The 69,876-nt window shown below is 30.3% G+C and overlaps 2 protein-coding genes and 1 non-coding gene across 3 annotated transcripts in view; 1 reads left to right on the top strand and 2 right to left on the bottom strand.

The window, feature by feature from the left end:
- Nucleotides 1–35,794: 35,794 nt before the first annotated feature.
- On the bottom strand, nucleotides 35,795–35,868 carry Trnan-guu. Its single transcript has one exon. It is a non-coding gene; the product is annotated as a tRNA-Asn (tRNA).
- Nucleotides 35,869–49,310: 13,442 nt separating this feature from the next.
- Nucleotides 49,311–50,112, bottom strand: LOC120770750. The gene is made up of 3 exons (XM_040098337.1): nucleotides 49,522–50,112; nucleotides 49,392–49,470; nucleotides 49,311–49,339 (listed from the first exon to the last, which is right to left on the bottom strand). The coding sequence occupies exons 1-3, from the start codon at nucleotides 50,074–50,076 to the stop codon at nucleotides 49,311–49,313; spliced, it is 663 nt and encodes a 220-aa protein (XP_039954271.1). The 5' UTR covers nucleotides 50,077–50,112.
- Nucleotides 50,113–68,936: 18,824 nt separating this feature from the next.
- The window catches only part of LOC120771660 (patched domain-containing protein 3), an 18,816-nt gene continuing 17,876 nt past the window's right edge, over nucleotides 68,937–69,876 (top strand). Inside the window, exons 1-2 of the mRNA XM_040099775.1 lie at nucleotides 68,937–69,070; nucleotides 69,140–69,285. Of these exons, the coding sequence (XP_039955709.1) occupies nucleotides 68,937–69,070; nucleotides 69,140–69,285 (280 nt within the window). The remainder of the gene's footprint in view (nucleotides 69,071–69,139; nucleotides 69,286–69,876) is intronic.

Below are 69,876 nucleotides of genomic sequence, written 5' to 3'. Positions count from 1 at the left end.
TATCTTGTATAAATATAAAAAAAGATGAAGTTTGATTAGAAATACGAAAAGACTTTTTCGACTACCCAATATAACAATTCTATAACCAAAACTCAAATTTTGTTTCAATATGAGTAGTTTCAATTATATCGTTTTTCTTAATCCTGTAAACTTATGAAAAGTGATGTCACGTTATTTTGGATATTAGGTAACGATATAAAAATAATAATAATCCTCACCTAAAAAGCAACGTATCATCAAAAAAAAAAAAGAAATTGAGCTTTCTATTGCTTCCCATTCACTACATCATTTTACATATGTATATGTATGTATGTATCAAATTTTGTTTCAGTATTAATGGCTTCTACCATATTTTTTTTCCTTCGCTTGCAAACTTATGAAAAGTGGTGATGAATTTTAGATTTCAGATATAACCAATATATAACCAATACATAACCATTTCATAACCGAAACTCAAATTTTTTTTCAGTATTAGTGGTCTCTACTATATCTTTTTTTCTTCCTCTGCAAACTTATGAAAAATGGTGATGAATTTTAACCTCCCGCAGTCAGATATAACCAATATGTAACCAATACATAACCATTTCATAACCAACACTCAAATTTTGTTCCAATATTAGTGGTTTCTATTATACCTTTTTTCCTTCGCCTGCAAACTTATGAAAAGCGGTGATGAATTTTAACCTCCCGCTGTCAGATATAACCAATATAAAACCAATACATAACCATTTTATAACCAAATCTCCAATTCTGTTCTAATATTAGTGGTTTCTATTACATCGTTTTTCTTCGCCTGTAAACTTCTGCGAAGTGATGTTACGTTATTTTGCATTTTAGGTGACGATAGACATACATATACATTTATACATACATACATACATACCTACATATATAATAGCAGTATATATAATGCTTTGCTGTGATTCTGATTCTTAAACTTATCAATGTTGTGTTGTTGCTTTCGCTTTTATCGCTATGTATATTAGGCACTTATTGTTGTTGTTGCTGATGACGGTGATTATTCAATTGTCCCGAAACCAGAAGAGTTTTCTGCACTAATTGAACAACAAGGTATATACTACATACAAGCACACATATACAAGCATATGTACATACGATATGTGCTTATTATTACACAGCTATGCATGCATGTGTGTGTTTATCAGCGCGCCACTGAGTTGGGGTAGCTTGAGCTGTCGCAGCCACCGGCACGGCGCACGTCCATTTGGCGAGGCAGTTAGTTAATCTGCATAGATTACATTTCATAGAGTCGCCGCGCGGCTTCTAATGCATGTGTGAATGCAGAATTTTGTATTGGTTTATATGTATATGTGTGTATGGTATGTGTTAAATACAATAATAATAATCGCTGTTTGTATGCATGCGTGTGGCTGCCGCTTAAATTGATGTTTTCGTTCAGAAAGTGCGAAGTTTCTAAGCGCGAATGGGGAGTAAAAGCGTTTATGATAATACAAAAACACAATGAAAACACCTACACATGTGCATATATACATATGTATGTATATATGGAGATATGTGTGAAAGGAATGTGGGATCAGTCGCATAAAAGTGAAACTGTTTTCGTTGTTAAAAAATAAATAAAAATAAATATATTGAAATTATTGTGAGGCTGTGGGGTGTGTAGGCAAAGGGTGTTTTTTAGAGGTAGGAATGTGAGGAACTTTTAATATATAGTATTTTAAAGAAAAATAAGCGAATAATGACTGAATATCGGGAATATAATAAAGGGACTGAGTCTTTCAAGCTCTTACTGTGGTCATATAGTACTTAGACGATTTTATTTCAAGGTGGTGGGTATATTTTTCGAGGGTATGGTCCTGGCTGAATATCAAACAAATATTTTTTCGGAATCATATTACAAATTTAGCACCCTGTATTACAGATCTTTATTAAAAAGAGGGAAAATCATCAACTTCAGCTGCATCGAAGCTTTAATACCTTCAACAGGTGCTTTACTTATAACTTTAAAGGGTATAAAAAAGATTTTTATTTAATTTTTTTTGGTTTTTTGTTTTGTTGATCAGCTTGTGCAGCTATATACATACATACATATGTATATTCCATAGTAATCCAAACTGAATAATTTCTTCAAAGATTGTACCGTGGGCTAGGATAACTGTCTATGTACCCCCGACAGTCGTGTCTAAGTAATCGGAACGGATCTGAATTTTTATTAAGCCAAGGACTGTCAATTCGACGCCATTCCTCGAAATTGCTTCAAGAATGTTTTCTGCCACTACAACAACAACAACAATAGTTTATGTAAATTTTCGTGAAAATATATTATCGACTATATAATTTTCCATACAAGATATTGATTTTGAACTTCAATTAATATACAGCTATAGCCAACTGTGATCTGAGTCCACAAATTAACAGCTTAGTCGGCTCAGCTCGAAACTCTGATAATTTACATATATGTATATTAGGTTGGTTTAAAAAACACCAATTTTTTTCGCTTTTTTGTGATCTGAGTCCACAAATTAACAGCTATGTCGGCTCTGCTAGAAACGCTGATCATTAAAATATATATTAGGGTGGGTCAAAAACGACCAACAATAATTTTTTCCGCCTTTTTGTGATCTCAGTCCACAAATTAACAGCTATGTCGGCTCTGCTGAAAACGCTGGTCATTTACATATACATATGCATATTAGAGTGGGACGAAAATTCTTTTTCGCTTTTTACTTTGAAAAATATGTTCTTAGACACTGCAAATAAAGTCTTTCCAAGTAAGTGCTTTTAACAGGTCCTCTGCCTTATAAATTCCTATTTTGGACAGAAAATTTTCATACAAGTACTTGATTTTTGATTTTTTTTTTTTCAAAACTTCCACTTTCTTGCAAAAACTATCATGTCATAGATTTTGCAGGAAATTGAATTCGTTACAAAATGGTTTTCTAACGATTTTTACTTAAACCCAAGCGCTTAAAAGATAATACAGTAAAGTTTGATTATTTTAAGGTCAATTTATTTATTTTCTTAAATTAATTACGTTTAATTTTTTAACCCAATAAAAAGAAAATAATTTTAATTTGCAAAACTCATACCCACCCTAATATATTTTCAATTTTTTATGCATTTTTCAACTCAATGAAAAAAATATTAATTTTAAATTGCAAATCTCGCACTCACCCTAATACATATATTGACAAAATACGAAAATACTTTTTCGACTACCCAATATATTCAACGAGGTCTCCAAGATTTTCTACTGAATGTTATAAGCTTCATGACAAACTTAGATACCCTGTTCAGGGTATAAAAAATGTATATAGTGAATATAAGGAAATAATATTTAACTGGATCATAATTTCGCCGTATCAATATAATTTCGGGAAATTTTCTTTTAAGTTCTCTTAACTTTAAGCCCCTGAAAAGTGATTTACATTTTGTGTTATTAGCATAATACTTATTATTGCAGTTACATTTAGTATAAAATATTATATAACGAGCCGACACGAGATTTACATCTACGAAGAAAATTTACGAAACTAATTCGTGTCTAACGTAGCCAATTGATCATATTCTACCACGTTACACTTGAAGAAATTAAAGCCATGAATAATTCTTAACTGCATAACTAATGGAGAAATTTCGAACGTTTATTATTTATTAATGTGTATGGCGAATGAAAATATTAAATAACAAGTAAGGAAGGGTTCGGGTGTCACCGAACATTTTATACTCTCGCATGGTAAAGTGATAATCGAGATTTCATAATACGTCATTTACATATTTTTCAAATGCCGTATTTTTGTAAAGTTTTATTCCGCTATCATCATTGGTTCCTAATGTTTATACTCGTATTATACAAAGAAGGCATCAGATGGAATTCAAAATAGCTTTATATTGGAAGAAGGCGTGGTTGTGAACCGATTTCACCTATATTTCGTACATGTCATCAGGGTGTTAAGAAAATATTATATACCGAATTTAATTGAAATCGGTAGAGTAGTTCCTGAGATATGGTTTTTGGTCCATAAGTGGGCGAGGCCACGCCCATTTTCAATTTTTAAAAAAAGCCTGGGTGCAGCTTCTTTCTGCCACTTCTTCCGTAAAATTTAGTGTTTCTGACGTTTTTTGTTAGTCGGTTAACGCACTTTTAGTGATTTTGAACATAACCTTTGTATGGGAGGTGGGCGTGGTTATTATCCGATTTCTTCCATTTTTGAACTGTATATGGAAATACCTGAAGGAAACGACTCTATAGAGTTTGCTTGACATAGCTATAGTAGTTTCCGAGATATGTGCATAAAACTTAGTAGGGGGCGGGGCCACGCCCACTTTTCCAAAACAATTGCGTCCAAATATGCCCCTTCCTAATGCGATCCTTTGTGCCAAATTTCACTTTAATATCTTTATTTATAGCTTAGTTATGACACCTTATAGGTTTTCGGTTTCCGCCATTTTGTGGGCGTGGCAGTGGACCGATTTTTTTCTTCGAACTTAACCTTCTTATGGAGCCAAGGAATACGTGTACCAAGTTTCATCATGATATCTCAATTTTTACTCAAGTTACAGCTTGCACGGACGGACGGACAGACGGACGGACGGACAGACAGACATCCGGATTTCGACTCTACTCGTCGCCCTGATCACTTTGGTATATATAACCCTACATATATCTGACTCTTTTAGTTTTAGGACTTACAAACAACCGTTATGTGAACAAAACTATAATACTCTCGTTAGCAACATTGTTGCGAGAGTATAAAAAAATCATGGTATGATGAAATCTATCGGAAACGAGAGTTAAAATAACAAATATTGAGAAAGAAATAATTAATGTGCGATCTGAGGTATGTTTGGGACATAAGTTTCCACCAAATTTCATCAAAAGAAAAAATTTTTTGTACAAGATAAAAATAAAAAACCTAAAATCTTATTTATTTGAATTTTTCACATAAATTTTGAGGTTATGTGAAAAAATTCTATATGCAAAAGTTATAGACATTTTCATTACCTGCAACATTCCCATATCACTTCTTACTATAAGAGTTTTAGTTATGCTGGAAACCGTTATAAACCATTCTTAGGCCGGTTTTTCAATATCTGGTTATCAGCCATTTACCATAACTACTTTGATCCGTACAGAATATTTTATTTTAAACAAAACTTAACGTTCAGCTGTCTTTAATATTTCTTATTTTATTTTTGGTTTCCGTAGGTTTTCAAACTTGATTTCCAATAATTTTCAAAGCTTTCTGCGCTAGTCTAATATAATAGAGCAAGTCGATTTGTAGGAGGCAGAAAAAACAGAAAAATCTCAGAAAAAGAAAGCTCTACAGCTCACTCTGAACAACTTTTCTTAACAAACTATGAGTCTAAAATCGATTTCGAAGCAGCTATTTTGAAGTCGAAGTTCAGTTTTTAGGCGTTATAACATGTTTTCGTCATTTTTGGGATATCTAAATGGAATTTTTTAATAATCATAATTTAATATAGATTAATTGTTGGTATCGGTCAGATTGAGCAAAAGAGCATATCTCTCACATACAACGGATTATGCAGATTTTTTATAATTTCGAAAACAATCAACCGCCACTAATATTCACATACTATATATATATGTACATATCGTCTCCTAAAATGCAAAACAACGTGTCATCAAAAAACCAAAATAGAGCTTTTTACTGCTTACGATTTACTTCATCTTATTACAAGTATTTGTATGTTTGCGCAAAATTTTAAGTTTCCGCTGTCAGATACATCCAATATCCAATATCCAAGTTGCTAAGGAGACTATTATAGTTTTGTTCACATAACGGTTGTTTGTAAGTCCTAAAACTAAAAGAGTCAGATATAGGGTTATATATGTATACCAAAGTGATCAGGTTGACGAGTAGAGTTGAAATCCGGATGTCTGTCTGTCCGTCCGTCCGTCTGTCCATCCGTCCGTCCGTCCGTGCAAGCTGTAACTTGAGTAAAAATTGAGATATCATGATGAAACTTGGTACACGTATTCCTTGGCTCCATAAGAAGGTTAAGTTCGAAGATGGGCAAAATCGGCCCACTGCCACGCCCACAAAATGGCGAAAACCGAAAACCTATAAAGTGTAGCCCGCCCCCTTTTTTTGTACATATTTATATACTATAGCTATGTCAACCAAACTCTATAGAGTCGTTTCCTTCAGGCATTTCCATATACAGTTCAAAACTGGAAGAAACCACGCCCACCTCCCATACAAAGGTTATGTTCAAAATCACTAAAAGTGCGTTAACCGACTAACAAAAAACGTCAGAAACACTAAATTTTACGGAAGAAATGGCAGAAGGAAGCTGCACCCAGGCTTTTTTTAAAAATTGAAAATGGGCGTGGCGTCGCCCACTTATGGACCAAAAACCATATCTCAGGAACTACTCCACCGATTTCAATGAAATTCGGTATGTAATATTTTCTTAACACCCTGATGACATGTACGAAATATGGGTGAAATCGGTTCACAACCACGCCTTCTTCCAATATAACGCTATTTTGAATTCCATCTGATGCCTTCTCTGTAGAATATATACATTAGGAACCAATGATGATAGCGGAATAAAACTTTACACAAATACGGTATTTGAAAAACATGTAAATGACGGATAATGAAATCTCGATTATCACTTTATCATGCGAGAGTATAAAATGTTCGGTGACACCCGAACTTAGCCCTTCCTTACTTGTTTTCAATATGATTGGTTTCTACTACATTTTTCTTTCGCCTGTAAACTTATAAAAAGTGATGTTACGTTATTTTGCATTTTAGGTGACAATATACATATAGTCCCAAAATAAAAAAAAATAAAAGAGAATGCTTAATTATTGCACCAACAGCATGTGGTACGTCAAATAACGTGACAAAGTGCTTTTATTCAATTAAAATCATGCACCTTCATGTGCTTATATATGTTAAAAATTAGATTAGATTAGAGTATTGCCAAAATACCATAAATGCTTTGCATATTTTCATACAAAAAATACATAGAAACATGCATACATACATACATATGCTACCTTTATTTGGTGAATTTAAGTGCCAAGCGCCTATTTTCATGCTAAACAATTGTCAAAATTAACAAAATCTGCCAACGTCACGCATGTGACCATGAAACAGCGAAAATGCAAGATTTCCTATTAAAGAAACAAAACAATAAGATAAAAGCCGGTAAACATGTACATAAATATGTATGTATACGGTCGAAAAAAACTAGTGTTGCAACAAAAACACAAATACAAATCTGAAAGTAGTTTTCCGATACAAAGTAAATACCACAGAGAAGCTGTGGCGGCGCGCCAGAGAGTTGCTGAGACGAGATGAGCGTGAGTGTGTAAGTTATGTGTAGTGTAATTAAGCAGAGAGCGACAGGTGAGTGTGGCGGCGCATGAGAGCTGCTGCGATCAGCTGCGCCGCTAAAGATATGTGGTTATGTATATATGGATATTGTTGAAAGAGCATATCATACATATGTATACTATATGTACATATCTATTGCTCGTTTAGGTTGAAGGTGGGTTAAGCTGAGCTGTATTAGGTTGGAGGTGAAATGCCACACGTATGCAGAAAAATATGAACTTTTAGTTAAACTGAAATGTAAATTATGTAAATATTTACGAAAATTTTAGTTGTTGGAAATTTCATAATTAGAATGGAAATTATTTAAATTAAGCTTATATTCAAATATTTGGCTGAGTGTTGAGGATATTGGTCAGATAGTAAATTTAATAACGAAAAATTGGAGAGATCACATGTCGATGACAATCAATTCGGTTTAGCGACTCCATGATCCAAGTGATCCGGTATGAAGTCAAAGTGTGTGAGGATTTCCAATTGTTCAGACACGAGTTCTTTTACAAATCCAGATTCTCTTAGTCTGTTTTAGTCTTAGTTACGACGACGTCAACGGGCACTATGTGCAAGATGGCGTTAAGTGTCTTGGTTGGAGTGGACCTTAGTGTGTGCAACACACAAGCTGAGGCCTCCCGTTGAACGCTCTCGAGTTTCTTTGCAGGTGTGGTCTTTTCTAGAAACTTCCACCACATAAACACTCCATAGAACATAAGGGCTTGACTATAGTGCCATAAAGCCAGAGGACCACTCTCGTTGAGAGACCACACCTCTTGTCAATGGCTCCTCTATAGCAGTATAAGGTAATCGATGCCTTTTTTGCTCTCTCTTCTATATTCGGCTTTCATGAGAGCTTCCTATTCAGTATGAGCCATAGATATTTCACTGTATTCGCCGGTTGCAGACGGATGTCTCCCATTTGCTGCAGCCGTGCCACTGGCATCTTATATTTTCTAATAAATATTACCATCTCAGTATAATTAGAGTTGATGGCGAGACCACTTCCGACAGCCCAATATGTTACGACTCTGAGATACTTTTGTGTCAACTTGTACACCTCGGTACTTAGGAACTTTCCTTCACCCCAAAAAAACTACATATATCGTCTCCATATATAATCATCTGGTAGCAACGATCCTCAAGTTTTTTAAGCAGATCGTTAACAATCAGGATTCACAGAAGAGGAGAAAGAACTCCACCTTGTGGGGTTCCCCTACACACATTTCGTCAAGCACGTGCGGTACCCCTCTCCGTTTGTCATTTCTACCGCACAGAAGACTAAAGATGTTTGAGGTTTGATTCAACCCTCAGACCGTTCAGAGTAGTTACGACTATTTCCAGTAGGACGCTATTGAAAGCTGCTTCAATAACTAGGAAGGACCCAATAGCAAAAGGGAAGGACCTAGAAAAAAACTTCGGAAACCCTAAAAATCATATACATAAACGACTGAGTAGATTTAGGAATGTTCGTCTGTGCCATCACATCGCTGTAAATACGAGAACCATTACTTCAGTTTGAGATGTCTATCCGAAATGTTTCACATAGATCACCATCTAATCGGCAGACATGCCAGTAGACTAGGAACATCATATAAAGTATATTGTAGAAGTCAGGAAATAGAAGTGCAGACTATCAAACATGTTCTATGCGATTGCAAAACTCTTAGCTTAAAGGAATAGAAGAGCAACTAGCCGTCGAGGGTTTCTTGACGACGTCTCAGAGTTTTCATACTGATGAGCTTCAACTGAAGCACGTGGTGGTTTAGAGAGTTGCCGATAGAGTGAGGGTGGTATCATACTGGCTCCTAAAGGCCTAGCTGTGTCGTAAGATAGTCATTCTTTTTATCTACCTACAATTGACAGATCAAACTCAAGTCGGGCTATGCAAACTCTTTTATTTGTCTATATATCTTCATGAAATTTGGTATCAGTTATTATCCAAGACATGTCTATAATCTCCCAAAGAACTTTAACGATCAGACCACTATAGCTTATAGCTGCCATACAAACTGATGGTTTAAAATCAAGTTAAAGTTCTTTGCATAGTCTTTTACGCTATAAAAAATGCACCTGTGCCAGAGAACATCAAACTTCCAATCTTCAATTGTCAAATTTGATGTTCTCTGGTTAATGTTCTCTGGCTATAGCTGCGATGCCGCCGAAGTTAACATTTTTTTATTGTTTTATTTAATTTTGTTGAATAATTTTCAATTTGTTCTTTATATTTATACTTTTAAATATAATTTAGTTTTTTTTTCCTCGTTTTCATAACGTTTTCTAATCTGGAATAAGTACTGAAGTTATGAAACACTGCGATTCCGATAGATCCGTGGTGTGATCGTTACAGTGATCTATTCAAAATGCAATTAATATTAATTTATTACCGATTTCGATATGTTTTTGAAACTCTAAATTATATACATATTTTATCAAAACAATGACAAATTTCATCAAATTTACACCGTCTTTGGTTGCTATATTTACTACTTTGATTTTTTTTTTTGAAAATATTAGGCCAAATAACTGTATTTACATATTCACACACTTACTGCAACAATTTCTATGCTTAAATGTTTTGTTATTGTTTGCTTTATATTCATTTTCTTTTTAGCAAATCATTTATTCTTTTCATACAAAATATGTCAAGCTAAATTTGGTCGCTATTTGATAAAAAGTTGCATAAAATATGCCGCGCTTCTGTAAATTTAAATTGCCGCACAAAACATCAACATCAATTGGCTGCAGAACGCAAAAAACAAGAAACACGAAAAACGTTGCAATTGTAACGCCACCAGCCCCACTCAAATTCAATTAAAGCTACCCACCCAAACGGTGTGAAGAAACGCCTAGAAAACGCTCAACTCAACGGCGACGTAGACCGACAATTTTTGCAAATTTAAACAAATTTTACTCAATGGCAAATACGCCAATTTCGCCTACTGCGACGTGCGCGTCAACAGCGACTGCGCAGTTGACCGCGCTGCAGCTGCGCTCTCCATTTGGTATGGCAACACGATTTTGAGCCAACGTCGGCTGCTTCGACTGCGCTCGGTCGTTGCGCTGCGATGCGATCGTCTGCCTGGCACCGACATGCACATACACACACATTCGTGTTTCTGCATGTACATATGTTTATGTGCTGTCTTGCTGGTGTGCTTGTTTGCTTCACTTCTTGCTGTCGCTTGGCTGATCGTGAGCCGGTCGTCTTGACTGTGCCGCATTGCCGTTGTTGGCCCGGCTTCAACGTCGCTTTACGCTAGCCCCATAACGAGTATGTGTGTGCACCAATTGGTGGTGGTGGTGGTGTTGGTGGTGGTGTCTCGTTTGCTTGGTTTGTATTTTCTCGGCCGCAACGTCAGCTCCAAATTCAGTGCAATTTTGTACGCTTTGACGATCAGTCGGTTAAGTCGGGAAAATAGCGAGCTAAATTACTAAGCAAAATAGAATTTGCTTTTCAGTTATCAAAGTGAACGGGTGAACGAAACGTGCCAACAATTGTGGCAAACCAACAACGCTTCAAACGAAGGGGAGCAGCAAAGAAATTTTACGGCGATTTTTGCAAATATTTTTCTGCGTAACTAACAGATTTCCTTTACAATTCGCACCAATACGAAGTGGTTATAAAATAATTCAACGAAGTGCTATTGACATGGAACAATGTTCTTAATACTGTTAACCTGACGCAAGCCAATAACTGCACTGTTCGGGAGTGTCAGTTGCAGTCGTAAAAGCATTTCGAAATAAGATTCTTATTTGGTGCGCTCTATTTAACGGTTTATTCGTGCTGGTTGACGGAAGCGAAAATTGTGCAAACGAAAATCTAATACCCGATCGAATAGTGTGTTTATTCGACAGTTTAAAATTAACTAAGTTTTTGTTTAAAAAATAAAAAAAGAAATTTAAAGCGATTTTGTGAAAAAAATTGCAGCTATAAGTATAAAGGTGAGTTAAGAGAAAGAGATATTAAAATTTTAGTGTTGAATGAAAAGTTTATTTATGAAAGGAGCTTAAGTGTGTTAATTTTCATTAATATTCGAAAGTTTCGAAACTTTTTTCTTTGTAAAGAAATAATTTAATTAATTTATATGATCACACTCTATGACAAAATCGACTTTTTTCTGGATATTAAACCCAACCAACTTTTTCAAGCCATAGAGAAAAAATAAATCCCTCGTTTTTCGGAGTTTGCCCCCCAAAATCGAAATATTTTCTCTCGAATTTTCGAATTTCGAAAATTGAGCTTATTGAAAACAACATTTTTACCTGAAAATATCGACATTATCTACGCGCTCTTCTTGATTTAAAGGTATATAACACTTTTCAATGAAGCTCATACGAGAAATACTATATGGGATCAAAGAGGTCTGTCGAAAATAATACATATAATGATGCTATACAGTGCTGTTTAATAAAAGAAGCGCACTGGTCACATGAAAACTCATATCAAACAATAATATTTGAAAGAAAAAAATGACGTCAGATTTTTATGTGACTTCAAAACATATGTGTATTTGTTTAAAAAATACAAACATTTCGAGCAATCATCGCTTAATGTAGAAAAAACACTTAAAATTTTCATGAATATTTGGCTTATAGAAGGTCTTCTTCAAGCAAGTCTCAAATAATAATCGGATAGCTTACCTGCGTTTCATAACCCTTGATAGCGCTTCTCCATTAAGCAAATGTGTCGATGGCACCTCGCGCCTTGTTCGTCAGCCAAGTTTGCCTTAAAAAAATCCAGATGGGCATCCAGCGTACTTTTAGGCATATATTACATCCCATAGTTTTACGAAGCATTATGAGTTCATTTATTAGGTTAGGTTAATCTGGTAGGACAATAAGTCAAACGTAGATCAGTTTTGGTCGCTTGCGATACCAGATGCAGTTCAGTTGCTAGGTCCATGAGGAGGATACCTGCGCTTGATGCGAATTTTAACAGACTCTGTAGACTCAATATCTATACCTCCTCTAGTGTATCATACTGTGTGTACCCTTGATGCTTACGGCGCAGTCTTTTCAATGCGGGACCAGTGCATAAGAGATGCTCCATTATTTTCCTTGTTCTAGACATTTTCTGCAGTCTTCTCGTTCTGTCAGCCACATTCAGCGAGCTTGGTAGCGGCATTCATTTATTAGTTTTTTTTTCTTATTTATGGTTTCCCAGACAATTTTGTGCGACATTCACAACGCATTTCCAGTTGAATTTTTGCTGATCATTCAGTTTTTCTTCAATGCTTTAATTCTTTATCAGTTGCCTGATTTATGCACCTACAAATATTCTCTCTTCAATTTTTGTCTCGCTGAGTTTGGGGAGAACAAGTTTGTGAATAGAATCCTGATTCTCTGTTTGATTTGAACACTTTGGCACAAGTAGTTCGGCACTATGTAGCATGGTCTGTTGGCCGTAGACTAATTTGGACTGTAGGTAATGGCTTTCTGTTTGCCTTAAGCAAAAGTAAAAATTACTTACATGAAACGTGCTTATTAGTTTGTATTAAATGTATATTTTTAAATGGTGGCTACTCTTCTTATTTTCAAAAAAAAAAAGTTTATGCATTTGTTTTTCATAAAAGTTAATATTAAAAAAATAATATTTTTAAAAAATAAATTGAAGCTAAAATCAGCATAAATTTAGTAGTCTGATTAGATATACGAAAAGACTTTTTGGACCACCCAATATTATACAAAATCATACGAACAGTGTGAAAATGAATAAAATCGGATGATAATCTCGCACACTCCCCTTATATAATAGTACTGTTAAAAATAAATTAAAAATCAAAAACTAAATAAGTCAGCGACGTTAAAAATTGTCTCCGAAGTAATAATGAGAAGACTTCATAGGAGGCACGAAAAAAATTGGACGATGGGCGTGGCACCGCCCACTTTTTGGTGAAATTCCCTAACTCGGCTGCCGAAAAAATTTATTATGTGGCATTCTTTTCATAATTCCAATGTCACAACGTGAAAATGTACGAAATTGGACCACGCCTACTTCCCATATAATATCGTTTTAAATTCCACTAGATTCTTTAACTTTTCAGTACATAAATCGGGAAAATAATTGATATAAAAGTTTGCACGAATAATTCCTTTAGTGTATGCCACCGTATGACCAAAAATTATTCAAATCCAACAAAAACTATTTAAGCCCCTAGGTACCGAATATTTGGACCCCAGTACCTGTAGTTGACTTTTTACCGAAAATATCATTGAATGTCAGATTTTTAACTGAAATTCAGAGAAAATCCTTTCTTGATATTATTTGGTTGTCTGTGTGCTACATATGGGTTGAATGAGATCAATACTTCGTTCCATAAACGTAATATAAAGATTTTGGAACTTAGAATGAATAAAATCGGTTAAAACTCGACCTATACCGAGTAAGCAGCAAGTACCAAAATCATTAAAAATAATTCAAATAAACTCATATTTTACTTTAAGTAAAAGAAAGCAGCTTAAGTTAAAACCCACAGGGAATCATTGATTTAATCAGCATGGCATACCATTAAATGCTATAAAAATCAAAAACGATAAAAATCTTTTGAATAAGATTAGAAAAAATTCATTTACACCGCCGTTTTACTAGACGTTCCTAGAAGCAATTCGAGCTAAAGAAAAACACACAAGTGCACAAAGCAGCAGCATGCCAATCAAAAAACAAACGGCTGCAAGAAGAATGAAAAATCTTTTGCTGCGCCTGTTTACCTGCAGGCAACTATATTCTTCAGTGTTTTTCCGCTGCCCACCTGTTTGCTGCGCACCTACGCATGCGCAGTTGGACTAACAACCAAACAGTTTCCTACAACAACAAATTGTATGCATACACATATTCACAACTCACACAGACGCATTCGTTACAGCTTCCCTTGGCAGCAGCGGCGCATATAATGCCTTGCATTTAACGAACTCTGCGCAGCAAGTGGTCTTTCTGCTTGTGTTGTTGTTGTGCTCGATGGTGAACATTTCCCTTAATGACATTATTTGGTTTATGGTTTTACTTTACACATCTTAACGGCACTGTGAAGTTCTTCGCTGCTCTGTTGGCCGATTGTGCATCTGCGTTCATTTGAATTTGGTTGCTCGCGCATTCTTAGCGGCCAGCATCGGCGAGCTACCTGCACTGCTGGTGTGAAAGGTAATATGTACCTTTTTGTATGTTTATGCAAGTGTGTACCTTGAGTCCTTCACAAGGCGCTGTGACTAATTGCGTGTTGCGCACTTTATGCTGCGTGTTAGCTGCCATTGATTTTGCTCGTAAATCCAACTTTTATTCGATTTTCGGAGAAAAGCTGCTTTCGTTTTAATATTCCTCATTTGCGGTGGACAGTGTGCTTGTACATATGTGCTTATGTATGTGTAAATTTTGGAGTGCATGAGAAGTGTCAATTACCCTTTGCCTTGCGTCTCAAATGGTCTTCCTTGGAAAATAAGAAATATATATAAATCAGTTTTGTAATTATAAGTCGTCACTTCTTTTAAGTGATATGGAAATACAATAAGGTTGTTTTCATTTTAGCAGATGCCCTGAGTCTTAGGATGGAATCTTTTGTGGAATACTTGGTTTCGGTATAAAACAACAACAAAAGCAATAATAACATTAGTATTAACAAAAAGTTATGACAACAGCAGTAACAACAGCTACTAATACTGCTAATACAACAACAGCAACAACAACAACAACAAGAAACAACAAAACAACTACTAATACAACAAAACAAAGCAACAACAACATTAATTATAATAATATTTTTTTATTGTTAACAAACAATTAAACAACAACAACAAAAGAAGAACTAAAACAACAAAATTGAAAATTACAACAACATTAATTATAACATTACTATTATTATTAACAAAAAATTAGGCAACAACAAGAAACCACTTATACAACAAAAGCAAAATTAAATTAAGAACAACAACAACAAAAGCAATATTAGTAATATTATTATTCGAATAAAATTAGGACAACAGCAACAAAGAAAATACTAATATATCAAAAAAAGAACAACAATAAAAATATTTTTTTTTTGCGGGTGAGGGATGGAAAATGCCTTCCGCTGTGTCACAGCAATATTACCATAAAAATAATAACAACAATAATACTAATATTAAAAAAATATTCTGACAGTAGCAACAACAACAACTAACGCTATCATTACTACTAATATAACAACAAAAACAAAGCAACAACATTGAAAACAATAACAATCATAATAAAGAAAAAGTTACAACAACGAACACTACTGAAAACAACAACAATAATAATAATAATAAATAATAACAACAACAACTATAATATTGATAACCAAAAACTACAACACTACAACAGATAATACTATTACAATAATAACAAGAACAACAATATATGTAACTACTACAATAATGATAATACTAAAAACAAAAATCATAAAAATAGTAACAACACCAATTAATACTCATGCAATAAAAAATGCAACAACAACGATAAAAATTAAGAAAGTAACAGAAAAAATTATGACAATAGTAACAACAACAACTACTACCACCACAAGTACTACTACACCTAATGTTATTACAACAATAAAAAGAACAACAACTATAATCACTACATCTACTGACACAAGAACAACAACCTATGCATCAACAACAATATATGTATAATAAAACCAACAACTAAAATTCATACAAGAACAGAAATAAATGTAACAACAACATTAAAATAAGAAAAGTAACAGAAAACATTTTAAAACCACAACAACAACACTACCACTAGTACTAGTACTGCTTACAAAAATAATAGTTACAGCAAAACAACAACAAAACAGTTATTTGAATAGTAACAACAACAACAACTACTACCACTAGCGCTACTGAAATAAGTAACACCGCAAAATAACAACAAAAACAGAAAGCTATTTGAAAATTGTTCACAAATTACATTAGTTTCCTAATTTTGGCTAATTTTAACGAACATAATATTATTATAACATGCCACTATTTACCACTTTGTTAATAAATAACAATTGTTAGCAAATAAAAAAATATTTTACGCATCTAAAGTGCTTGTCCAAAAATCAATTAAATGCAGTTTTTTAAGTGTCAATTAATTTTATTTATTTCTGAGATACATACATATTTGACTACTATATTTTTGCAGTCAATCAAACTCATTTGCTGCTGTCATTTGACCTTTAAATTATTTACACTCAAACGCTTTTTGAATTTTCGACTATTATAACTAATTTTTGCTTTTGCTTTCATATTTCTTTTATTTTAAATGTGAATATTTTGATATTTCAATGCATTACTATATATTTATATACATATGTATGTGTATATGTATGCACATATGTATAGTTGTTTGCAACACACTTTATTAATTCGTAATAACCTACAAGTTAATATAACAGTGGTTTTTCCAATTGAAAAAAAAAAAAATAAAAACACCTGCCGCAGTAGATAATATCAAAGCAATGTTAAACGCGTAAAAAAAAATAAAATTTACTGACCCCGACATTGTCACACACGTAATATTCATGTAATTGAACACGTATTTATATGTCGACGCGTGTATATTTAGCGCTCATTGTAGATGGAAGTAGGCGTTCTGGTATCCGCATGCAAGCAGGATTTATTTAATATGTACTATACATACCTATATACTATACATATAGATACATATGTACATATGTACGAGTGTGAGTATACATATGTTGAGGCGTGTAAATTTTCTTTATCGCAAGCTCGAATGACATGCACCCAATTGTAATGTAATGCATATGTAAAGTTTTAAAAATCACTTTTTGTCATTTATATATTATTTAATTATAATTTTCGCACAGGTGGCAACCTTGTTCTTATATATTTACTGTTGTAGGTGTTATTCTTTTGTTTGATAGTAGTATTTCCATATTCATTTTAATCTTTTTTCATAAAATTTTTTAAAGACACAATCTGGCAACTCTGCTTAAAAATAATTCAATGGCAAGCATACTAAAACTACTCTTGTTTAGTACCTATTTCTTTTAACAATTCCTATGTATGAAATATCTATTTTAATGAATTATATTTTTCGAACAGGTGGCAGCCTTGCTCATATATGTACATATATTTTCTCTTGTGGGTGCTGCTAAAATTATTTAGTTTGATAGTAGTCGTGCTATTTCTTATTTGTCATTTACATATACATATGTACATATGTATATTATTTAACTGTAATTTTCGCACAAGTGCCAACCTTATTTTTACTTATTTACAGTTGTAAGCGTTATTCTTTGGTTTGATAGTAGTAGTATTTTCATTTTCTTTAATTTGATTTTTTTTTCGTACATTTTTTTAAATACACAGTCTGGCAACCCTGCTTCAAAATACTTCAATGATAAGCGTGCTAAAATTGCTCTTGTTTAGTGCCCAAATTTAAGAATTCTTTTTTCATCTCTATTTTAATGCATATTTTTCGAACAGGTGGCAACCTCACTCATATATATTTTCTCTTAAGGGTGGTATTAAAATTATTTAGTTTGATAGTAATAATGCTATTTATTTTTTCACATAATTTTTGAGATAGTTTGGCAACTCTACTTAAAAATATGTGAACGGTAAGCATTCTAAGCACTTCTCTTACTTGTTACCCATTTTGTAATAATTATTTTTCCATAGCTGTTTTATTGAAATATAATTCTCAAATAGGTGGCAACCTCATGTTTATATATTTACAGTTGTGGGCGTAGCTGAAATTATTCAGTTTGATACGCTTATTTTTGTCTCTCTTTATAACATAAACTTTTTTTTGAACTTAAAACTTTCAAACTGGTGGCAACCTCATACTTATATACAACTTATGTGTGTACTTACAGTAGTGGGATTGCTAAAATTCATCAGTTTGATAGACTTATTTTTATTCTTTTTTATAACATAAACTTTTTTGGCACTTAAAATTTTCAAAAAAATGGCAACCTCATTATTATATATTTACAGTTGGGGTCCTGCTAAAATTCATCAGTTTGATAGGCTTAGATTTGTCCGTCTTTATAATATAAACTTTTTTTGTACTTAATATTTTCAAACAGGTGGTAACCTCATTCTTATTTATTTACCGTTGAGGACTTAGTTAAAATTTATAAATTTAATAGGCTTATTTTTTTCCTTTTTTATAATGAAAACTTTTTTGTACTTAATATTTTCAAACAGGTGGCAACCTCATTATTATATATTTTTAAGTCCTGTTAAAAATCTGCAGTTTTATAGGCTTATTTTTGATTTTTTTTATGATATTTTTTTTTTTATATCTAAAATTTTCAAACAGGTGGCAACATCTTAAAAAATTTTATATGCGGGAATAAAGCATATGTACACTATTATAAGTTTTGAAGCCCATGCAATACAAACAAAAATCGATCATTTTCTGCTTTTCAATTTCACCTTTTCCACATGGCCATACCGTCATAACCGATTCTCTTTTCTTAAAATCCTTAACAAATTTTTTTCTAAAATGAACAGAATACTTATTTCGAGCCATTGAAATATCTTTCTCTTTAACAAACAACCAATCGTACTGAATGACGAACTGCAACTGAATATGCATTAATATTTTTCTAATTAGGTAATAACTACACATATCCAACATTTTTGATCATTAAAAACCGTTTGACAAACAATTAATGTGCAATTAATGTAAATTCTTAGTTATGTGCTTTTGTTTTGTCGCACCAGATTTTTGGAGTTGTTCATATATTTAATTTTATATAATATTTTAGTAAGTTAATTTGTTTAATTTTTACTAATTTTAAAAGAAGAATACATGAACTAATAATACAAATCAATAAAACATCACGTAATGCCTAATTTATGATTTTATTCGGTTAAATACCGACAAGGCAGATTCCGTGCTTTAGTTTTGTCGCACACTGTATGTATACATATATTGTGTATTCCTAGAGGTATGAGCATATTGCGTAATGTTTAATTATGACCTTAAGTAGAGAAATAGGGATTCACATAACTTCAAGTTCGTACTCAAAATTAAAATGCATTCCATTCATGTCTCCGAATTCCCCGAAGCGCAGAAGCAAGGAAAAAAGCGAAAAATACGTGCAAATTTCCAAAATTACGTAGTAAAAATTGAAGGACGAGGCAAATAATAACTGTTAATATAAAAACAAACTACTAAATACAGTTTTATGCAGGGGCTTCCCCAGTGAAAGTAAAATGAGTATAACAGCATGAGTTGTTGTTTTTAGTTGGCAGCTGGCTATAGTAAAATGTGATCAACGGCACAAAACCTTGTTCCTTATGCCTTTATGAAACACTTTTGTGAATTTAACACGCAACATAACTGCAGCTGCTGTGTAGCATGCATTTCATGCAACAACAATAGTGAGCAATGAAGCTGTGCGCGCTTATCACACCGCTGCGCTTTTTCAAGCTGTAGGCTACGCTGGCGCTGGCATATGCCAAACTACTCCTCAATTTGTATACGTAACCGCAGCGTAGCCGAATTGGTGTTGACACGCTTCTGTGTGTTTGCTGCAGCAGACTGCCATGAACCGCTTTCGACAAGTCAACACTGATTACATAAAATTAAAATTGTGGAAGCAAAAAAAAACAAATATTTTAAATGCACAAGCGTTATTAGTGGCAAACAATCATCAAATATGCAGATGAAAAGCAAAAAGTAAAAAAAAAGAAATAATTAAAATGAAATTAATACAAAACCAAATGAAACCGAATTTTCGTGGCTTGAGCTGCGAGCAGACGTTTGCAAAGCTAAGACACAGGCAGGTTGCCAAAGCGATTAGCGCTAAGTACTAGAGACGCGCACACACATTTATATAAATATACATATATGTACATATACATATATTTATTTTATTTTTGAAATATACATACATATCTGAAACCACGCACGATCCGGTTCAACACAGTTATCACAAAGCAAACACCACCAGCCAAGCACAATTTCAATATTTTTTTTTTAAATTTATAACTTTTAGTTAAAATGCACAAATTGCGTTGCTCTTATGAAAAGACGACAATTCACAGAAAACGAGAAAACCCAACAGTAATCATTAACAGCATCGTTAACAGTGTTGGCTGTGTTGGTAAATGCACGCAATATGCGCCAGCTGCTCAGGTTCGCCGCTTAAGTCTTTTGTCTGTTGCGCGTTTTAACGCCATTACATTGCTGCCGCAAATTTTATGGTGATTAATTTTTGCCGATTTTACTAGTTATTATACATGACAAAACATTTCAAATTAATATTTCATCAACAAATGACTTTGGAAGACTGTAGCTGCGCGAAGTGATGACTGCCAAATGTTGTCGCCTGCCAGTGCGTTATAATATTTTCAGCTAAAGTTTTAAATAATGCAACTTAATTAAGAAAAATAAGAAATATAACTTTTAGAAGCAACATTTCTTACTGAAAATCTAACTTTTAAATAACTGATATTTTAAATCTCAAATTAGCTCACAAAGCGCAACTCTAACAATAAATTTTGTAATAAAATAGTGCTAACCAAAAGCCTTCTAAAACTGCTCTTATTTAATAGCCGTTTGGTAATAATTTTGTATGGCTGTTTTATTGAATTATAATTTTCAGACAGGTGGCAACCTTATTTTTTTATATATTTGTTCAAACTCTTCAGTTTCATAAGCTTATTGTTGTGGTACTATGTATATACTAAAACTTTTTTCTTTATTTTTTTAACAAGTGGCAACATTATAATATTTTTCATTAGAAAAATCTATTTTTAATCACTTATTTAATTGCCATTTGGTAATGCCTTTTTTTCGTGGCTATTTTATTGAATTGTAATTTTCAAACAAGTGGCAACATTATTTAAATATATTTTCTTTTGGAGACATTGTTAAAGCTCTTCAGTTTCATAGGCTTTTTGTTGTGCCACTATACATTAAAAAAAATTGGTACTTAAATTTTTTTAAATAGGTGGCAACGTCATAATTTTTTTTGAGGGTGTGAAATATTTAAAAATTTGATTTGGTTACTTTTTTAATAACCCATTTGATAATAATTATTTTTTCAGGGCTATATCATTGAATTATAATTTTTAAACAGGTGGCAACCTATTTTAAATATTTTCTTTTGTAGCCATTGTTTAGACTCTTCAGTTTCATAGGCTTATTATTACTCTACCATATATCAAAAATTTTTACGTACTTAAATTTTTTAAACCAGTGGCAAAGTTAATCTTTTTTTATATTTCAAGGAATGAGATATTTAAAAATTTATTTTGTTCACTTATTTAATATCCATTTTGTAATAATAATTTTTTATGGCTATTTTATTGAATTATAATTTTCAAGCGATTTAATTTTTTTATATATTTCAGTTTTATAGGCTTGTTATTGTACTACTATGTTTTAAAATTTTTTGTACTTAGATTTTTGAAATTAGTGGCAACATTGTTATTTTTTATTTGAGTGAATGAAATATTTAAAAACTTATTTTGATCACTTATTTAATAGCCATTTGATATTAGTAATTATTTTTCATAGCTATTTGATTAAATCCCTGATTCCACTCCGTTGGAAGGACCAGGTGGAGAAGGACCTGGCCACGCTTGGAATATCTAATAGGCGCCACGTAGCGAAAAGAAGAAACGACTTGATCACTTATTTAATACACATTTGGTAATATTTTTTGTCAGAGTTGTTTTATAAAATTAAAATTTTAAAACAGGTGGCAACCTTATTTTAATACACTTTTTTTGTAGACTTCTCGGTTCTGCTACTGTATATTACAATTTTCTTGTGCTTAAATTTTTTAAATAGGTGGCAACATCATAATTTTTTCACTTCAGAATTACGCTCGCAAATAAAAGTACTTTTACGAAATTAAGTTAAAAAGCTGAAAAAGTTAATACGTCAAAAATTAAAAAAAAAAATCTAAGTTGTGTTAGTTTGTTAGCATACTTTACCACATGGTATGTATGTGAGAGAAGATTTTGTTTTTTGTAAAATATTAAAATAAAAGTTATTCATTCGAAGTTTTCACCTAAATTTTGAGGTTATGGGAAAAAACTGTTGCAACAAAAGTTGTAAATCCTCTCACTACCTATAACTTTTGCCTTAGAACTCGTCTTGCAGTTTTGACGCCAATAGAGATAAACCGTTTTTAGCACTTAAAAATCAACCAAACTCTCTCCTTCCTCTCTCCAACCGCTGATCGTGCGTAAATTATATTTCTTTTCATTTTTGTTATTTTATACTTTCTTTCCAATGGGTTTCCTCCATTCATTTCAGTTTTTAACATTTTTAAAGGCTTCAGCATTGGCTGGCCTTATAATTGTTATTTAAAATTTAAAAATAGTTAAGTTATAAGCCGCATATGTGTTTAAGCGCGTTTTTATGCGCGTGCCTTTCTAACCGATTAATGAGGCGCTACCAAAGAAATTCGCCGCATTTCCCTACAATTCGAGCCAACATTCAAAAAAATCTTGTTCGGCATAATTTTTCTTCGGAAGGCTTATGCGTTGCTAACTTAAGCACGTACTGAAAAAAAGGCATATTTCAGGTAATTACTTTATACATACAAATGTACATATATTTTTAATGCAAATACATATGTATGTATGTATGCTTTTAGTACTACTGTAATCTATTTGCCGCGCGATCTAGCAGCACTAGTCTGCCGACTCCAATTATAACTGCCACTCAGCCGCTCCATATACTACATACATATATGTATGTATATCACTTAATTGCTCTAATTTCAGCTGCTCCATAAGCTGGCGCTTGCGTTTGTCTTATGTAAAACGAAAGTTTGCCCGTCAGCTGTTGAGTTTCATATTTACTTGCATACATACATACATACATATATTTGTATTTAATGTGTCTTTTACATAATTTTTCCTCAACTCAATTATAAGCACTTTAGTGCGCGGCAGACTCAATTAAAACTTGACGCTTTTCAGCTTTTGCTGTCGCTAGCAGAATACTATGTGACCGCTGCTGATGCGCATGTGTGAGCGTGTGTCGCAAGGCAATGAACTATAACACTTTGTAAGTGCTTATGGAAATTGCATAAGAGTGTAGAAATATTAAAGGAAAACATGGGCTTTGGCTGTATAGCGTAGCATGCCAAATGTTGGGCGGCATTAAGCTGGATTAACACATGCGTGTTAAAGATGAAGTGTGGTTTAAAGAAATAAAATTAACAACAAAAGTAGAAATAAAAAAATTTTAAAAATAAAATTAAAATTAGCAAAATTTAAAACACATAAAAAAATTATAAAAAAATTAAAAATATTGGAAATTTATAAAAATTAAAAAAAAATATTAAAATTTAAAAATATGTAAAATGAAAAATTAAAAAAACATTAATGAAATTTAAAAAAAAAATAAAAATTAAAAAAAAATTATGAATTTTAAAAAATGTGGAAAATTTATATTTTTTATGATTATAATTAAAATTTCATATAGGATACGAATTTTTGTCCGCCCAACAAGCTAGCAATATTTCAGTTGCATATTTCAGCTAACGGAATAGAGCATTTTTCTAAAAAAAAAACAACAATAAAAAATAAAAATAACAATTGTTTAAAATTATTTAAAAGTAACTTTCCAGAACAAAAATTTTCAAGTTTCAAAGCAACAAAATTAGCAGCGCTAACATATAGTTCTCTATAATCAACTGCTAATAAATCAGCTTGATGATTTATTTTATGCCTTGTTAGGTGTGTTACTTCCATAAAATATTGGTTATAAATTACATTGTGTTTAATTTTTGGTTATAATATTATATCAGATATATGTATGTATACTATACTATATTTTAAGGCAATTTATTTTAGCAAACGTAAATTTTTTACTAAGTTTCAGGCATTTCTAATAAAGGTGGCGGGTGAAAAAGTGAATAATTTAAATTTTTTGTTTGTGAGCAGAAATACTATAACTTGCTATAATGTTTTCTAATATGCATTTGTAAAAAAAATCTAAATATTCTTAGGGTTGCCAACATACAATAATTCAATAAAATTATTTTTTTTTTCTTCTTTTTTTAACTTAATATAATGTTTTCTGATATATAATTATAAATAAACCTCTATATATTCCTAGGGTTGCCACCATTCAATCATTCATTAAAATAAATTTTTAATATTTTTCCTGCTTTTTAAAGATTGACATCCATTTGTGAAATTCAATACTGGTTTATTCGAAAAAAGTGACAGTGTTGTCACCTATTTGAATATTTTCAATTAGAAATTATATAATATAAAGAAAAATGTAGAATAAAAAAGGTTGATGAAAATTACCGTTAAAAATTTTTTCTTAGGGTTGCCAACTTTCAAAAACGCAATTCAAAAAAATTTTATTTGTAAACGGTTCATTATATTTCTTTTGTTTTTTTTTTGAAAGATCGACTTTGTAAAATACAATACTGGTTTACTCGAAAAATGACAATGTTGCCACCTATTCGAACTTTTCTTCCAGCAATTATATAATATAAGGAACATTTTTGAATTAAAAAAGGAAGGAATTAGGAAAATGAGTGTGGAAAAATTTTTGTCAGGGTTGCCAACCTTCAATAAAATAATTCGACAAAATTTAATTTGAAAACGGTTTATTTTATTTCCTTTGTTATTTTTTGAAAGATTGCCATTACTTTGTGGAATATAATACTGGATTACTCGAAAAAATGTTGCCACCTATTCGAACCTTTTTTCCAGCAATTATATAATATAAGGAAAATTTTTGAATTAAAAAAGTTTATGAAAATTGGCGTGCAAAAATGTTTGCCAGGGTTGCCAACCTTCAAAATAATAATTCAACAAAATTGAATTTGAAAACGATTTATTTTACTTTTTTATATTGAAAGATTACCATCACTTTGTGCAATGCAATACAGAGTTAGTGTATTCGGAAAAAATTATAAAATTATTAATAATTATTTTTGAAGATTTAGAAAGATTTTAGAACAGAAAATATATAACATTAAAAAACAAAAAAAAGTTTAAAGAAGTTTAGCGTTGAAAAAAATGTTTGGTAGTGTTGCCAACTTTCAAAATATCGACCGTAAAATTTTATTTGTATACAGTTTGTTTCCTTTTTTCTATTTTGCAATGCTGAGTAGGTAAATCCCTATAAAGTTAGAATGTTGACACCTATTTTAAGATTTTAAGACAGAAAAAAATGTATATTGAAACAATAAATGTTAAAAAATTAGAAAATTTAGTTTAGAAAATTTCTTTGATAGAGTTGCCAACTTTCAAAATAATAAGTCAGTGTTGCGACAGTAAAAATGTTGCGACTTATTTTTTTATTTTCTTTTTTAAAAGATTGCGATATAACAGCGCAATACTCAGTTGATATAAGTATATGGAAAAAGTTAAAATGTTGCCACCTATTTGAAGAAAATATATAGCATAATAAAAAAAAAAGTTAAAAACCGTTTATGAAAGTTTAACGTTGAAAAAATGTTTGGTAGGGTTGCCTACTTTCAAAAAAAATAATTCAATGAAACTCAATTTGTAAACAGTTTATTTCATTCTTTTTGTTAAAAGATTGCCCTCACTATTGATTCGGGGCATTATGTTAAACTTTATTGGTTTACTAATTTGCCCAGAAGGAAGCGTTGAAGATAGTACCTCTGGTAAAATAAATAGAAGTAGTACCTCAGGTTTCTGAGATATCGTTCTAAAATTTTACACATATTCTTTTCGCTCTAAGAAGCTGCTCATTTGTCAGAGCCGCCAAATTCGGACCACTATAACATATAGCTGCCATTCAAACCGAACGATCGGAATCAAGTGCTGTATGGAAGGCTTTTTCATTTGATAGGATATCTTTACTAAATTTGGGGTAGCTTATTACCTAAGGCCATAAGGCTATCTGCAAAGAAATTATTTAGATTGGATCACTATTAGATATAGCTGTCATATAAGCTGATCGCTCAAAAACAAGTTCTCGAACGAAAAACTTTTTTAGTTTAATGAGATATTTTCAAAAGTTTTGGGCCATATTACTATTTAAAGCAAGGCTACAATATGGGAAGAAATTGTTCAGATCAGACCACTTTAGCATATAGCTGCCATACAAACTGAATGATCGGAATGGCAAAATAGTAGGCTGGAATACAAAAATGAACATTTTTTTTTTAAATACATACTTTTCCAGCAACTACTGTCACCTCAATCCGTTTCATCAATGTCAACTATAATAATTGCACACAGCCGATTGCAAAGCCATTGCCGCCACGGTGATGACGAACCTGAACCACCAGTAACACAGCATAGCTGGAACAACTTCATTAACCGCTAATTTGTGGTTGCACATATGAATAAACAGGCCGAGAGTAAAAGTGCAATAATTTCAAGTGTATTTAAAGGTAGCTAAAAATAACCGAATAACTTGCCAATTGGCGAACACAAAGCAACAAACACAAACAAAAATGTATATATATACATATATAGTACATATGGTATATTGCAGCCAAGTGTTTATTTTTGTTGTTGTGCAGTTTCTGCCTGCACTCAGCCGTGCACTTGAATTGCCATTGTAAAAAAATGCTAAAAAATGCCACAAAGTTTCACAGTCACTTTCATTATGTTTTCTCCAATTTTCTTTCCGCTTTTCGGCGTGCAATTGGAATTTGTGTTCGTTTCAAAACTGGTTCTAAGCCGCATTTTTCCACAAACACCAAACATCGGCGGTAGATTAATCTTTTTAAGCGCTTCTTTAATTTAGACAGCCACACCTGCAATAAGCTGAATTTTTTATAACTTTTTTTTGGCTGTGCGTGCAGCGAAATGCATGCATTTCTCAGTGGCTATCAAACTGTCAGTAGTTAATAAAATTTGAATTATTAGCTATCAACTTAAACTGCTTGTAGATAATTCAATGCTTGTTTATTTTTTGTTGTCGTTGTTTTTATAATGCATCACCTATACATTTCTCTTTTTAACTGTCTATTTAGCATAGTTTGTTTGTTATTTGTTTTTCTTTTTTAAGGCAATTTGTTTTCATGAGCTTTGATTGCATTGGCTTTGTTGTGTTTGTTGCATTTCAAATGAAAGTTAGTGCCGAATTTAATTTAATTCAGCTGTACTTGCTGACTGATGACTGTAGCTTTGAAAATAAAAGCAGAAATCTGTAATTATTTGAACAAAATTAACAGATAAAATCAACTAGTTAGTAGTTGAAGAGACTTAAAGCCTAAAACTGCAACAAAATGTCCGATTTCATTTGGAAAATTAGAAAAATAAGAACAGCAGTTAACTTTGACTTCACCGAAGCTATAATATCCAACACAGTTGCATTTCCTATAGCATTGAAGGGCATACAAAATCTTTACATTGATTTTGCTCCTGCAGTTTGTATGGCAGCTATATGTTATAGTAGCACGATCTGAAAAATATATACACAGATTACAAGGTTGCTTTAGTTAATACTCCGTGCCGAATTTCGTGCAGATATCTTCGCAAATAAAAAAGTTTTCCATACAAAAACTTCAGTTTGGTCGGTCAGTTTGTATGGCGGCTATAAGATATAGTGACCCGATCTGAATGATTTTTTCGAAAATCGTAGCGCTGTTCTGAATAACACTATGCGTCGAATTTCATGAAGACAACTTCTCAAATAAAAAAATTTTCAATACAAAGACTTTATTTTTGCAGGTAAATTTGTATGGCAGCTATGTTTTATACTAACTCGATCTGCGTAAAATCTTTACAGATTATAGGGCTGCCTTAGGTAGTAATTTGTGCCAAGTTTTGTGAAAATATATCTTCAAATAAAAAAGTTTTTCATAGAAGAACTTGATTTTGATCGGTTAGTTTGCATGACAGCTATATGCTATAGTAGTCCGATCTGAACAATATTTTCTGAGAATGCGGAATTCGCTCAGATAATACTCACTGCCAAATTTCAGGAAGCTATCTTGTCAATTTTTTCCATAAAAGAAGTTGATTTGGTTTGGTCCATTTTTATGGCAGCTATGGTGGCTCACGTTTGTAAAAATTGTTAACACAAACTCAATATCTCTAAAAATTATGTTGGAAACATTTTTGGCGCTACAACAACAATAACTATTACGATGAAACATTTTTTTTTATATTTCTAATACTGAACCCTTCAACCTTTTTTCCCAAAATACTACTTCTGACACTTTCCAAAAATAATTTTTTTATATTTATTGCATTTCATATTATTCTGAACACCAAAGACGAAAAAATAATAAAAATAAATAAAATGAATTTTCAAAATTGGGTCAGCGTATACAAACATGTCGTTTCTAATACATTATAATCATTTTCAAAGACTCTTTAATCGATAAAAAATTACAATAAATGCCATTTATCAAAGCCGTAAACAAAACACTGTTTGATTTGCAACCTAACACTGTTCGTAGCTAAATATGCCAAGCAACTGTAAATAATGTAGGCACATAACACAAAAGCCCCAAGCAAGGCCAATCATTCTGCGCAATAATAAAAAAAAAAATTGAAAGAAATGTTAAAAATGTAGAAAATGCAGAAAGATAGAAAGTAAGTTTGCTGCCAATGTCACTCAACTCCACACTCAATGGAGCGCAAACTCAAAGCGGTGCGCATGTGTGCCGTGAACCACAAAAATAAAAAAATTATTTCTGTGTGTGTATGTGTGTGCTACACATAATATTCGTAATATATGTAATACACAGTGTTCACCAAGCCATTTTTGAAAGTGATTGCGCTGAGGTGTGTAATATGAGTGTGTCATGCATGTTGGTTGCTTAAATGTGGTAAAAACGCTTGATAATCGAATGAGTGGAAAAAATGGTTTCTTAGGTTACGGTTTTGATTTTTCATGGTGTAAATAATCAATTATCATTTATGTAATTTGTGCTTATATTTCCTGTGCATGATTCGAAATATACCTTCTTGAAATTATATCAAGACTTCTTCTTATTATGTCAAGACGAATCCTAAGTTATTGTTGGATTTGCTTTCATTTAAATATCTAATTTGCGTATTTTTCTTTATTTAATATAACAAATACCTATTTTTTTCGTTATCCGATGCCCATTAAATATCTTCTCGTCTCATTCCATTTCTACTCGGTTCACGACATTTTACTAAACTGATCATATGCTTTACTTTATTTCAACTCTAAAAGCCTCTTTAATGTTAATAACCTCTTATTTGATTCATTAACACTTGCTTTCCACATACGGTGCCGCTTACCTTATGCAACTTGTCATTTTCATTACACTTTTGTTTTATATTTTTTCTTGTTTTAAGAAAATATTTACCTTTTAAGTTGATCATGTGATAAATCATGAAAATTTTTGCCTTTTTTGCCTAAATTTTTTCTTATTTCATAAATATATTTACCTTTAAATTGATCATGTGATGGAAACCTCTTAATGTACCCAACTAATGCTAATTCAACATAAATCACGATTATTTTTTTTTAAATATCGATCTGAAAGTTGAGAAGAAAAGTACGTGTGCAAACTTTTCTTCTCAAGAAGCTGATCATTTGTCGGAATTGCGGATATGGGAACACTATAGCAAATAGCTGTCATACAAACTGATTAATAAAAGTCCTTATATGAAAAACTTTTTTATTTGAAAAGTTATCTTCACAAAATTTGGCATGGATTATTATACTAGACCAAGGTACAATTACAGAAGAAATTGTGCAGGTCGGACAACTATATCTTATAGCTGTCATATAAATTGAACGATTAAAATTAAGTCCTTGTATGAAAAACTTTTTTATTTGACAAATTATCTTCACTAAATTTGGCATATGTTAATTTTCAAGCCAGCGATTTAGTCTTCCTCTAAGACCATTTAAAACGGGTACAAACTGACTGATTAAAATCAATTGTTTTTATGGAATCTGTTGTCTTTGTGAAGAGTGTTTCTGCTTTTTTTTATTTATATTACTCAATATGTATGTATGTATACTTTTATTTTATTTTTTTGTAATTTTATTTAGTTTTAATTTATTTTATTTTACTTCATTTTGTAATATTTAGTTTATTTAGTTTTTTATTTTTTCTTATTTTTATTTTATTTTATTTTATTTTTTGTTATTTAATTAAATTTTATTTTACTTTTATTTTATTTTATTTTATTTCATTTTATTTATTTTATTTTTATTTTTTTATTTTATTTTATTTTTGTTTTATTTTATTTTACTTTATATTTTATTTTTATTTATTTTATTTTATTTTATTTTATTTTAATTTTATTTTATTTTATTTTATTTTTTTTATTTTATTTTATTTTATTTTATTTTATTTTATTTTATTTTTATTTAATTTCATTCAATTTAATTTTATTTTTTTATTTCATTTACTTATTTATTTTTAATTTATTTATATTTATTTTATTTTTATTTTTTTTATTTATTATTTCTTTATTTTATTTTATTTTATTTTATTTTATTTTATTTTATTTTATTTTATTTTATTTTATTTTATTTTATTTATTTATTTTATTTTATTTTATTTTATTTTATTTTATTTTATTTTATTTTATTTTTATTTTTTTTTTATTTTATTTTATTTTATTTTATTTTATTTTATTTTACTTTATTTTATTTAATTTATTTCAATTTAATTTTTTTTATTTTATTTATTTATTTTATTTTATTTTATTTTATTTATTTTATTTTATTTTATTTTATTTTATTTTATTTTATTTTATTTTATTTTATTTTATTTTATTTTATTTTATTTTTATTTTATTTTATTTTATTTATTTTATTTTTTATTTTATTTAATTTATTTAATTTATAATTTTATTTATTTTGACTGGAGTTTTGCTCTTTCTATTTTGTGCTCTTTTGTGATATTTTTATTTAATCGTGCTTGCATTACCTCACACGCACTTCAGTTGAGGCGTAAAATACCTGCAGACTTCATTAATGATAAAATAAACAGCTTCGTAATCGAAACTACTTACGTGGTACTCGCTTACAAAGCGCCGTATCATTGCCAAAGTGCATGACGCGCCAACAAAGTGAAGTAAAATATTAATGCTTGCATTGTTGTTGCTGTTGTAAATTGTAAAAATACTTGTAGTAAGTATTGTAAATTGCACTACATTGCGTTTGAAGCCCAAAGGCCTGCTCTTAATCACATTAAATGTGTACAAACGCATTTGGTAATCATATTTTCGAAAAACGAAATTTGATGGGAAACTAAACAAAGTATTACATTGAGTTTGACAATTGAGAGTACTGAGTTTAGTAGTGTATTGTTAAGTATGTACATTTTACTGCTTTTTTGTATAACTACATGTAAAATATACGCCATGTGTTATGTATAATCATTTATACTTGTGTTCGCTTCAATAAGCGAGTTATGCTGGTACTTACTATAAAATGTGCGTAGACATATTACGCCTCTTTGTTGTTGCACCTTACTGGTAAACAATACTCTTAGTTAACAAAAAAAATCTATAAAAATGTTTATGGTTATTAAACAGTATGAAGACTTATTTCACTACACATAATCACTTCCATACTGACAGTTCACAAAAATATTTTATATTGAAATTTTTTCTCATTCAATGATTGCCAGTAAAGCTGAGTCTTTTAACAGTACATTGATTTATTTGGCACTTACTTAAAGTAATAGTTCGTTAATGAAATTGCTTTTGTAATATCAAAAATATTTTAGTAAATATTTAAAGAAAGTGTTATGTACTTTTCCTTAAAAGGCTCTAAAGGCCAAAAAGCTTAATGGGAGCAATTCATTATTATTTAGTCAAATTATGGCCTACGAAACTTATGAAAAAATTAAAAATATTAACAACTTAAAAAAGGTAACAAAAAATATGAAAATAAAACAGCAACACTTTTTCTTTTATTATTGGTTTATAAAGCGATTATGCTAGGCAAGTAACAAGAGTGGTCCAGCAAGTGAAGCGAGTCAAAGTCGAATGCTAAGCGAGGTTGTAAACTATATAATACCGCAAAGGAAACTATTTATTTTTGTAATAGAAATATAGTTTTGACAAAAAATTTTGAAAAATTAAAAATAATTTTTTCTTTCGAAAAGTGAATAAATGCAAGGAAATAAATATTAAAAAATAAATTAAATTAAAATGCCTTCAAAGTTTTCCTCACAAAGATATATTTCATATTTTTAATGTTTATATTTTTTCTTTTTTTTTTAAACATATATTTCAGACTTTTAATAATGATATGAAAAAAAACTTTTCTTTATATTATAACTTCAATATTTTTTCATTTGTATTAAAAAATTTTGAAATTTTTAAAGTATTTTTTCTTGTGAAAAGTGAGTTAAAGAAAATAACAATTTTAATATTTTTTCTTTTGCATAATAAAAAATTTAAATCTTTTTCCTTTGAAAAGTGAATTTCAAGAAAATAAAACAAATAATTAAAAAGCCTTCATCGAAAAAATATATTTCAGACTTTTAATATAAAAAATTTCAATATAATAAAATTTCAATATTTTTTTTAGTATAAAAAAAAAGTTTTAAAATATTTAAAATACTTCTTTTTTTGAAAAGTGAATCAAATGCAAAGATATAAAAATAAGTCAAAAAGCCTTCAAAGTTTTCATCAAAAAGATATATTTCAGACTTTTAATATGAATATTAAAATATTATTTTCAATAAAAAAAAAATATTTTATACCATTAATTTCAATAATTTCAATATATTTTCTTTTTTATAAAAAAAAATTTTGCAAAATTTAGCAATTTTCTTTTTTAAAGTGAGTGAAATGCAAAAATATAATTAAAAATATATATTTCAGACTTTTAATATGAAAAATAATATATTTTTATTTATATGTATTAAATTTCAATATTTTTTCTTTTGTATAAAAATATTTTAAAAGAAATAAAAATTAAACGTTAAAATCTTTAAACTTGTAAGGAGCAGAAAAATTGTATATTTTTTTGGTTTGTAGCAGTAGGTATAAAATATATTTTCAATTATTGTAAAATGATATTTTTTAATAAATTCATATAAATTTGTTTCCTTTGAAACTGAGTGAGAAAAAAATTAATAAATGAAAAAAAAAAATTTTGGATTTTTTAGTATATTTTTAATTATTGTAAGATTTAAGATTTTTGTATGTATGTATAAAATAATTAAATAATGTAATTTAATTTAATTTTCTATTTTATTCGGAAATTGACAAAAAATGAAAAATTTCTCATTTTTGCCTCCTTCCTCTTTGCCATCACTTACTTCGTGTTGAGAAAGGAGCGCTAACTGATCTAGCTCATAGTTATGCAAAAAACAAATTTTTCGCTGTTTAAGAAGCACAAAAATAATTAAGAAATCTTCAAAATTGTGCTGTAAACAAAATGTTTTCCATTCTTAATTTTTCGTGTTTTAAAAAAATTTTTAATTGATTTTTGTTTTTCGAAATGTAAAAAATTTTCAATGTTGTGCTGAAAAAAATATTTTCGCTTTAAAAAAACATTAACTAAAAAATCTTCAAAATTGTGCAAAAAAAAAAACTAAAAGAAATAATTAAAGTTATGCTTAAAAAAATCGATTTTCTGAAAATAATAATATTTTGATTCGAACAACTTCGAATTTTCAAAGTTTATGCAAAAACAATTTTCGTTATTTAAGAAAATATGTGTTTTATTCTTTTACAGTTTTAAAAAAGTTTCCAAATATTTTTTACACTTATATTAAAATATCCTCGGTCTCAATCAATATTTTGCTAAACGGTACAAAGTCCACCGGATCACCCAATTATACAAAGAAGTGAGACATTCAACTAAAACTCAATTTCCTCAAAATATATTTCACTAAGCCAACAATTGCACAACACTAATGATGATGATTATGCTGATTAACAAGCGCAAATGCAATAAGCGAGTTGCAAAATCAATGAAATATGCATAACTTATTAAATAAAATTAATAAATATTTTTCGTTAAGCAAAAGCAAACGCCAAATAGCTCAATCAGCTGGACGAACGCTGCCGTTTTGCTGCTTTGCACTCATTTTCTTCGATTCCGCTAACTCTTTTCTTTTGCCTATATTTGTGTTGTTTTTGCTGCTTATGCCCATAACGTTTGCCGCAGCTAATGGCTCTTCCCCCACTACTCGCCTTCGCAGTGAGCGCTGCTACACAAACCCAAGCACAATACCGCCAAATGAAGCTGGCTGACTGGGCGCGTTGCGCATGCGCATTAAACTTTCACTTCTGCAAAAGTAAACGAAACGAATGTCAGGCCAGACTTTTTATAGCAATACAAAAAAAAAGAATAAAGTAAAAGAGTTGTTGTTGCTGCCGAAAGGTACTTGGTAAGCACAACGTCACAAATAAGCGCAAATATTTGCACGAATGATCAAGCGTCAGCGTTGAAGTGAAGTGAAGACGCTTCGCAGTGATGACTGGCCCGGGCCTAGACGGTGTTAAAGTGATGGCAATACATTTGTTATAAAATTTATATTTATTTGTACTCATGACAGTTGCAAAATTTGTTTGCTGTGCGACGAAAAAATTGCTTAAACATTTTGTTATAAAAGTTGTGTATACACAAAGGTATAGAAGCTGTAAAAAATTAAGGAAGAGAGCTAATGAGTCGCCCATTTGACGGGTGATTTGTTAAATGCAGTCGCATTTGCTGTGTGAAGATTTTTTAATAAGATTTGCTGAGAGAAAAATAAAATATTATTTTTTTAGCTGTTACTATTTTTGACGAATTGTAAATTACAGACGCGAGCAAAATTTTAGCAAATTTTTATATATAGCTTGCACTAAATTTCTCATAATTTTTTTTTTTTGCTTAATTAATTAATTTTTGACTAAAAATATAACTTACTAAAATATATTTACAATTTTTGGCACGGAGTGTATGTTTTAAATAAATTATTTTATTTTAATTACTACTAATCTTACTTGAAGTTAGTTATGCCTACAAACACATATGTGAACTCAAAATCACCTGTGAAATACTATTTGCAAATACTAATTTTCACTTTTCTTGAACTTCACACCTAATTGCACTTAAATTAGAGCTTGCCACTTAGCTTGGCTCGAATTAGGCAGAGGTTGGCTTTAACAGTTAAAGGCACTAATTATTCCGCAAATATAACGGTGACATGAGAATTGAATGCATGAGTAAATGCCAATATGTAAAGAAATAAATAAAAACGACACTTTAAGCTATTGAAATACAAAAACAAATACAAAAATTAGGTAAATCAACAAAATATAAAATAACGGCAGTTTGCTCTTCTGTTGTTTTTAGACAAAAAATTCTGAAAAATGTTTCGATTATTGTACATACATACTTATATCAGCTTATCAAGTGGGTGTGGCAAATGCAATTATTTTACAGTTTTTGCGAACTACGTTTAGTCCTCCTCCTGCTTTCCTCTTCTTGTCTCCCACCAGCACTTTCAACATTTTTTTATTTGTTCAACCTTTGTTTAGCCTTTTGTATTAAATATAAAGGGTGTGCCCCTGTAGAATTTTGTTTTACTAAAAAGTTTTGTGAGCGCCCCCGGGTGGGCTCGAACCACCAACCTTTCGGTTAACAGCCGAACGCGCTAGCCAATTGCGCCACGGAGGCTATTTGTTTATTTATTGAAATTCCTTGAATTTCTAAAGGGAAGATAAGACTTTACTCTAGTAAAATTTCAAATTTCAAATCTTTTTCAAGAATTTTTTTTTCATATTCGGATGGAGGAGAGTGGTCATATGTTTAGAAAAATAGTTAAATTCAAAAGCAATCCAAATATTAAAAAAAAGCTTGCTAACAAAAATCTTTTTTGTTAGGGGTTGCCACTTATTTAAAATATTTTAGTTTAAAAATTTCAAAATTACGGCATAGTATCGCTTTAAAAATTTTTAAATTTCCGAAAATGTTTTCATCTAGAAGAGAGTTGCCACATATTTAAAATAAAAATAAGTTTTAATTGGAATAAGAATGAGAAATTACATGAATTGTATATTTCAAGCAAAAATTAATGCAAGCTTATCAACGAAAGTTTTTGATGTGTGTGGTTGCCACTTTTTTAAATATTTTATTTCATAAAATCAAAATTAATGTATGAGTAACGCAATAAAGAATTTGAAGAAACCTGGCCAAATAAAAAAATCAGATATAAATTCACAACTTTGTTTCAATCTAGAAGGAGGTTGCCATATATTTGAAATAATAAGAAAATTAATAAGAATAAGCATAAAAAATTATATTTCACAGAAAAATTTATGAAAGTTTATCAACGAAAAATTTTGTTGTGTGTAGTTGCCACTTATTTTAAATATTTTATTTCATAAAATTTAAAATTACCGTGTGAGTAGCGCTATAAAGACTTTGAAGTAACCTGGGCAAATAAAATTACTTAGCAAGAGTTGCCACTAATTTTAAATTTAACACACAAACATTTTCCAAAATTGTTTTAAATAAATAAAAAATCAAATATGTTGACATAAAGTTTTTTCGTTTAACTAGAAAAAAGTTTTAAATAAATATAATCGATATGATTACATATAATATATAATTTTATTTGTAAATTTAAAAGTTGCCACATAATGGAAAAAATAATAATTTGATTGATAAGCTTTTATTTAAAAAATATGTATAGTATAGTATAGATATACAGGAATATTTCGAAAAAAGCTTGTAAACAAAAATTTGCTTTTGCGGGGTTGCCATATGTTTTAAATATTTTGTTTCAATTAATTTTAAATACAGTATGAGTATCGAATAATAAAGAGCTTTAAGCTTTCTTAAAATAAGCAAAAAAATGTATTGATAGGGGTTGCCACTAACTTTAAATTTTATAATAAAAAAATATAAAAATAAAGAGATACAGTAGAGGCCCGCTAATCCGAACACGGCCTAATCCGGATTCCACTGTAATCCGGACAGGGTTAAAAAATTCAAAATTTCTATTATGACCCTTGTAATCCGGACCGACATTCTCTATCCGTATTCTCTAATCCGGATCACATATTTATTATTCACTACATTCGCTATTATGCTTTATTGTTTTAAGTTTTTTTTTTGGAATATGTGTATTATTTGTTATAATAAACAAGCAGAAATTTATAAATATTTTTTCTTAATACGAGTACATAGTTCTGATATGTCTTTGGTAATCCGGATTCCCTTATATTCCGGATAGGGGCCGGTTTTAATTGATCCGGATTAGCGGGCCTCTACTGTATGATTCTATTACATTTAAAAAAATTATAAAAGCTTGTCTACGAAAAGTTTCATGTATGGGGTTGCCACTTGTTTTAAATATTTTTTGCTTAAAAGCAGTTTGTGTAACGTAATATAAAGAATCTTCAAAAAATAAGAATTTTTATTTTTAATTATTAATTAAATTTTTTTAATTTAAAATTTTTTTACCTACCAAATAAGATAAAAGTATATACAGTCGAACTTCCATAACTCGAATCACTATTATCCCAAAAAAAAACTTCGACTTAGGGAGACTTCGAGTTATAGAAAAAAAATTTTTTTTAAAAGAAACTCAATTGCTACTTTAGAGTATATTAAATGATGAATATGTATTTGTTGTTTAAAACACACATTACAGAAAACTGTAATAAGTTACAGTGAAGTGAAGTATTCAGAAATTAGTGACTGAAAATTTTCTTTTTTTTTTGTATTTTCAGTAAAAAATGACTCTAATTTGTTTAAAGCCGTATAGTGCTCATCAGTTGTAGTGTCATTTGTTTGCAAATATAAACTCAATGTTCGGAAAGCATTTGGAGGCTGGTGAATAGTTTCTTCTACCGATCCCTCGCCGTCACTCTCCGTTCCGCTTAATATTGGATCATCTAATTCAGGGCAGTAATTCTCAACAATATCAGCATCTGTAGGAAAGCCAGTTGTGCAAAGGTCATTATCTAATGCAATATAATCCTGCAAGTTATTTTGTTTGCTTTTAACCATGCTTCGTAATCAGCTTCAATTACATTTCGATATTCATCAGTAGTACTTAAAAACTCAGAGGTATGTCATCCAGGCCTTGGAGTTATAGGCCAGGATACTGCGAGTTGTAGAATGAGAGAAAAGCACATTACTTCGAGTTATAGAAGTCATAATTATGTATTTTCGTTCGAGTTATGGAGAACTTCGAGTTATGGAAGTTCGAGTTACGGAAGGAAATTTATATGTTAATTACTCTCTTAATGCTACTGCCAACCCATTTAGTTCGAGTTAGAGAAAATTCGAGTTAAAGAAGTTCGAGTTATGGAAGTTCGACTTTACATATATATTTTTTTTTAAATTCCTAAAAAAAATTTTTAACAAATTTTCTAAAAAAAATATTAAAAAAAAAATATAAAAAAATTTAAAAAAGTATTTAAAACAAATATGTATTTATGAAAAAAAATTTCTAAAAAAAATTTTTTATAAAATGACAATATGGCAATTTCGAACAGTATTTAAACACATACCTAAATATTTTTTAATTCATTGCACAAAAATGTATACACAAAAGTATCAATATGTTATAAAACACGTTATCATACAACTTGAAACTTAGTAACGGTATTTCTTAACGGTTTCTTTTTCCAAGCCTTATAGGCAATCATATGCAGAGAGCTATAACTGATATATTTATAATGAAATTTTAGTTAATTCATCAAACCTGAAAATATAATTTAAACGCGAAATTAATCAACAGCAATTAAAGCGGAGTATGCAATCGCTCACCTTGACGTTTGTGTCAACCGCGCAACGCATCACGGCCCTGAACTCGCTGCATTGGCTCGGCTGGTGGTAAGCGATGAGCAAATGCTTCGTTTCTACTGTAAGCACGCACATACGTGCCATGGGTGTACATGTGTGAATGCAGAGTATGCATGTATGCACATCATTAAAATACCATTTCAAGAAAGCTCAAGCGTGCAACATTCAAAAACCTGCCAACAAATTGCATTACAAATTGTAGAAATCAAAATTGCAAATAAACACACATCCATGCATACATATACATATATTATATTCGATATTTGTTTTGCAGCAGCTTTGCGCCAGCTGTCATCAAATAAGACTAGCTGCGTGCAAGGTAAGCGCGAAAAAGGATGAAATCAAAGCGCAGCGCGTCATCTTCACCGGCGCGCATGCCAATATGCCAAATTAAGTGAAATAAAAATTCGAACAACGCCATTAAATGCAGTCAATCTCAGTCTAACAGTTTGCAAACGCTTTGTTCGCTTCTTCGCCACTTTTTATTTGTTGGCATTTATTTGCGTTGCTTAATTTGCATTTGAAAAATAGCTGCCAAAACAGCTACAAACCGAAAAGTAGGTCAAATATATGCATTTGCGGACATAAGCAACTAAATGCGATAAAAATTCTCGAAATAACTTAATCCAGCGGCCGGTGCGCTGGCTTGTGGTCTAACATACAGTTGGCTAATTTGTTGCGATGCGGCGAAAAAGCGAAAGCGCCGGCGTAATTTGTTGGTTAACACGTTATTAATTAATTATTATAAATTATATATAATTGAAGTGCTAATTTAATTTTTGACAAATTTGAATTTTTAAGAATTTTTGAAAATTGTAAAATTATGTAATTGCAAAAGTGAGGATAACGCTTTTAAAAAATATACTATAAATAATTAAATACATTTTTACTAAAGTATAAATAAGTTTTTATGCATACATTTACGAAAGTAAAAAAAAATTAATATTGAAGTTTTAATTATTTCAAACCAATATTCTAAACTGAATGTTTTTAATAAATTTTTTAAACAAACTAACCTTTTTTTAACTATTATTATTTATTTTTTAATAATTTTTTTTTTTTTTTTGATAAACAATTTTTTAAGATACTTAATTCACACAACAATGTGTACAAAATGTAAACGTTTTCAGTTAGTTATTTTATTTTAATGTTTTTATATAAATTTTTTTTATAAATTTATTTTAATTTTTTTTTTATAAATATTTTTTAAATTTTTTTTAATAATTTTTTTTTAACAATTTAATTATACTTTTTTAAATTAAATTTTTTTGATGAAAAATTTTGCAAAATTAAAAAAAATTGTTTATTTTACATTATGTAATCAAAATCAAGAATAGAAATGTTTATGTTAAATATAATGAAATTTTTTGATAAAAAACGTTACAATATTATTATTATAATAAAATTAATTTCTTTTTGCTATTTTATTTAAATTTTGTTTATAAAATTAAGTTTTTTTTTTACTAAAATATGCTTTCAAATTAGTTTTACTTAATGTTTTTATATTAATTTTTATTTTTATAATTTTTTTGTTTTATTTTTTTAAACTATTTAGTTTTAACTTTTTTATATTAATATTTATTTGATGAAAAATGCTACAAAGATCTTTCACTTACATTATTTTTTGTTTTTAATAAACTATTTAAATTTTTTTTTTCTGTATTATTTATATTTTTTTTTATTTTTTTTTATTATTTTATTTTAGTTTTTTATTTATTGTTTGAGGAAAAATTCAGTAGGATTTTTAATTAATATAGCTTTTATTATTAATACCCTGTTTAATCAAAATTATTTTTTTTACTATTTTTGTTTATGTTTTTAAAGAATTTTCTCTTTGATATAAAACATTGCAAGATTTAAAATTAAAAAAAAAAATATTTATTTTATATTTTATTCAAATTCTTTTTTATAGAAATTTCTTGTGAATTTTTTTTAAATTATTTTATTTAATTTTTTTCCTTAAATTTGCTTGATGAAAAATGCTGCAGAATTTTTAATTCTATTGCTTATTTTTTCCAATAAATTTTTTAATCAAAATTACATTTTTTTTACTATTTTTAATAATTTTTTTCTTTAAATTTTTTATAGCTACATATATATATATTGCTTTTATTTTCTAACAAATTTTTAATATAAATATTTTTTTGTTATTATTTCATTTTGATTTTTTTAATACAAATTCTGATAAATTTATAATTCAAATTGTTTTTTTTTCGAATTCATTTTTACTAATTAATAATTTTTTTGTAAAATCTTTCTTAAAAATTCAATTTTTTTAAATTTTTCATTTTAGTCAAAATTTTTTCAAGATTTATCATTCATATTGTTATGTTTCCAATACAATTTTGAGTAAAAATAATGCTTTTTATAGTTATTTTAATTAATCTTTGTACAAAATTTTTTTAAATAAAAAAGCTGATAAGTTTATAATTGAAATAGTTTTCTGATAATAAATTGTTTTATGAAAACAATTATATTTTTTTGCAAATATTAAAAAAAAATTATTTAGAAAATTTTTTTATTTAAAAAATAATACTTTGCACTATTATATTAGTAATACATTTCTTATCTTAAAAATTCTTTAATAAAAAAGTTAACTTTTTTAACTTAAATTTTGTTTAATAAAAATGCGTTTACTTTTTATCAAAATAAAATTTTTTTCTAATTTTTTTAACTTTTTTCTTAAATATTTTTGATGAAAAGTTTTGCAAAATAATTCACATTTTTATGTTTGTAATAAATCTTTTGATTTTGAATTTTCTTTTATAGAGAATAGATTTATAAAAGTTGAAATATTTGCAATTTTCATTAATATTTTTTTTTAACACATTTTATTAATCAAAAAAAACATTTTTACTTAATAAAATAATAACTTATATAGCTGAAAAACACATTCCTCGTTTGATGACTCCAAATTTTATTTAATAAAAGTTTATAGAAAATAAAAAATAATAAAAAATGATAAAATTACTTTTGAAAGATAGTGTCTACAAAATATTTCAGCTACTACTTCAGAAACTAAAATCTAAAGTAAGCTAGGTTAATAGGTCGATGCGAAGAAGAAAAAATTTTAAGTCAAAATAAAAGTGTTATATAATTTTTCTATAAATATATATATAAAAGAGACGGCAGAAAAAACTAAAAACAAAGTGAAACCGAAGTTAATAATATTGTAAATATGGTATATACATACATTTGTACATATAACATAACATAAAAACTACCGGTTGCCAAAAAAGACATAACAATAAATTATAAATAAAACCCAAACAATTTTTATTGACTGCCACACATTTTTAATGTTCTTTTTTCCTTTTGCTCACTTTAATTAAATATTTTATTAATGCATCCGCTAAATTTGCACTACATTTGCCAAAAACTGAAATGAAGTTCGTCGCTTAAGTCTTTCGTTATCTATTTCATATTTCATTTTGGTTGCTGCGCGGTTGCTTTAGTTGGCTTGTTTGTCGCACGAATGGCCTTTGTGCCTCGCATTGGGCCATGACATTGTTGTTTATGATGTTGTTGTAGTTGCTTGCTGTTTATAATCGTGCGTGGTGCTGTACTAGTTGTTGTTACCATAATGAGTGCACAACTTCAGACTAATATGTTTTGCAACAGCTAGTAATGTAGTAGCTAGTAATAGCAAATGCTTGTGAATATACTATATATATACATATTAAAAATGTATATGTCAATAAAAATGTATAGATTTATTATGTATAACGATTTTTTTTATTTTAGCTAACTTAAGCTATAATTATTTGCTAATTTTAATATTTTTTAAATTTTTTTACTCAAAAACAAGTTTGGTTGAAAATTAATATGCAATTTTTCAGATTTTCTTTATAAAAATTTATGCTTTTTTATTTTTCATAATATATTTGCCTCTATATAAAATAATATCTGGCTAATTTGTGACTTTTACGTAATACCTTGAGCGCTTTCGAGCTTCAACTATCTAATGATAGGTCAATAAACTGTTAGCTAGTCCTAATAACTTCAAACCTTCAAATTTTCACTGGAAACCAAGTGAAAGTACAAAATATAATTTATTAGAAATTTTAACTCATTTAAGATTTTGAGCTTTATATACCTATATGTATGTATATAACAAAATATATTATATTAAAACCAAATAATCGCTTTTGGTGAAAAAATCAAAATTTTCTCATCTTATATCTAACTTAAATACCTTTTTTTACTCAAATTTAGCTTTCTTTCTTCTTCTAAAATTAATCGCATTCTCTTTATCTTTCTTTCAATTATTCTCATTTTCCATATCTTTATTCATTATTTTGTGTTAATTTGCATAATATTGTTTGAATATATTAATCTGCTGATTTATCGTTTAGCAGTCTTTTGGTTGCGACATATTTGTCGTTGAGGAAAGTCTAGATATGATAATGATGAAAGCTTTCTTTGAAGGGGAGAGTCAAATATTTATATCTTGTAGAGTTCATTGACTATGCATATATTAAAGCAATTTAAGCTTTATGTTATACTTTTATTGAATATTAATATTTAATTAATTAATTTTTTTCAAAAAGGTGGCAATACTTCTCAAATTTTTTCTAAAGCAAACAGTATTTTTGGAGCATAGCACAGCCTTCATTATCTTTATTTGAAGAATTTAGCAAACTTCAACATTTAACATGTGGCCATATCAACAATTCTTGTGAATTAGTTTTTTAAACAGGTGGCATCTTTCTTTGTAAACTTCATTGACTATATGATAAAACAGTTTGTTCTTGTACTTTTATTGTGTATTAATATTTAATTCATTTATATTTTTTTCAAAAAGGTGGCAATATTTCTCAAAAAAATTTCTAAAACACAAATTTTTAGACCATAGAACGGTCACCATTATTTTTATTTGAAGAATTTAACAAAATACGACATTAAAGATGTTGCCATATTATTGTTTTGAATTGGTTTTTGAAACAGGTGTGACCCACCTCAAAAATATTATTAACTATAATTTTTTTAGAAAAAATGGGATTATTATTTAGTTTTAGTGCCTCAGTATATAACCAATTTCTAGGCAACATAAATTTCTCAATATTAATATTAAATTTATTTTATGTTTTTTTTAAAGGCTAAAACAGAAATTATTTCTGATCCATAGATTTTGATCCAATTTCTAGCAACATATATTTTTAATTTTTATTTTTATATCTATTTAATTTTTTTTTAAAAGTTCGCAACATTTTCTCAAAATTTGCTAATACAGAAATTATATAAAACGGCTATAATTATTTTTTTTTGAACAATTAGCAAAGTTCAACGTTTAAGATGTTGCCATATAAACAATTATTTTGAATTAGTTTTCTAAACAGGTGGCAGCACCAACGAAAAATATGTTTAACTTAAAATTTATTCTATATCGTTAATTTGACACCCGTATTCTCTTACAAATTAATGAATTAAAAATTTGAAACAGGTGGCAGCACCAATGAAAAATATTTTCTGCCTACATTTTATTCGATATCGTTAGTTTGTCACCCGTAGTCCCTTATAAATTAACGAACTAATTTGAAACAGGTGGCAACCATCTTAAAAATTTAACTATAAATTTTCAACCTTATAAAATTTCTTTCTTGAAACTAAGCGAGCAGTGCACCTACTAATTCCATCAAAATGTTAATATTGTTTGCAAAAATATATGTATTTAGTATTAAGTCTGTCGGGTCACGGAATTGGTTTATATTCCGTCAACTTTAAAATTGAAATTCTAGTCCTCATTTCGATTTCAAACGAACTCCGAATTGGTTACAATGTTATTCGCGGGTTTTTTACGCAATTCAACCCTCAAGCGAAGTAAAAAAAAAATAAATGCAAAACAGTAAACCAAATGAATAGTATAACAAATCAATAACAGTAAAAACTGTAAAATATAAAATGCGCAAATCGTTATCGATCAAAAGTCATTGACGATTTTTTTGGCTTTACAAGCGACAGTGAACAATAGTTGGTACAAAAACCGCAAAAAACAATATAGCCAAGTGACATAAATTTGGAACTATGTATAGAAATAATATAATTTGATAAATATGTATGCAAGCACGTGTGGGTGGAAATAAAGTATATAGTAAAAGTGAAAAGATAAAAAAAATTAGGTCAAAAATTTATAAACGAATTCTAGACATAGACATAGCCTTAGCCATAGACATAGACACAGACATAAACATAGACATAGACATAGACGTAGTCATAGTGATAGACGTGGACATAGACATAGACATTGATATAGACATAGACATAGATATAGACATAAACATAGACATAGACATAGACATAGACATAGACATAGACATAGACACAGACATAGACATTGATATAGACATTGATATAGACATAGACATAGATATAGACATAGACATAGACATAGACATAGACATAGACACAGACATAGACATAGACATAGACATAGACATAGACATAGACATAGACATAGACATAGACATAGACATAAACATAAACATAGACATAGACATAGACATAGACATAGACATAGACATAGACATAGACATAGACATAGACATAGATAGAGACATAGACAGAGACATAGCCATAGACATAGATATAGACATAGATATAGACATAGACATAGACATAGACATAGACATAGACATAGACATAGACATAGACATAGACATAGACATAGACATAGACATAGACATAGACATAGACATAGACATAGACATAGACATAGACATAGACATAGACATAGACATAGACATAGACATAGACATAGACATAGACATAGACATAGACATAGACATAGACATAGACATAGACATAGACATAGACATAGACATAGACATAGACATAGACATAGACATAGACATAGACATAGACATAGACATAGACATAGACATAGACATAGACATAGACATAGACAAAGACATAGACTTAGACATAGACATAGACATAGACATAGACATAAACATAGACATAAACATAGACATAGACATAGCAATATTTACAAATTATAATTTCTTTATAACAGTTCTCATCCCTACTCTCATTTCGCGCTTTTGCAACGAGAGAAGACCTTGACTGTTATAAAGTTAGCTTTGTGCCTGACTCACGCCGCCGATAGCAATAACATTGATGTCAACTACAATTTTTTCTTGACAATTTTTTTTCACTTGAATTATTTTCCGAAAATATTTCGTCATTTTACACCATGTTGCATATTAATTTACACCATTAGCAACAGATAGCCGCACGCATTGCCAATAATAAAATAAAAATTCAAAGATATCATAGAAATAAATGTATTACTAAAACAATAGCAAAGCCAATTTCGAGGCTACTTGTGCGGCGAGCAAAAAATTCAATTCAAATATAAAATAGAAATTGAAAATGTTGGAAGTATGACGGATAAGCGCACGCTATATTGGCAGTTAAGGTGCACTTATGTACAATGCATGCCTGTAAATAGTTGACTATTTTTTAAAAATGAGCGAAACGCACATAAACACACGCTTATTTGGCATGCTAAGCATGTATTTGCATATACCTATAGACACATGTGTTCAGATGGCTGTGCGTCGCGCATGCGTCAGACTACCAAACAATATATTAGCCGGCGTTTGCAGTGATTGACCATCAGCAGCCAAACGCAAAATAATTTTAATGCAAATTATATTAGTTGTCAATTAACTGTTAATAAAAACAAATATTTAATTTAAAAAATTCACTAGAACTTGATTGTGGTTGGTCAGTTTGTATAGCAGCTATATGCTATAGTGGTCTGAGCTGAACAATATTTTCGGAGAATGTAGCGTTGGCTTGAAAAATATTCTATGCCAAATTTCGCGACTATATCTCATCAAATAAAGAAGTTTTTCATATAAGCACCTTATTTTCAACGGTCAGTTTGCATGACAGCTATATGCTATAGTCGACCGATTTGAACAATTTCTCTGCAGATTATAGCATTGTCTTGGAAAATAATCCGTGCTAAATTTCTTGCAGATATCTTGTAAAATAAAAAAGTTTTCCATACAAGAGTGTGATTTTTACCGATCAGTTTGTATGGCAGCTAACTCTTTTAATGCTTCGATATCAACGATTTTGAAAAATAAGTAGCTTATTGTAGAGGAAAGGACGTTTACAAAATTTCAAGTCGATATCTCTGAAACCAATCAATTATATATACCCACACTTTATAGGGTCTCCGACGTTCGCTTCTGTGTAGCAGCAGCAGTTTTATTTGAAGATTTTCCTTGTCTTTGATTACTTGGCCTTTTCTGCTATTTTTCAAACTGACACAGTTATCCACTTTCTACTTACGCTACACGCAACATATCAACGCAGGTAATTCTATGTATGCTCATGCGTGTGTATGGGTGTTTATGTTTGCTCAGCACCTCGGGCATTTGCCTACAAACTTGGCCAGCCAACCAGCCTTATGTCCGCCTAGCCAACTAACAGCCGCTTGGCCGCTTTGTGTTACCTGCTTGACCACTCGCCATATAAGTTTCTTGTTACCGCAAACACTTTATATGCATATGAAAGTCAACAACAACAATAAGGCAACAGTAAGTTTGATATCTAAAACCAATCAGCGTGTTAAATGTTGCGTTAAACGCATTAGACACCAGCGTTCGATGGCTGAAATTGGGTCAAAGTTTAAGAAATGTGCATATAATTATTCATACAAGTGTATATATGTTTATATGTTCATATAAGTATATATGTTTGTACATATATATATATATATATATATGTCTAAACGTCAGCTTCTTATGATTTTATTGTCATTTCTGTTATTTTCTTTTTTGTTAACATCACTGTGTAGCATTAATGTAGCGTTTCTGTTATAACCCTCTAATGCATGAATTTTTGTTTCGACTGTGATTTTTATATTAGACTATATTCAGGTCTGTGAAGACGAATCTGATGTTAGTTTTTCGATTTGTCAATTTGTGTACCTTTTACAGGTAAAATAAAAATCCCGCCTCAAGGCGGACCTATGCATTAACCCTTATTGTTCATATAAATTTATGTTTTCATTTCTTCTTTATTGTGATATTTGAAAAAACAATCTTTTGCCGTTGAATTGCATAAATTAATTTTACATTTAATGCAAAATGCCTGAGTTTCTGATTTGCATCCACGAAATTTGTAACATTTTTTTGCCTGAGCGGTCCAAAAACTTACACCAGTGTCCTATTTGATCGTATCTTATATTTTCTGATAGGTGATACGTCTTTTTAGCTTTTGGTGGAGGTGTTAAAGACGATGGACGACCACGTTTTACAGGTTTTGTCGAACCAATCAAACAAAGTGTTTCTGCCACTTCTGATCTGAAGTCAGGAAGTTTACACTTTAGGACGTCCTTATTTAGTCGGTTATAAAGACAATATGCATTCACCATACTCACGTCCAGCATGTGGTAAAATAATTTATTTGTCCATTTTCTGGTTTTCATTTTTATGTGGTATCGACCAATCAATCCGTCAACCAAATCCACACCACCCATATGCTGGTTGTATTCTTTCACAATAGCTGGACAATCCACCTCAACATTTTGTTTCAATTTTCGATCCCAACGATTTGCCTTTAAGGAATATGAACTTTCATTATGTACAATTGCATCTGTTCCTACGTAGGTGGATAACAGACGAACTGCTCTTGTGTCGTACCACAAAACGCTGCTTATGTCTACTCCAAAAACACTTCCCACGTATTCTTCATTATACCCACGTGCTACTTTTTTTGATTGCAGCTCTGCGTCTGTGGAAAGTTTTATATTTGGTACTCGATTTCCTCGCACTGTACCTAAACTGTGAATTCCGCGACTTCTCATATATATAATAGCAATCCCAATGAGGTATAAAAGTTGTCAAAGTAAATAATATGATTGGCATTGTTTGGTATGACTTGTGACAACCTAACTACAACATTGGATGCAGCACCAAGATCTGGACAATTTGGCAAAATTTTGTTATCGCCGGCGCCACAATAAACTTCAAAGGAATACGAATATCCAAAGGAATCGCAAATCACGAATAGTTTCGCTCCCCATTTGTGAGGTTTTGCTGGCATATATTGCCTCACTGGGTTTCCACTCATTTTCGTGGCACACATTTGCTCATCAACGCAAAGTCTCTGCCGCATTGGAACTGAAGAAAAACGTTGGTTGAAATGTTTTACTAGCGGCCTTATTTTATACAAGAGGTCATAACCAGGTTGACCTTTCTCTATACGAGACGCATCATTATTGAAATGCAAGTGGTTTCTAATTTCTTCAAATCGATTGCATGTCATGGATAAACGTATCGGATCTAATCCGTATTGTCCCCAATATGAGCGACTGTTAGGAAAGCGATAAACAGACGTAAACAACAATATTCCCAAAAACTTACGCAGCTCTTGGTGATCGATACAAAACTTTGAAGATATATCTTTTTGCTTGGCATACAAGTTCATCTGTAAGGCTATTGCCTGCAAAATTTTTATTAAAAATTTAATAAACTGTTATATATTAGAAATTACCTTCAGAAAGTCTTCGGTCACAAAATATGCAAAGCAGTCGTAAGGTGTTTTTAAACATTTTAAAAAATCCGGCATGTCCTGGCCTTGAAAAGCCAAATCTGCAACACTCAGCTGAAGTTTTTTCTTCTTCCAAAGAATCGATCTTATCGCACTCATATCGTTTCTCAAATCACTTGCAGCTGGTAGGACTCCGATTTTTTCTTGCGATTCTAATGCTTTGTGCACAGAACGTGTCACTGTCGACGGTAAGAATACACTAGAAGTAACGTCACAAACAGGCAATGGAGGAATCGGTGGCAGCTCAATTATTTCAGCATTTTCTTCAAAGTCTGTCACATTCAAACTGCATTCGATTGCGTTTCGCATCATTTCTGAGGAGTTTAGCATTGCATCAATGATCGTATCATTTTCCGGTAGTGAGTAGGTTGGATCCATATCAGAATCGTCACTATCAAAATCGCATTCATTGTCGGAAGTATCAGTTACCAATTGCGACTCTTCGAAATATTGTCGAATTTCTTCATCCGTCATATGGGTCTTAGAATAACGCGACATATCTGATTATTATTCAATAATAAAATAAGAAAAATTTTCAATTGTATCACAAATATTTCATTTTACTGGAAAAAGGTAGGCAGCGCAATGCATGAGTCCGCCTCAAGGCGGAGTTCAATATTTTCGAATTTACTCACCTGCTATTAGTTTTTTTATTATAAATCGAACACTATCATAAAGAGCACAAAATTCCACACCCGTAAGTATTTTTTTCAACTTGAAACGACACAAGAATTTATATTTCTTGTTGTTCAGAAAATTGTGTTGATTGCAAAAATAATTAAATTGGCGGGAAAGTGCTAATCTGTCACTTCAAATTGACAGTACGTCAAAACTAGAAGTAGTATTGCCAATCTGAAAAAACCATTACGTAAGTTGAACTTTAAGCGTTCTTTTGAAAAAAAATCCGAATTTTAATATTAAAAGAAATATTTTATATCTGATTTTGAAAACACCCCGTCTGTAGGCAGGCATATGCACTAGAGGGATAATTGTTGTTGTTTTAGGATATAAATATGCTTGACGTTGACACTTAAAGCGCCGCTATTAACGGTTTATTGCATTCATTTCCAACATATTAACATATGCAAACACCTTTACTAAGCAATATGCTATGTTGTTAGCAAATTTCTGTTAACATTTGTTGTTGTTTTTGTTTTTATATTAGGAATAATGAATGGAACTGAAACTCCTGTAAAAAATAAAAAAAATATATATATACATATCTGTTGAAAATCTGCACGCCTGACCCACATTTGAAACTAGTGATTCAGTGACAAAGGTTTTTGTTGTGTTTGGAAGCGGTCATTGGGTTACTTTTATAAAGCTGAACTATAGCAAAGTGCGAATAATAAAAACTATTTTTTTTTTTTAAATACCGCATTGTGAGAATATTGAATGTGCAATTATATAAACATATTTTTTATGGGATTATTTTTTCTTTTCAGCATTTCAAATGTACAATGAAAGTTGTAATATTTATATTTTTAAAATATTTCATTTTTTATTATATACATATATATAAAAATTTGAATATATATATGTAATTCCTAAGCATTTTTTAACAGCCATATTTTTCCACATTCATGACTTCCATCAACTTCCAAAAATTTCCACAAGCTTCTAAGCAGCAGGTACTATAACACTGTGAGCAAAAAAAAGTAAGACTTTTTAATTTACATTTCACTCGAAACCCCATTCGTCGAAATAGTTTTTTCTACGTCAATATGGCATTCAAAGTTATGTTGACCACTGTCAACTGTCACTTCGATTATTGCTTCCGAACGGCCAAACTGTCAACAAAGAATATTATTTGAGTCAACAAAGAATATTATTTGAGTGTTTAGTATTTTATAAAGCACTGCTTTTCAAACTTTCGCTTATATTTTTAGGCATAAATATAGGTTTTAGAATAGTGTAAAGCATTTTTTTGATTTAATTTTGATATTTAACATATTTTTATTAAAAAAGAAGATAAAAATAAGAAATTTGCATTTTTTCATTATCTTAATCCATTGAAATACAATATTTCATCTTTAATCTTAAGTTAGTGGCGATCTAGATTTTATAAAAGACTGCTTTTCAAACTTTCTTTATAATTTTTGATAGTTTTAGATCACGTGATTTAAGTTTGTTAAGATTTTGTTTTTAATTTGCGTAAAATTTTTAATTTTTTATATTTTTTAAATAAGAATTTTTATAATTTTTAAATAAGAATCTCAAATTTTTTCATAAATTTGTTCTACGACTTTGTTCAAAACTTTATATTTGCATTTTTTAAATTTTTCATCTCTTACGCACGCAAATTAATGGAGGCGTATATTGTCAGGAACTCACTATAAACTTCAGTTTCAGAATTCCTGACAATTGCAGTATATTTCAAGCCGAGATGACCGACATTAAAGTATCAGTAGATTTCCTGCTTTGGAGTGCAGCTTCCTTTAAAGTAGTGATTATCCACTCTGATAGTAAGTCGGCGATGCTAGCCTTGAGCTCACTAACCGTGCGTTGAGGGCTGGTTAAAGAATGCCTAACCTCTTTATCAATAGCATAGAGTTACTTTGTTATAAGATTAGTATGGGTACCAGAACACAGCGAAAGCGTAGGCTCCTTTAAAACTGATGAATTGACAAGAAAGGATATCTAAGTTCCGATATCAGTAGAATGGGCACTGGTTAGTGCCTCCATCTCCCCATGTGCTCCATTACTGAATAGCTGGGCTTAGTAAAATTTGGCCAGCCCTGAGCTCCAATCGGTTAACTTACATAAATCTTCTTATGAAGCGCATTTAATTATACAAAAATATATTTATTTTTGGAGAGATTTTTTCACTTATGACCACTTTTCTTTTTTCCAAAATAAAATAAAGATATTCAAATGCTTACCAATCTTTTTTTTTGGAAAAAAAAAATATATATTAAAAAAAAAACTAAAAAAATTAATTTTTATGTGAAAAAATTCGAAAATTTTTTTCTAATTTCAAAAATTAAATATTCAAATGGTACAGATAATTTCCTAATTAAAAAAAATTATTAAAATGCTTTGGTTTCACCAAACTTTTTTATTGTAAAAAAATTTCGATTTTCAGAAAAAATATTATTTTCAAAAATTAGCAGTTTGCTGAAAAAAAATTTATACGTGAAAAAATTTGTAGCATTTTCCATAATTATCAAAAAAAAATTAAATAGCTTTAGTTTGATTAACTTTTTTCTAAAAAAATCATTTTTTGAAAAAATTCGTAAAATTTTTCCTAATTTTCCAAAAAAATATATATTCAAATGGTACATAAAAAATTCGTTGCATATTTTCTTTTTAAATGCTTTAATCATCTTTTTTTATTTACAATTTTTTTTTTGAAAAACAAATTTATAAATAAAAAAAATTAAAAAAAAGAAAAAGGAAAATAAATTTAAAAATAATTAATTTATATAAGAAAAAATTCGAATAATTTTTCTAACTTTCAAAAAAAAAATATTCAAATATTACAGAAAACATTCGTTGCATATTTCCTAATTTAAAAAAAAAGTATTAAAATGCTTTAGTTTTACTAACCTTTTTTATTGTAAAATAATGTCGACTTTTGAAAAAAATATTATTTTAAAAATTATCAGTTTGCTGAAACAAATTGTATATGTGAAAAAATTCGTAAAATTTTTCTTAATTTTCAAAAAAAAATATTAAAATGCTTTAGTTTTATTAACTTTTTTCTTAAAAAATATTTTTGAAAAAGTTCGTAACATTTTTACGAATTAAAAAAAAAATTATTAAAATTATTTAGTTTTACTAGTCATTTTTTATTGTAAAATAAATTTAGATTTTTAAAATATTTTCTATTAATATTTTTTTAATTATAAAAAATTTATATTTTTGAAAAAATGTTGTTTTGAAAAATTAGTAGCTTGCTGAAAAAATTGTAAATGTGAAAAAATGTGTATCATTTTTCCTAATTTTCAAAAAAAAAAGTTATTACAATTCTTCAGTTTTACTAATTTTATTTTTATTCTACATATAAAACATTAGATTAAAAAAAATATTTTTAAAAATTAATAGCTTGCAGGAAAAATTGTGTATGTATCAAAAAAAACTGTTAAAATGTTTTAGTTTTATTAACTTAAAAAAAAAATATTTTGAAAAATGCGAAAAATTTTTCCTAATTTTAAAAAAAGACTAAAGCATTTTAAATATCATTAACAGCTTTTTTTTGTTATTTTTATTGAAATAATCACTCATTAATCCTCCTTAACTCTATTGCATCACATTTTCATATTTATTTTTCTTTTAGTTCATTTTTTTGCATCGTTAATTTGTCGCTTTGTTTACAAAATATTTCGTTAACCGAAATTACGCAACGGTTCATCGGTTCATGAGCGCTGAAAGTGCGTTAGTTAGTAGTGCAGCATATACACACATGCGTATGTATGTTTGTGTGCGTATATTTGCTTGTCCGCATTTTTGTGTTTATTTACTTTTGAAGTACTTAATGAAAACTTTAACGCACGATTAGCGTTTAGGATCAAGGTTGTAGCAAGTGAAGGTTTTTATATCTATTTTATAGGGCGTACATAAATATTTAGAGGCTGTGCAAAGTTGTTGTAAGAGGTGTTGTTTTTCATAAGCTGCTTTGCTAAAGGGCTAAATTCGCATTTATGCTATAAATATTGCTATTTTAATTACATATTTTCATTGCATTGAAAATAGGTTTGAAGTGTTTGAAAAAATGCCTACATACTTATAATTATAGTAGAATTGTGAACAAGTCGAGAGGTGGTTCAAATTCGCTTATTAATTTGTTTTATTTAGTAGTTATGGGCAAGAAAACTTTTTTTTTATTTTTTTTTATTATTATTTTTTATTTAATATTATTTTAATAAAGAACTTTCCTTCCACAATTTTATATGTTGTATGTCGGTATAATATATATTCGTCTCTTTCAGTTAGTTTCTGAGATATTAATTTGAAATTTTGTGCAAGAACATTTCTCTTCCACTAACTCATCATATGTGAGAATGGACGATATTGGATCAATATAGCATATAGCTGTCATACAAACTGAACCATCGAAATCAAGTCCTTATATAGAAAACTTTTTCATTTTGCAAGATATCTTCACGAAATTTGGCATGGCTTATTTTCCAATACAACGCCATAATCTGTGAACAAATAGTTCATATCGAACTAATATGGCATATAGTTGTCATACAAACTGAACCTTCTTCATAAAGTCCTTGTATGGAAAACTTTCTCATTTTTCAAGATAACTTCAAGAAATTTGGTAAAAATTATTCTTTAAAATAGCGACATAATCTCCATAGAAATTGTTTCGATCGGCCTACTATAGCTTATAGCTGCCATACAAACTGATCGATCAAAATTTAATTCTTGTATGAAAAACTTTTTTATTTGACAAAATATCTTTACAAAACTTGGCACAGATTATTTTACAAGACAGCGCTGCAATCTCCGAATATATAGTTAAAATCAAAATTGTTTAGCATAAAGCTGTCATACTAAATAAGCGATAAAAATCAAGATAAACAACTTTCCATACCATTTCAAGTTGAAAAAAGTGCAGCTTCACTATTAGATACTATTCTTTTAATATGTGTAGCAGATATACTATCCAACTTTGATTTTTAAAATTAAAAATAAAATTATTTTTCTCTTTTGTTCTTTTATCATTATTTTACTATGCAATAATCAAATATTTCTAAAAAAAAAATATTTTTTAAAATATTTCAAAAAAATGTTTTCGACTTAATAACACACCAGCTTAATAAAATTGAAAAAAAATCGATTATCTCCACTCAAACACTTCATAAACGCAATAAATGCAACGTACTGCATGCCTTTTGCAGGCAAGCAAACAAAAGACTTAAGGCACGAACTCAATATCAACGCCGCCATGCAGTTGCACTCAAACTTTCGCAACAATTTGTTAGCTGTAATATTTTTTTCTCATTTGCTTAACAACCATGCTTCATTTGTGGGCAGTTAACACGTACAAAATATTACAGCAACACGCCGAAACAACAACAAAAACAATAATTTTCATTAACGCGTATATTAGCAGCAAGTAGCGATGGCAAGTGTCAGCTGCTAGTCAAAGTAAGCAGACAAACGGTGAACAACCGCTGTCGCGAGAGTTCATTAACTAAAAAAATTTCGCGAAAAAATTTAAAAAATTTTTAATACAAAATAAACCAGGCTTAGATGCGGTAAAAATAAACAAATAAAAATTTGTAAAATTTGTAAAGAAAGCAATTAATATAGGCCCACATATGTACACACACACAAACAGACATATTTAAATGGCAGCCAAAAAAGTCGCTGACGCAAATCGATACAAATGACCTAATTATCAGCGCGAGATTAAAACAGGTCTAACGCACGTGCATAATACTTAATTATGTGCATACAGAGATACACAGTTACATATACAAACACACATACAGGCATATAAGCACACATGCATGCCTACAAAAGATTTATATATACACATACACATCGATAAGTGTTTATGAATGAGTGCGCATGCGCTCAATACACGCGCATGACTGTGCATTTCGGCGGCGATGCATCGCTATGAGGGCTTTGCATTTAATTTTTAGGTCATAGTGTCAAAATCGTTAATAGGCCCTTAGGCATGGCGAAAAAATCCCCCGCTTGGCAACTGGCGATTGATAGCGACCGCAAAAATATATTGCTGACTAACTAAAACCGCAGTTGTGGTCACTTGCGCGGCGAACTCGCTTCATTTTACTTTGTTTATTTGTTTTCTTTTATTGTTGTTATAGATATGTACATAGTTTACGTCACTTGTTGCCGCATATGTTGCTGCGCTTGTTTGCTAACTCTGAATGAGATGCGTTAATAGCTTCAAACGCCTGATATTAGGCTCAAATAAATAAATACAGTCTAGCAATCTGTGTCAATATTGGACTAAATGGATTTTTTGCTATTTATACCACAATTTACTTATCTTTTCCTTCACTTATTTTGCGCTATTTTCGCCAAAAATTGTTTTTCGTAAAAATTCAATTAAAATGTTTGCCTTTGCTCGATATAAATATGTTTACTTTATTTGACAGAAAACAAATTTAAAAAAAAAACAAGACAAATGTTCATTTCGCTTATACTGAAGCTATAATACCCTACACAGTTGCGTTTTTTATGACATAAAATCGTACAAAAAAAACTTTATCTTGATTTTGAATGGTCTGTTTGTATGCCAGCTATATGCTATAGTGAACCAATTTGAATATTTTCTTCGCAGATTGCACCGTTGTCTTTGGAAAATATTCGTGCCAAATTTCATGAAAATATCTCGTCAAATAAAACAGTTGCCCATACAAGGACATGACTTTGATCATTCTGTTTGTATGACAGCTATATGCTATAGTGCACAGATCTAAACAATTTCTTCGGAGACTATATGACTGACTTTGAAAAATATTCGTGCCAAATTTCATAAAGATATCTCATCGTATATAAAAGCTTTTCATGCAATGATATGATTTTGATCGTTCTGTTTATATGACAGCTATATGTTATGGTTGCCAGATTTAAACAATTTCTTCGGAGATTATACTGTTGACATTGAGAAATATTCGCGCCAAATTTCATGAAGATATCTCGTCAAATGTAAAAGTTTTTTATACAACGATATGATTTTGTTCGTTCAGTTTGTATGTCACCTATATGCTATAGTTGCAAGATTTGAACAATTTATGCTCATATTGTACCGTTAACTTTGAAAAATATCCTCGCCATATTTCATGTAGATATCTCGTCAAATAAAAAAGTTTCCTATAGAAGGACATGATTTTGATCGAACCATTTGTATGGCAGCTATGCGCTAGAGTGGTTCCAGTATATTGGTTCCAAGTGGAAGTCGCTATTTTGTCAAGAATAAAAATTTTAACTTGTGCATCGATCGTTACTCGTGTGCATCCTTAGTAATTATAAATTTATATAATTTTTAAGCAAAAAAATTTTTCTACCGCCAAAAGTATTACTTCTAAGGTTCTTCTATAGAACAGCTACGGTATTAAGGGAAACTAAAACTTTTTAAAATGAGTCACTGTTTATTAAAGTTCAATAAATTTCGTAAAGGTACATTATTTTACTTAATTTATTAAAAATTTATTACAAAAAAATTCACAAAAAAGCGCGATATTTCGGTTTAGCAAGTGCATATAACCCCTTAAGCTAAAAAAAAAACATTCAGCTCAAATAAATCAAAAAAATGTTGAAGCTTCAACAAGTTGTTGCTGTAAAAATGCATTTGGAAATGCATAATTACTCAAGCGCTGGCGCACAACACAAAAATAGTTGACTTGTCTGCTTTTGCCTAAACAAACACATTTGCAACTAGTTGAAGCTGCGCATATTAAATGCTGCTTTGCACGTAAATAAGTTGAAATTGTTGACACTTTTCACTTTCAGTGAAGTTTTTAATGCATAAATTAGAGTAGTGAGTTAAAAAATGCTTAACGTAGCGACCTCTTAAGTATTGAACGACCAGCATACACACATACTTAACTAATATGTAATTGTAATAACTAAGCTTGTAGCACGTTTTTGCCGCGCAAGCTGGATATTATTTAACTGAACTAAATTCTAGGATTTTATCTATAATCCTTTTTATTTAATAATTTTTTATATACTCTGTTCAAAAAAATTATAAGAATAATTGTTAAGCGATTTTTACCGTCCAATAAGTTTAAAAATTGGAGTTTAAAAACTAATAACTAATAATATCTGCTTTAAGTTCTGATTTCTGTAGTTGTTTTTTTTTTCTTTTAGTATGTGTAGTATATATCGGGTGATTTTTTAAGAGCTTGATAACTTTTTTTTAAAAAAAAACGCATAAAATTTGCAAAATCTCATCGGTTCTTTATTTGAAACGTTAGATTGGTTCATGACATTTACTTTTTGAAGATAATTTCATTTAAATGTTGACCGCGGCTGCGTCTTAGGTGGTCCATTCGGAAAGTCCAATTTTGGGCAACTTTTTCGAGCATTTCGGCCGGAATAGCCCGAATTTCTTCGGAAATGTTGTCTTCCAAAGCTGGAATAGTTGCTGGCTTATTTCTGTAGACTTTAGACTTGACGTAGCCCCACAAAAATAGTCTAAAGGCGTTAAATCGCATGATCTTGGTGGCCAACTTACGGGTCCATTTCTTGAGATGAATTGTTCTCCGAAGTTTTCCCTCAAAATGGCCATAGAATCGCGAGCTGTGTGGCATGTAGCGCCATCTTGTTGAAACCACATGTCAACCAAGATGCTAACAAACTTTTGTTGCCAAAAATGGAAGAACTGAACTTGGTTGACATGTGGTTTCAACAAGATGGCGCTACATGCCACACAGCTCGCGATTCTATGGCCATTTTGAGGGAAAACTTCGGAGAACAATTCATCTCAAGAAATGGACCCGTAAGTTGGCCACCAAGATCATGCGATTTAACGCCTTTAGACTATTTTTTGTGGGGCTACGTCAAGTCTAAAGTCTACAGAAATAAGCCAGCAACTATTCCAGCTTTGAAGACAACATTTCCGAAGAAATTCGGGCTATTCCGGCCGAAATGCTCGAAAAAGTTGCCCAAAATTGGACTTTCCGAATGGACCACCCAAGACGCAGCCGCGTGGTCAACATTTAAATGAAATTATCTTCAAAAAGTAAATGTCATGAACCAATCTAACGTTTCAAATAAAGAACCGATGAGATTTTGCAAATTTTATGCGTTTTTTTTTTAAAAAAAGTTATCAAGCTCTTAAAAAATCACCCGATATTTACGAGAATATATAATGCCTTCGAAGCTTATTTAGCTGTATTTTAGCTATTTATTAAATGTCTTAAAATATTTTCAAAAGCTCCGATCCCAGCGACATCAAGCGGAAAAAAAATTTTAAAACTGTTCTTTATGCAAGCCGAGTATAGTGAGGCTCACATATGTCTGTATTAGTACTAGGTTCGACCTCATTAGCCAATAAACATTTTTTCAAGCGGGCCGGCCAACGTTAGGGTAATGTCTGATCCTGTTATGAAGCAAAGCCGTCATAAAGATATATATTATTCATCAATTTATCTGTTTTATTTAACGATTATAATTCAATTCTTTCCATCTGGAAAATATCATAAGCGTATACACCAATTAATAACAAATGAATATGTATATTAAGGTGGGTAAATCGCTTGGACCTCTGTAAATAGATTCTTAGACTCTTCTAAAAAGGTAATTATATCCAAATATGAGTTCTTAAATATAACGGGAAGGTTCTTCGCTTTACAGTTTCCTAGTTTTTTTCTTATTTTCAGATAGAAAAATTCAAATATCGTTTCAAGCTACTTGAAAAAGTATCTCTTTTCAATAATTTAGTCGGAAATTCAATGCTCTACAAAAAAGTCTCTTACGATTTTTTCGTAAATCTAAACGTTTAAAAGATAATTACGCTTAAAGTTTGATTATTTTCAATGAAAAAAACGCATTATAAATCAGAAAGCTAAAAAAGCTACTCTTCAAAAATGGTTTGGAGAAACTCGCTTAAAGGTGTCTAAGAACGTATTTTTCAGAGTACGAAACCAAAAAAAAATATTTTTTTTTACCCACCCTAATGTACATTTATACACTGCGGAAAGTGATAAAATCGGTCAATAAAATAAGGATCTAGCAAATAGCTTATTTCGTGCTCAAGTGTTTATGTAACTTTGCCATAGAATAAATTTGTTGGATAAATAGTTGTTCCTCAGAATAAAAAACAAAAAAACAAATAATGTCAGCTCGTCTCAAAAACTCGGTGATACATATTAACATACCGTAAACCATTCTGAAAATATTCAAACTAAAAATTTCAAGTGTATGAAATTATAAGTATTTGCTATAATTTTTTGTAGAGCGTTCCATTTTCTGCCAGAAAAATTTTTCAGTTTATTTTAACAAAGCTCAAAAGTCAAGCTAAAAAAACGTAAAAAAAGTATATTTCAATGTCCAAAAAATGCAAACTTTGGAACAGGAACTGGAACTGGAACAAGCACCTCTTATCATGTATTAATAGCTATCTTCGATTCTCCAAACGCTACTCTCCAGCGAATCGAACAAACCATCCAACAAACAAATTTTTTTTCGTTTTAAAAAAAAATTACTATAATGCTTTGTTTTTGCTATCAATAAATTAATAAAATTTTTTTGAAGTCTTTTTATAAATACCTGAAAAAAATATATAATATATTGGATATATATATACCTGAAAAAAAGTATTTTGATTAAACATTTGAAAAAAAAATATGTAAAAGCAACACACCTTAGTGTACATGTAAATATTTTGCAATTTTTATTTATATAAAAAAGGCGCAAAGTAGGAAGGTACCAAAAATTTAAAAAATTATAAATAATGATAAGCTTGTCTGTAAATGGGTGTAACAGAAAGTTTACATTGAGTTAGTAGAGACAATAAAACAAAAAAAGTTATGAAATTATTAAAGAAAGCAAGTGAATAATCAGCAGGCTGCAAAAAGGGTAGAAACCATAATAATTGCGAGCTTTAAAGAGGCGTACAACCACAGTCAAAAAATGTAATCGTTCAAACGCAACTTATGTAATAATAATTTTTGGTTGTTGTTGCTTAAACGAGGCGTCTTTCGGTTGCCGGCAAAAGAAATTATGAAGGCATGCTGACACTTTTAGGGTGAAACTCACTTTACTTCTCAGTTGATTCAAAAAAGTCGGTTTGATAAGATCATTAGTTTAAAAAAAATCAAGAAAATATACAGGGTTTACAAAAAGGGTTAACTACATTAATATGTAAGTAAATCAACAACAAATAATAATATAAATATTTACATAAATATATAAATTGCTGCCGCTATTTAGCACACGGCGGCAAGGTCAGGCAAAATATTTGTTTTAGCTTGTTTACTCGCTTATGATTAGCTGACATTAAGGCAATTTGATAAAAGCGCTTTTATATGCCACTTTTTTGCCTAATTTTGGCCTCAGTGCGCCGTCTCTTAGGAAGTAATAAGTATTAACATTTTGATTTGTTGATAAATGTCGGTGAATTAATTTGCGGTGCAGTAATTTGAGCGGAGTCAAGGTGATCTTTATAACAGATGCATGTCTTTGAGTGTGTTTGTGTGCGTTTATTTTGTAGCTTTTTTATTGTATATGAAGTAGTAAACAGCAGCTACGTTGAATTTACAAAAACAATGTGGTGTTATTTTTGCAATTTTTGGAAATTTTTGAAATAGTTTAGGGTTGAATAAAGATAAGAAGAAAAAAAAACAAAAAACTTTCACAAATCCTTCACAAGTACAAGAGATTACATACAAAACTTGATTTTGGTTGGTCAATTTGTATGGCAGCTATATGTTATAGGGGTTTGATTTGAACAATTTCTTCAGAGATTATACTGCTGCCTTGGATAATCATCTTTGTCAAATTTTGTGCAGATATTTTGCAAAATAAAACAGTTTTCCACACAAGGATTGGATTTTGAACGTTCAGTTTGTATGGCAGCTATATGTTATAAGGGTTCAAACTGAACAATTTCTTTGGAGATTAAAGCGCTGCTTTAGATAATTATCTGTGCTGAATTTGATGAAGATATGTCATCAAATAAAAAAGTTTTTCATATAAGAACCAAATTTCGATCGTTCAGTTTGTATGGCAGCTATATGTTATAGGGGTTCGATTTGAACAATTTCTTCAGAGATTATACTGATGCCTTGGATAATAAACTTTGTCAAATTTTGTGTAGATATCACATCAAATAAAAAAGTTTTCCTTACAAGGACTGGATTTTGAACGGTCAGTTTGTATGGCAGCTATATGTTATAGTAGTTCGATTTAAACAATTTCCTCGGGTATTAAAGCGCTACCTTGGACAATTATCTATACCGAATTTGGTGAAGATATCTCATCATATAAAAAAGTTTTTCATACAACGACTGGGTCTTGAACAGTCAGTTTGTATGGCAGCTATATGTTATAGGGGTTCGATTTGAACAATTCCTTCAGAGATTATACTGCTGCTTTAGATAAACATCTTTGTCAAATTTTGTGCAGATATCTCATCAAATAAAAGAGTTTTCCTTACAAAGGTTGGACTTTGAACGGTCAGTTTGAATGGCAGCTATATTATAGTAGTTCGATCTGAGCAATTTCTTCGGATATTAAAGCACTGTCTTGTACAATTATTTTTTCCGAATTTGATGAAGATGTGTTATCAAATAAAAAAGTTTTTCGTACATAAACTTAATTTCGAACGTTCAGTTTGTATGGCAGCTATATGTTATAGGCGTGCGATTTGAACAATTTCTTCAGAGATTATACTGCTGCCTTGGATAGTAAACTTTGTCAAATTTTGTGCAGATATCTTGCAAAATAAAAGAGTTTTCCACACAAAGATTGGATTTTGAACGGTCAGTTTGTATGACAGCTATATGTTAAAGTAGTTCAATATGAACCATATATGTATATGTATATAAAACTTTGAACTAACTGTCAAGCGCACAATGTAATATCTAAGAAGAAGAAGAAGTTAATAGTGCAGAACCGGCACTAGCGAATAACCCCTATGTTCTGTGCTGAAATGCCAAAAGGCGTGCAAATACCTTAATCTCTCTCTTTAGATATGTATGTACATACAAAAACAAAAAAGTTATTGTTCTTAACCAAGTAAAAACAGCAAAAAATTCTGGGAATCGCCGCGCGTAGCTCATCATGAAAGCCACTTTTTCTAAATTAATGACGCCACAAAAGCAAAGTGCAAAATTTATAAACGTGGCAATTCCTCACGGGTATGTAAACATAAATGTAATCACGTAGTCTAATTAAATCGACTGACATTTATTTCTTGCATTTTGCTACACTCACAGCAGGAAGCTAACCACACACTGCGCATTTGCGCTAATTCAACGGACCGCAAATTAAAAACAGCCACACAAATGAGTGAGCGACATTGTCTATTTATTAGTGCGATTATAAATATGATTATGCTGGCAACTGCAATATTTAAAATTAAGTGCTGTGTTTATTTAAGCGAGATATTTTTTGTAATCTTTGAGACGCTCATTTCCGCTTTGAAAATTTTGTAATCATTGTCACTCGGGCGTTCCTAAAGCGGCTTGACGGCTTATCTACCTTGAAATCAAATAATTTTTGCATAAGTTGGGCACAATTAAAATGGCGCGAAAATATTTTAGTATGTGTCATTTGATTTAAAGATGCAAATTGCAGGAAGATGTTAGAATTTTTTTATAATTTTTATATGATTTAATTATTGTTTCTTCCGCAATGAGCATTGTAGTGTTTATACTCCTACTGAAAATTTTATTACGGATACACATTTGAATCGTGCATATTTTCGTCCTGCCTTGTAATTTAATGAACCTTTCATGACTTACTTGAAAATTGAGTCTGGCTGATGTTTACTCATATCTAGTATGACAATCGGTTGATAGATCACTGCGTTGTTTCTTCTGAAGTTGAAAAATATGTTTAACACTTAGAACTCAATTTCGAAACCCTTTTATTAATTTGAGATATGAGCAAATAAAGAATATGAGTCCATGAAACAAATGTTCTGAGCAATCCAAATATCAATAATTAAACGTCCCAGGCCTGTTTTTGGTATCGCTGAGTGAATTATGTTGAACTGAGACCATTCGGGAACCTGCACTATTAGTCCGAAACTAAAAAAACCTTGATAAGTTGGAAATGTTGAAATGTAGTATAAGTTGGGAATAAGATTAGCGCCAATCCAAAATCGTTGAATAGCATTTGGAAAGATATTCGTTCCCTGTCTTATCTAAAAACTCCTAAAAGCGGATCACCAAATCCTCATAGATCAACGGAGCGGTTTGAGCTTATCACACATTTATTAAGGGCATTATTAACAATCCCAGCAACCTTGCTTGGTTCGTGAAAGTGCGTCCACCGAGAAACATATTTCAATCCCAAACTGAAAAAATGGAGGAACAAGTGTCAGCATGATTCCACCTCGCCTTCCTCCACACAGATTTGGCAAAGAGCGTCCGACAATATATTTAACCGAACCGCATATGAATCTTTTGGATCGTGTCCAGTCTGGACTCCTACAATAACAGCGTTTGACTTGCTAAGAATCAGTAGTTCGGATGACTTCTTACAGTTCACGCTGGGCCGGAGTCCCACAAGTTTTGGTTGTTGGGCAGCGCTTGCTGAGTTCACTCCAAAGTTCCAATGCCAAGTTCCAAGAAGACATCGGAAAACCGACTCGCTTCCAATCGCATGCAATTGAAGAAGGAATTTTCTTCCTCTCAAGCTCATCGTCTTTGCAGCTTCCAGCGATTCCGCTGTGGCTGGGCACCCATACAAATGTAATATCGAAGAAGCTGCTCACTTCTTGACTAATTTTGAGCGCACAATGAACGACCTCGACGCCAGAAAGAAGATGCACTTCGGAGCAGTACTTCTACTGCTATCTTGATGAAAGCCACCTTCGCTTGAATGGCGCTACAGTGGTGTGGTAGTCTTAAACAAGAGTTGAAGGAGAGCTCCTGATTGCATACTCTACCTCCTGCTCTCTTCTGAACTTCGATACAGACGTGAAAAAGCTCACTGCACAATCATCATCCATCACAAAAGAAAAGTTCTGGGTAAAATTTTTCGATATATGATACTTAGTACCATACTAAATATACAACATAAAATGTTTTTTGTCGTTATGAATGTAAGCTCTTTTAATTTGAATGCCCAAAAAGTTGTATATGGTCTGGCAACTCTTCGAAATCTTATCAAAGTTGCATATTTTGATCGGGTTTTACGTTCTCGCCTTCATCACTTTATCACTGGACTGAAAGCCCTGCTTTGTATATTAAATAATTTTTCTCTGGCAGCACTAAAGATCGACTAAGAGCTCTGAGGGCCTATGCTGTAACTCGATTCAAAAATCAATTTACTCGAATTGGGATTTTTTATATTCTGTAACTCGATTTTCGGATTTTCAACCCAATTTTCGAATAAAATATTCGTTAGCTTTTGAGTTGTAGAAAGCAAAAACGAATATTGTACGTATTTTTTCTGGCACAGGGTGGTACAACTTTCGCATAATGATAAAGTAGATCCGAATTTCGAATAGAATACATTTTCGAATCGAGTTACAGAATAGGCCTCCTGACAGATCATGGAGTTCCAAAGAATCTGTAATATTTAGCCTATGAGAAATGCTTCCTTTGTTTATGCGATGTTTTGCCATTTAAATACTTTTTCTTTTGTCTTAAAATGTAAAAAAAATTCTCTGCTAATTGAGAATCGTTAGCATTGCATGCATCTTGACAGCAAATATTTTTTAATTCTCTTAATAGTCCATTAAACTTTTAATTGCTGGCAATAATCGAGCATACGTCTGTCATAAGTGTTATGACAAAGTGCTCGAAAGCAAAGAGTTAAAGAAATCATAACTATATTATTTGATAATGTACTTATGTAAGAGTTGGCAAATAATAAAAATTAAATATTTTTGATTTCTTGATTGTTCGTTTTTATTATGCACCATAACTGCTGAGCTGCGATAAGTCATGAATTGCTTGATAACCTTGAGGTGTCCATTTTACACAATCACTTTGCAATAAATTGCCAGCAGCTAACTGTAACTTATTAGAAGTAATTTTTGTATCATTTGAAAGTTTAGCAGAACTCTTTTGAGAGTTATTTACATAAACATGAAGGGTAACAAGCAGAAAATTCAGCTGACTGTGATTTTATTTTAAACTTACTTAAACGCGGGGGTGTAAACGGAAGTCGGCAACCCTCTATAGTATAGAAGATATTACTGGAAAAAGTGCTAAGCAATATTTTTTAAATATCTATTTTTATAGGTGATTAATTTTTAATCAAAATCAAGACTTAGTCGAAGCCAGTACGGCACCCAGAAGGTATACAAATCTCACCTCAAATTATTTCCTGAAAATATAAGGCAATGATTCGGCCCTTGAGATACGCTACATTCAGCGCTCTATTCTCACTTTTTTAACGAAATATTTGGTAGTGAATATACTTAAAAATATTTTCTATAACTTTATAAAGTCTCTTAATGCAGCGCATACAAACAAAATGGTTAAAGTTGTCAGTCAACTCGATACAAAATGGCTTTGAAGCGGCCATTAGCTAGCAATTGCTTAAAAATAATAATTATATCGTGTTGATAACCTCTGAATTTGTACATGAAATCACTTTATATTAAAAAGCATATGTGCAATACTTGTTACACGCATGCATATATACAAAACATTATTAAATAAAAAATGCAAAGTGCTCATATTGTAAGCACACACGAGCCTTCTTATAAGATGAATGCAAAGAAAATTGTTTAGCATGCTTGGCTGGCCGATAAAATGAGCACCTTCATGATTTAAAAGGGTGTTCAAGTACGTAGGCATAGACAAAGCTAAAAGCGCAATCGAAGCATGGCAGCATAGAGGTGAGTAAGTAAGGCACCCAGTGGGAAAATGTTAACTAAAAGTTGGGGTTTGAAATTTTTTTTTTAATCACAAGTGGGGGAAATTTCATAAGGATCATACTGAATAACTTTGCCTAGCTCTATCGAAGCATGGAAGCATAAAGTAAGTAAGTGAGCCACCCAGTAGGAAAATACTAACTGAAATTTAGCGATTGATAATTTTTTATTTAATTAAACTGATGAATGGATCATGCTGAACAACTTTACCTAAAAAACTATGGGGCTAAAACCGGTTTCGAGTCGCCGATTTTGAAGACGAAGTTTAAAAAATACGAATAATCCGTTGCATGAGAGATATGTGATATAGTCTGGGAGACTTGTGGGTCTGGGAGATATGTGATAAAGTCTGACGGATTCTGACAAAATATCTATAGTATAATAATGAATTGCATTGTTATAGCTCAAAAACTCTTGAAAAAAAGTATAATCACTAAAAAACTTCACCTTAAAAATTGCTGGCTCGAAACCGGAAACTCAAAATTTTTTCAAAATGAAATTTTTATTCTCAAATTACATAAATAAAATAATTCTTCAAAAAAAAAATCACAAAATTACAAATTTTTATGGTGTGCAAGTGGATATAACCAGTAAAGTAACCATTATTTTCACAGAGTGGTAGAGTTGCCACATACATAAGTGAACTGATATAATTTAGTGTTGCGAGACATACTTACGAGGCTCTGTTCTTGCTGTATTAGCATAAAAAAGAAAATAATTTTAATGAATGCTGACTGTTTTGAGCAAAATTAGATAGCTATCTAAATTTTTTTGCAAAATTCAGTGATATTTGGAGACTTTTTGACATCGGATTTCTGCAGTCAACTTCAAGCTGTAACAACTTCAACTCACAACCTACAAAAAGCTGGTATTATTAACAGACCGAAGTTTAAATACTTCTTTTCTCGACTCGGCAGGAGGGGGAGATCCTATTCTATACCAACATTTATTCTGATTCTTTGGGCATCCAGAAGTTTATATTTTAATTCTAACAGGACTGATTTTTTATCTTGATATAATAATTTAGAGTTGATTTTTAAACAGCAGCATATGTATAAAGTCCATAAACTTTCCTACAGGGGTTCAATATAAACATATGTGTATACAATGCACACCAATCACTATGTCTATATTTCATAGGTGAGCACTACTACCAACAAATATTATTTAGAGACAATTACTCAAGCAGTTGAGTGAACTATTTTCCGCTCCATTCAATTAGACACTGCTGTATATACTCTCAGGTACTTAGTAAATTACTTTTAACGTCCTTGCATTTATAAAAAATCACAAAAATAGCAACATCATGCTCTCAAGTCACTGAATGATGACACTGATGACACAAAGCCTCTAGCGGCGTCATACGTTACGCCAGTCGGTGCGTGCCCACGACGCGCTAAAGGGCGCGTAGCTCAGACTTGAAGTCTGTGCGTTTAGCGCCTATAATTGACGACCTCACAACTAAATAGCACGCAATGTGCTTAGCTAGCTGAGTTCAATGCGGAATCTAGACTTTTAATGAGTAAATTATTTGATTGCACTTGTGAAAGGGTAGAGAATGGCAGATAAAATTGAAAACTAAAATGCTGAAAGTCTAATTCAAAAAAGTGTACAAAGTTATTTCATGCAACTACAAATCACTTAGGTAAAAGGTATTGCTGTTATGGTTACAATATTAATTATAAAAGATAATAATATGAATTCTCAAAATTTGAAATATTCTCTGTTAAAATACCAATACATTAAAAAAAATTAATTCCTCATTACTGTATAATTATAATTAACATTAAACTATATTTTAACTAACATTTTTGATCAACATTAACTTATCATATCTTAAACTCTTCTTTTTTTCTTGATACAGATGCGGTGTACCTGTATATATTGGGTGGATAAAATGTTAAATAAATCCTTCTATCATTTGGGCGTTTTAATTGCGAAACATCCTGGCTATTTTATCATAATACCAGTGCTGTTGACCATGCTCTGCATGACTGGGTAAGTTGTTATACAATATAAAATGGCCTTGACAAAAAATAACCTTAAATGCTTATGCTCTCCTTGCAGCTACCAACAGCTAAAATATCAAATTGATCCCGAATATTTATTTTCCCCTATCAATGGAGAGGGTAAGGCTGAACGCGCTGTTGTCGAAAACTATTTCAAAGTCAATTACACGCATAGATTTAATGTGGGACGCATAACTAGACCGGGTGAGTGTTTAAATGGTGATATTGAGTATAAAAAATTTTTAGAAATAATAAACAAGTAGAATATGAGTTGAAAACTATTTACGAGTACAGTCGTCAAAGTTTTTGTTGTAAGAAAGAAGTTTAGTAATGTTTGTCAATTTAACTAATTACTCGCTCTTTCCGGTTAAAAATGTGTAATATTTTTGCACACATACTTACAAATATTGGTACTTGTATAGCAAAACCGAACAATACACGATAATTACGTGCTTATTGTCGCGAATACTAACCGCGATAACAACAATGCAGTAATCGTAATAAAAATTAACAATATGTGATTAATATTTATAGTTATAATTTTTATTAATTTTATGTAATTACAAAATTAAATTAAATTAATTAATTTAAATATCAATTTTGATTTTAATTAATTATAATTAATACATATATAAAAAAATTTAATTTAAATACAAATATACAAAATTAAATTAAATTAATTAATTATAAATTTTATATATTTGTATTTAAATTAAACATTTTTCATATATTAATTATTATTAATTAAAATCATTATTATTTAAATTAACTTTTATAAATATAAATAATTTTAAT

This window comes from Bactrocera tryoni, chromosome 3, assembly GCF_016617805.1.
Source record: "Bactrocera tryoni isolate S06 chromosome 3, CSIRO_BtryS06_freeze2, whole genome shotgun sequence".
NCBI lineage: Eukaryota > Metazoa > Arthropoda > Insecta > Diptera > Tephritidae > Bactrocera > Bactrocera tryoni.
Note: the sequence above shows the minus strand (reverse complement) of the source record. Positions and strands in the feature narration are given on the sequence as shown.

Coding starts and splice junctions, on each gene's coding strand:
- LOC120770750 (XM_040098337.1), bottom strand. CDS start 50,076: ATGTCGCGTTATTCTAAGACCCATATGACGGATGAAGAAATTCGACAA. Junction 49,471..49,521: donor TGACCGAAGACTTTCTGAAG/GTAATTTCTAAT, acceptor AAAATTTTGCAG/GCAATAGCCTTACAGATGAA. Junction 49,340..49,391: donor TATCGATCACCAAGAGCTGC/GTAAGTTTTTGG, acceptor CTTTCCTAACAG/TCGCTCATATTGGGGACAAT.